We start from the raw sequence: 67,840 nt of genomic DNA, 5'->3' as shown, positions 1-67,840 counted from the left end.
TTTAAATAAGTTTTTTTAATGAACTTTATTTATAATTAATAATAAAAAATATTTTATATTTTATTTTTAAGAAAAAAAGTTTTTATTATCGAAACTATACTTTTGAAATATATAAAAATGATATTATTATTTTATGTTATTATTTTATTAATGGTATTTATCATTTTTTTTTTTAGCAGCTTTTTTTTAATGTTTCTAAAATATCTTTATCTATATATTTTTATATCTTTTTGCTATTATTTGGATTCAAATTTAATTTTCTTTTATTTAATAATGGTCTGTTGATAATATATTTATTATCTATTATATATCTTTTGTTTTTATCCTGCTATTTTCAATTAATTTTTCTTTCGGTTTATGTTACTACGAATGTTATAAAATAAATATTTTTAATTTATTATATTTCGAAATTCATATTATATATAAAAAACATCATATCTCTTAAGAAATATTTTAGAAATTTAATTATTTTAATAATTTTGTTTTGATTGATTATATTATATTTCACATTTATTCTTTTTTATTATCATAAATGTATCTCATATATTTTATTATTTTTTTTACAGTTAATAATTAAAATAAATAAATTATATATTTTTTGCAATTTAATAATTTTTAATAGTAAAGAAATATTCAATGTTCAGAAGCAGTAAATAGAATAAAAATAAATAATCATCAGATTTATGATTTACTTATTCGGGGAACATTTTCTTGAACAGAATTATTATCAGATATTGGTTATTACAGCTAAACGAAGGATTTAGAATAATGTTGCTAAAATATAATGTAATTTTTAAGAAGAATTTAGTAACATTTGACAATTTAAATTTTTTTAAAACACTTTAACTTGCAACATAATTTTGAATAATATATTTTAATCAATATTATTTTTCCCTTGATAAATTTTATAACAATGTACATATCAGGCTTTGAGAAGATATGTGTCCTTATCCAACATTCCCATGTAAGAATCTTTTCTTAGATTTGGACTTATCAAGGGTTTTATTAGTTGTTTGTTCATTTTATATCAAAATATTTTATCCATGCATTATGATATTCATATAAAATATTTCATCTGTTATATATTATGCTTATATATCTTTTGTTTATTTCATTCATTTTATACTTTATTCGAATCTAATACAAAATACATATATATGTATATATTATCGTCATTTATACTTGTTATAAGATAATAAATTAATGTCGTTCATGTTACATATTATTATCCATTTAATCATTATTATCTATTATCTAAATTTTTTATAATTTTTTTAATTAAATAATTATCATAATTCTATTTTTATATATTTCACATATATAATTTTTTCTGGACTATCTTCTATCAAATTTTATTGCAACAATTCTGCTTAAAATGTTGCATTTTTTTCATTTTTGTAGCACATTTCATAATCATATTTTAATTTTAAGCGCCATTTTATTAATTTATAATGAAATTCTTTTATGTTAAATTTTTTTATATTATTTTTATATTTATAAAGTATTGCATAAATAATTCATATTATAACTATCGAAAATCTGCTTCCGTATAAATATGATTTAAAGTATTCGAGTTATTCATATTATTACTAATAATTTCTTTTCGATTATAAGATTTCTACTAACATGTACTGTTGCATCAGCAATACTGTAATGGATTGTTAAATGCATAAATATATGTATCGAATGTTCTTTCGAAGTATGTATGAAGAAACTGATGTTTGCGATTATCGATATATTTTTTTCACAATGAGTGGACTGTATTAATACGATTATAAATGTGGTATATGTGTCTATAAGAGAACTAGATCTACAATGTCACAGTAGATTGTGTCTGACGTATCAATCAAATCATGATATGTAATTATAACGAAACTATCTATTATCGTATTCGGTCAGACTGACATGTTCATAATGAGCGATAATTAAATTCTCTTTCAAGTTACAATAGATAATCGTATCCGTCGGTTAGAGATTGTTATAAATTATCTATTTATTATCTATTTGTATTTGATAATGAAAATATGATCTATTCACAATGAGTCTCTATTTCAAATAAAGTTCGTATTTTTAGGAAATCCTTTCTTAATTCAATTGGAAAAATCTCAGTTCTCGATGGGACATGACAATAATATCGCGGTTAGTGCCTGATTCGCGACATCTCAAAGTTAGAAAAAAATTCCTTGAACTAGAATAATATTGGCTGCTGTTAAATCAGCCGTATCTGGAGTATCATTTTTGGAATTCGGTTTTGCTCGCTAAAATGTATCAAAAATATACAATTTTAAATGTCAATTAAATTTTTAAAAACGACAGTCTTAAATAACATTCTTTATTTAAACATAATAAAGATTTGCGATAACAACAAAAAGGATTTTTATAAGGAATAAGTTTATAAATCTCACGAGCAATAAATGCTTGAAGATCTTGTTCTATAAAATCATACCTATTCTTTTATTCGATATCTCGAATAATAAACTCAAAAAATTTAATGAAATATGAATATTATATTATATTAATGATATTATTGTAATTTTTCTTTTAATTCTTCAAATATTTTTGATTTATCTATTGAAATTCTTAATCTTTTTTTTTTTGATAATTTTTATAATTTCGAAGATATGTTTGAATTAATAATCTGTTTACTTATGGAAGTAATTGCTCGTCTTTTACTTTTTTCGTGAATAATAAATATATTAAAGTCGAAACTGGCGAACGATTTCGAATATTGCATAAATAGAGTACCTAAACTGATGTTATTGCTCGAAAGACCATATCGTAGGACTGTATTCTTTATATTATGAGCTCTGAGTGAACGTATGGTGATACTTTGACTCTTTGCAGATAATTGTAATGATTCTAACTGTATTTTAATATACACTGTATCGTCCTCGAATTCTATCTGTTCTCGCTTCTATATCAACTTTATTGCAAAACTGTTGCGATCCTTAATTTTTCCTCCAATCCTTGCTTTTCGAGAAAAATGCACGTGGAGAGGAGGTTGAAGAACCAATAATCGTGTTGGAGAACAACCTCGAAGAATGGATTCTCGCGAGATTGCGTTGTGGGAGTCATTTTCGCGCTCGCTTCCACATGGTCCATTGCATAGCATGCAAATGTGGCTCGTGAAGTGGCCGATGCCTTTGTTTAAATTAGAGATCTGGAAAACGTTAGAAAACCATGTCCGTTCATAAATTATTGTCAGGCTATTAATGGTACTCGAACTATTGAAAACAAAGCCAGGATACCCGATCACTTAAGGCCTTAACAAAATAAGAATAATAAATAAAATAACTTTTTACTAAACTTCAATACTGTCTTTTATTATAATATAATCTAAGTATATTGTTACTTTTCATAAAAATTCACATTTATTTATTTGTAATTTTAATCTCTTTTTTTTGCAAAATAAAAAATTTTAATATTATTTTTATAGTATTATTTAATTAGAAATTGAATAATTATATTAAATTAAAAATTATATTATCGTCTTTTGAAAAATCCATAAAACATTTTTCAGATTAAATGGCATTTAATAATGCTAAAAATAGTTTTTTCTTTATTTCATTTATGAATTTCAATTTAGTAAAATTAGATATGAGATCTAAAATTGTAAAATATTGTATATCTAATTAATCTAAAATATCAGTAATATTTGAAATAAGATGTATTATTAATTATTTATAATATTATTAATTATTTATAATTAATAATTATTTATTTAATCCATCATTATTTAATCACGTTATTTAATCTATGAAAATTTATTATTCTATTAATTATAATTATTTTTAAATCTGTCTTTTTGAAACTATTCTTATTTTCTAATAGACAATTGATATATTTTTAATTGTAACGTGTTTATTTACAACAATTTAAGTTACATAATCTTAATTTAAATTATTGATATAGATAACCTATTATCTAAACTATGCTAATATCAATATGCTAAAATCTCTGATTTTGATTCTATATATTAATTTTTTTTTTTTTTTTGTTGAACTAATGACATTTTGATGTATTCCGTATTTCCATTATTCGAATGAATACACTAATATACTATGTAGATACTATCCATATACTATATACATATTATCTACATACTATCCATATGTTTTGTTATCCGTACAACGTTTCGTAGCGATGTTTACATACAATATACTTAATATACAACATAAATATAACGTATTTAGAGGTATTAAATACTTTCTGTGGTCGGCCTATTAAATGTAATCATATGTATCAATTCAGTCTGAGGCAGAGAACGATATTACAATGACAAGTAAACAAAAACATATAATTTTGAAGAGAATAAACTATTGAAGAGAAATATAAAATAATTAAAGATCTTAAAATGCAACGAAATTAGTAAGAAAACTGGTGTTGGGAAATCTACAATTACAGATATTAAAAAACAGAAACGCAATATTGAAAATTATATACAAAATGTAGATTCGATGGTTTGAGTCGTAACGGGAATGTAATTCTACGCAACTGGTTACAATAAAAAAATTATGTGACTAAAAAGATATAGAATCTTTAAATGTTGAAACTGTTAATTTTGTTCATTTCTACTTGAATAAATGAAATTTAATGCAAAAGAAGATAATTGTTCTATTATCCGAAAGTTTCACTTTTATCTCTTAGTTCGGATATGGGAATCTATTATAATAAATATAAAATTCTTATATAAGTCAACTATCGATCTATACATCCGATTTTTCTCAAGAAAATATCTTCACATTCTGGACATACATTATTATGTAATTTACTAATTTTTAATAATAATAATAATTTAATAAAATCTAATATCTATCAATATTTGTATTTATTTGTATTTGCTTTATCTATGTATTTCTTTAATTTCTATTTCAACTTTATTTTTTGATCTAAAAAACTTCTTCTATTATATTTATTCTAGGATATCTTATTCTGATTTCATTACATGTATTTGTTATTATATTTATTTTTATATTTTTTTTTAATTTTAATTCATGGCATCTGTTGTCTATAATTCTTATGGAAAATCATTTTGTCTCGCTTTATCTGTTATTTCTTTATTATCTATTATTTCTCTCTTATCATTTCGCATTAAAAAAACTTTTTTATTCATATTTATTCATATTTGTTCTTTTATAATAATTCCAAACTATAGTAATTATCTAAAAAAGGGATTTTTCACTAGTTTTGATGATTTTTGAATATGTTATAGAAATCAATATTTTGAATAACTTTTTCTTATGCATAATAGTATAATTTAATTTTCACATAATTATTACTTAACTTTAATTTTCGAAATTTACAAAAAAATATTATTATTATATAGAATTTTTTTTATATGTATATTATATATGTTCCCAGTTATATGAGCGTAAGTTATTTATCTTTTATAAATATATAAATATATATAATATAAACAGCAGTAATAGGAAATTATGATGTATAACAATGGAGCAGTTAAAAATTAAAAGTAGATTTCCTCAAAATGTAAAACTTTTACAATAAAATATAAAATAATACTTAAACGATCAAAATTATAATCACAGAAATTAGATATCAAATATAATGTATTCATTATAAATTATAATTCAATCATTGTAATTTCAATCTAAAGATTGTTTTATGTTTTATATTTTATATTACGTGAATTCAAATGATTTATAGAATGCTCGAATTCAATATTGGATGTCTTTCGCTGCAATATATTTATAAAATCTATTCGCGAAAACTTATTATTCGCAAGATTTATAAACAGTTTATTTGGAGAAATTTATATAAATTTTTATATTCATATAAAAAACTTTTTTTGTTCTTACCATGCGTATACCTCTATTAAATCTAAATAAAGAACAATATCTGAGAAGATTGTGTTTGAGAATTTGAACATTATAATTGTATATTTTTGACATATTGAACCAGTTGAACCGATCTTAATATAGGTGATATATTTTAGATGTGACTGATTCAAAGACAAATAACATTGTTTTAGTTCGAGTCAAATCTATAAAAGAGATGCGCCGATCTATTCCTGTTTATCGTGAGATCTATCACCATTCAAGCGAGGAATTTCCTTGAATTTGATAGATGTCGCGAATCGGGCATCAGCCGCGATATTATTGGTTATTAACGAATCGGACACCGGGAAACTGTGACTTTCCCAATTAAACCAAGAAGGAATTTTTCTGAAGGCATTTGCAAATAGATTCTTATGGTGATTATGTCATATTATGTCCGATCGTTGGATACAACACTTAGATAATGAATACATCATGTTTTGATTTTAGAATAGGGTTATCTACTACGATATTGTAGAAACCCTGCCCTCTAATAGACACATACTCTGCATGAGTCCATTCACAATCAACTCATCAAGAAGTATAGTATATAACATTTGCGAATCTATTTTAATAAATAACTCGTATACTTACGCATAGATAATTATCAATATATAATTTGATTCCATTAAAATTTAAATAATTATTAAAAATAGATTTTATAAAAATATAATAGATTATATAAAAATATAAAATATATAAAAATTAATTTATGTTTATTATAAAAAATAATGGTGCGCATTTTTATCTTCATCTTAATAAAATTCTATGTTTTCTTAAAAGAATTTTATGTTTTATTTTAAACTTTCTTTATAAATACAATATTCTAATATTATAATTATTTTGAAAAAATTGTTTTTCTTTTTTTTAAAAAATTGTGTTATTTTCTTTTTAATTTATTGTCTGTTAAACGAGATTTCGCAAAAAATTTTTGAAAAAGAATTTTATATATTGTTCTTATAATTTTCAATGCATTATTTTTCTTATAATTAACATATCATTATCATAAATACAATATTCGCTCATCGATTTCAAAGCACAATACATATAATGTATAAAAACTATTATCCTTTACTATATATGTATATATACATATAAGTAGAAAAAGAAAAAAAGAAATCAAATAAGATTTTGAAAAAGAATTCTCTAATTCTTTCTTCAATTCTTTAATTTTTTAATTCTTTAGAAGGCTAGAATTCTTGCATCATAATGCTTTCATTTTTTATGTTATTACTTTATTTATAAATAGGACTTTTTTCTTACTTAAAAGTTTTAATAAAAAATATTATTTCGAGCAATTCGTTTATATGCGAAGTTTTACTAAATTCATAATACTATGACTTAAACAATCTGAAATTATCCTTTCGAGATTATTAATATTAGCATAAAAAACAGAATTATGATCCACAATTCAAAAAGTGAAAACATATGAACTATTTAAAATTTATATATTTATAATACCATATATAAATAGACATATATAACACTTTTTGTAATTATCACTTATCAATTATATACATATATCGCTCAAATGTATAATAAATAAACTAATATATAACAGTTATTACTATTTATTTATATCAAACTTAGACATTTATTGGAATCGAAATGTGAAAATAAAAAAAAAATAAAAAGATTTTTTGAAATTATACAATACAATACAATATTAAAGTTACAATAACAATATCATATCATCCTCATATTACAAAGATGCGATAATTTATCCTCCATAATTTATTTATATATATTAATCATAATAATTATTATTATAATAATTATATATTTAAATTGTGATAAATAAAAATAATCTAAAAAACACGTTCGTTTGCTATTGAGTTTCAGAAATATTTTTCGATTTTTAGCATAAAATTGATATTTCAGTCTTAGAGATCTATTTTTTTTTGTCATGCTGTGATCAAATATTCATAATAACATTCATAACAACATCTATTTACTTTCCATATTGTATATATGTCATAAGTATATTTTTGATATGTTTTATATATACATATAATTATTTAATTATTATTATTTAATTAATTATTATATAATTATTATTTAATTATTAATAAATAGTAACGATATATTGTGATAATGTACAGGATAAAGGAAAATTTTATGATTTGATTGTTATAAATGTATATATTTTATATATTTTTTTAATATATTTTATTTTTAGATTACATAAAGACATTGTGTATTGAAAAAAATTTTTATTAAATTCTTGATATTCAATTTCAAATTACATTCTATTCTATTTATCGAAGATTAAAAATCTCAAAGAGATCATAAATCTATCTACAAATAATCTATTCTCTTGGAAAACAATAATAAAGTTTTATTATTATTTAAATTCATTTTACGTAATGTTTATATTAATTATATTATATTAATATTACGAGTAAAATTAATAATTTAATAAGTGTTATCATTTAATTATTTATCCATATATTGTAACATGTAATGTTAAAAAACATTTAACTTTTATTTCAATCAGTTTTTTATCTTCTCTTCTCTTGATGTATAGAATATACTTATAATATATTTCTTTTCACCTTATATATAAGCATGTATAGAATTTAATATAGTATCAAAAATTTATTGCGAATAATTTAGAAGCTAAAATCGAATGCCGCTTATAATTAAAATATATATTTAAAGAAAAAAGTTGTTTAAAATAATGACTTTAAATACATTTCAATCTTATTAAAATTGGTGAGAAGAAAGATTATTAATAAATTGCTCTGAATAATTTTTATAATAATAACAATTTCTAACGGTTATAATACATATAATGCATAAACGGTGAATCAAAATTACATTAATGAAATTTGATCGTAATTATATTATCGATACAAAAAAATTTCAAATAATCATCAATTTCTATAACTTTAGAAAAAATATTGATTGATATATTGACTTATTGATTTACATAATGTATTGAATTTTAAAAATATTCATAAATGAAATTTATAGTGCACTTATAGAAAAAAAAATATAAAATTCAAGTATTTTCTTACATTTTGCAACAATATAATTATATGAAGAATTTTGTTCTTTAAATTCTACTAATCTTATTCTCTAAATTCTCCTTTTCACTAAATATCATACTTATCAATGTTTAGAAACTTAAAACAAAAAATTGATACAAAATCACATTCTCTTCTAAAATTCTATTTACTTCAGTGTTTTAGATTTAAAATTACTTGTCAACTAATGATTAAAAAAATTTTCAATTTTTTTCTTCGAAGTATGTAATTCCTTTAAACGAAAATATATTTATGATCAAATTTCATTAATAGATAAATTCATTTAATTGTAACATTGAGTAAACTGATTACAGTCCTGAATAAAAACATTTTTTTTAATGTTTAAAAATAATAAATAAATTTAGATATATGTAATTTATTAATTTTTTATTTTTTACTAAGCTTTCTTGAAATAAATAACATTCATTAAAAAAATTAAATTAATTCATATATCTTTAATGCAATGATTGGATTTTTTATACAAAAATTATGTATGCAATTGTAAGCAATTATGTTTCCATTATGTATGCAAAAATCAACACGCATACAAAGTATTAATTTCGAATGCTTCTTGTTCTTTAGTTCTTTTTGCTTCTCTAATTGCTTAGAGAAAGTAATTTTAAGATATTTTATTCTTTTTTTAGATTTTTTTCTTTTATTTGTCTGTTTGATTATTTATCATTATCGTTTTGATTATTCTTTATGATTTATTAAATCTATATCCTTAACAAGGATTTTCGAACTTGCTATATTGTAAGTTAAAAAAATTTTTATGTCTATTTTTTGTATTTTTTGTATTTCTTTTAGAATGATCTTATCAATTAAAAATTTATGTGTTAATTTCTTTGTATGATTTTTATTGATTTTTTAAATTAATACAAAAATAATTATTGTATGTTTCTTCTTAATGTTCTTAATTTTTTTCAAGTATATAAATATAAAAATATAATATTTCACTATCTAAACACATAGATGGATATTTTATAAACATTAGAAGTATCAATTGAACAAAATCACATCTAATCCTGTTTTTATTAATTTAGTAGAATGTGAATTTCCACTCGTAGTTATGTTATTGATATTAATTGGTTTAAATTATATGCATAATGCTATTAGCATTATTATTTTTTATATTAATTGTTTTTTATTAAGTTCTTTAGTTATAATTTCTATCAATACTAAAGTTATATTCCATGAAAATTTATATTTCAATTTAGAGGATTTTAATCAAAAAACTTCTTTTAAAAATCTATTTATAATTTTATCATCTCCAATGTTGTTTTTTATGATTAGAAAAATCCGATTTATATGAATTTAGTGTCCCAATTTTTCATAGCATTTCATAGCATTTTGAAGAATTAGAGAATATGTTATTATGAGAATTAATATGTTATATGAAAATATTATTTGATTCCAATAATCCCAGATTTCTTTCACTAGAAAGTCTTATTTGTTATTATCTATTATCTATTTTGATTTAATTATTTATTTTAATTTTTCTTGTTTTTATAAATTTATTTAATCTTTAATATAAATCTTGAATATAAATAAATATGATTTAGATGAATATATAGGATATAGGATATATATAGGATAAAAGGATAAAAATTAATTTATTCTCTAATTTTCTTTTTTTTTAAAACTTAATTCTCTTTTTTTTAACATATATAATGGCATATATATAGCACTATATAATATTCTGATTATTTTTAATTTCTTCTTAATAAGCTGACATCCTTATTTTTTTTTTGACATTTTATGGATTTTAAATACCTTTTTTCTTTAAATCTTTAAAAACCCATTCTTCTAATTTTTTTTATTACTATGAATTTTATGTTTTCACAAAGTCTTACATGTTTTCTTTTATATTTTCACTTTTGTTTTATAATGCTTTTTCAATTATTAATTTTATTACATAAATAAAATATATTTTGTTTACTTTACTTTTCTCATCTATGATTATATGATATATGAAATATAATTGAGCTTTTTATTATTAAGAAAAAATTAATTTTGTGAAATATTGTGAAATATATTGTTAACTGCTTAAATTTCAAGGAATATTCTTCCTAGTTCTAGTTTCTATTCTTCTAGTTAAATTAGATTAGATTAAGGTTTTTAGAATCTCTTTATCTACTACATTTATTTTTGACTTATTAAAATCTCTGTGTTTCCTTATTAAGATTTTTTTAGTAGTATTTTGAAAATATTTTTTGATGAATCTGCATAAAGCAGAGATTAATTATTAATTATTTTTTTTTACAATTAATTAATTAAATATATAAAATTATTATTTTATTATATTTTGTCTCTCGTGCAAGTTCATGCAGGTTTTATTTATTACTTCGTTTTCATACATTTGATTTTATTAATTCAATATATTAATTTTAAGACTTATCTTTCCTAAGTATTTTCTATATTTTGCGTTGCAATGCTTTCTTATGTTTCCTCAAATAATAATATTTCCTCACTTCTGCATCCGATTTATTTTTTCATGTAATTTTGCTAGTTTTATAGCTAAGAAATTATAAGAAATTAGCTAATTTTTTATAATTCTTAGATTTAATTTTTTTGGATATCTTATTGATTGAAAAATTCATTTTAATTTTCATTATGCATTTTCATAAAAAGTAAAAATCAAAACTTTTTTACTTTACAATATAAGTTCTCTAAAGCACAATGAAAAATAATGCTGATAAATGATAGAATATTAGATGAGAAAAAATAAATCGCATTAATTTTCGTTTCAAATTATTCTAAATATTATAATATTTAGACAATGAAAAGAAAACTGTATCAATAATATAGAGAATAAGACACGAAATATAATTATAAAAATCGATATGTTAATATCACCAATTATGTAGTACGAGGTAATTAATAATGCTGTGATGCATATTGAACTTAAATTCATTCTCTAATTATTTATACTTTACTGTACAAAACAAAGATATTTAAAAAAATATAATTATCGTTTCTTGTTTCAAATTGAAACGTCATATACAATTATAATACAATTCTATCCACTTAACATACAAAATCACAATGAGTACTTTCGAAAACAATTTAATCTATTTCCAAATTTTAATGAATGATCTTTGGATCATAAAAAACCGCAACATTTTAAATAAGATTATTTAATTTTAAGGTATTTAATTTTTTTTATACTCTATATTATATAATAAAAAATGAAATAATTAATATAAGTTATTAAATACATATTTATAAAATAAAAATAGGAAATAAAATGAAATATCTTCTATATTTTATAGCATGTAGAATAAAAAGAAATTTTATTAAAAAAATTAAATTAAATACTTTAAAATTAAACAAGTTATTGTGATTCAATAATATCATTCAAAAATTGAAAATTCATACAATATTCAGTCAATAAAAAAATCACATTTTCAAATAAAATTCATGCTGTTGTCTTTTTATATTATATGATAATTAAGTATGATTAGTGATATATATAATGTGATACATTTTATAATGATTATCAATTAACGCTTTTTTTTTAACATTGTAGTGATATTTTTTTTTATTTATAACTCTTTTCTCTTTCATTTATTCCTGTGAGTTATGTATGATACATTCTATATTAATTATTAAAATAACAATCAGTTTTTGTTTCATATTTTTTACAGAGAATTCATCGAATAATTTATATATCATGTTATATTTATTATAAATCTAGATTTCTTCGTTCAAGACAAGTAAATAAGTAACACTATTTATAACAATTATTCATTATTAATATAAGTAATATGCTAAATTTTTTTTATCTTTTTTTTACAATATACAATTTGTCACAGAAATACTAATCATTTCAATTTTGTAAAAAATGAATATTTTTAAATATTTTTTTTATTATTAGATAATATATTTATATTGTATTATATTAAAAAATAATAAAAGCAATATATTCACATATTCACATTCATCAATTAAAAAATTGTACCCAAATTTTTAATAATTAGAAAATTTAAAATTTTGTATATGTTTAATAATCTGTCAAATATAAATTCATTTAGCAACTTTACTTCAAAATATTTTATCATTTACAATAAAATAGATATAGAATATTAATAGAATAAATAAAATATATTAATAGAATAAATAAAATATATTTTATAATGAAGTAATAAAATTCGATCTATTTTAAATTTTATTCTATTATTTAATAATAATATTTATTTTTTAATAAGATTTCAAATTATTTTACTTTTAAAAATATATTATTTCAACATGGCTATATTTTATGGCTATTATATTAATTATATATAATTATACAATTCGATCGTAATAGTCAATTCCTCCAATCTTTTATTCCTTTACGAAAAAAATCTTTATAGATAGATTATTATTCCATATAAAAGATATTGTGTTGCATTAGATATTGACACAATTATAATATAAATAACAATATAATCAACATAGAAATTGATAATTATAATTTTTTCATGAATTTGAGATTTGTTATTCTATTTATAGAATTTAAAAATTCTAATTGAATTATCGATTCAAAAATAAATCACAGATAACAAGTATTTTTTTCTAAATTCAAAAGCAAACAATATATTAAATAAAGGATTTCAAATATAATGAATATAATGTATAGATATTTTTTATACAATTCATTTAAGAAAATTTACTATGCTAATAAATAATATTATTATTAACAATAACTTAGAGAATTTCAATGTAGATGTCATGATCTATTAGTATTATAGAATGTATATGTATCTACATATGTATACGTACATCTAAAAAACTAATAACGATTTATACAACAAATTAATCTAATTATTACGTACTAAACGCTTTAATGATTGAAGTTATACTCTCGTACGTCCCAGTAATGAAACCAAGAAGACCGATCAAAACTATCAGGATATCTTTCGATATTGTACAGATGCCCAAAGATGCATTTTGCCAGCATACAACCATTTCAATGATTGGTGGGAATATCAATGCTAGGGCAGTACTACTAACTGCACCGACTAGTGATATGAATAAACCCAGTTGAGGTATCGCCTCAGCTAGAATAACTGTAACAATATTTTTACAAATTTATATTAAATTACAATAAAAATATTTTTATATAATTATTTTCAATTTTAATTATCTTTCATCAAATTAATATAAACTTATTTATTTATCTAATTTGAAAAAAAGGTAATTAAAATATTTTTATTACATTTAAATGAAAAATTAACAGAAAAAAATCGAAAAAAGTTAAAAAAAGAATAAATTTATCGCAATATTAAAAACTTGTTGATAAAATTTTAATATTTGGAACAATGTTAATCAATGGATATCTGAAATATTAAAATACTAAAATTATAAATATTATATAATATTATAAAATTCATCTATTCATAATGATTTAATTATCCTTAAATTATGGCTATTTTTGTGAAATTAACTTATATAAATATATTTTTATATATATTTTTTAAATTTTTAAATTAAAATTATATAATAATAATGAATATAATAATGTAACGATGTTTAAATATTTACATATATTGATTTATAATTATATATTATAAATAATAATATAATACATAATTTATAACATATAATTATATATATAATTATAATTAATAATATATATAGTTATAAATATATATATATATATATATATATATATATATATATATATATATCAATATTTATATTACATTAATTTCGAGAAAACTGAAAATCGTATATTATTATTTTTTTTTAAGATGTTATATATAACAAAAAACAAATATTTTCATATTCTATTTTAGAATAAATTCATTTAATTCAAAAATTCTAATTTTAATGACAATTTGTGCATGATATACATAAATCATAATAAACTAATACGTAGAGAAATTTTTTCGATGACAAAAAATTTCTATAAAAATGTGAAATTAACTTCAAAGATTCAGCATTTTTTTCAAGTTTTGAATATAATTTAATTCGTTTAGTGACAAGATAATAAAACATTAAATTTTGATTTAAAATTTTGCTTTATCTCTCTTTATTATAAATATTTAATCAACAGAAATCATTAAAATTTTGAGTTAATTTTTACTAACAGCTTCTATAGTTCCTCTGAAATTTTTATAATTTTTCAGAATTTAGAAAAAGTAGCCTATATTTTTTAATTATGATAATCTTAAGTTTTTCTTTATATATATATCAATATAGTATGAGATGTTGTAATTGTATTAATATAATATCTGCTAGTATAAGAAATTTTTATCACAATTTTTTGAATTTTAAACTAATTTAATATGTAATTGAACTTCATATAGTTTATTTGGGATTACATACGTATCAAAAAAATTTTCAAATACTTAGTTATAAATATGTTTGGTTATGTGATATTTATTCATTGTGATATTCATATGATATTTCATTTTCACACATTTTGTTTTTTGAATAATGAATATAATTGTTTTGTCAAATTTATTTTAAAAGTTTATCACATTCATTTTTAGTATAAAGATCAAATTTGTAGAAAAAAATGTAAACTACAATTTAACTTTTTTTCTATATTATTAAAAAATATATATATATATATTATATATAATGTAAATATATATATATTTTATTATATTTTATATTTTATTACATTTTATTATATTATATTTAATAAATATAAATTATTCTTTTTTTAATAATATAGAAAATATTGATATATATATATATAATGTATATGTTATAACATATATATTTGAATATATTAGAAAAACATTAAAAATTATAGATTGTTCTATAATTTTATCGCGAAGTATAGATTTTTTTTATAACTTTAATCTTCTAATTCATGTTTAAATTATTTTTAGCTGTTAAATACTAAAATTATGATTAATGTTGCAATAAATACTAAATATATAATTAATGTCAATATTGTTATTCCTTTGATCATTCTGCAAATATAAAGAATTTGTAAACATATATTCGCTTATTTTTTATAATTATATATTTTTGATAATAGCCAATTTGTGATATTTTATATATCATGTTATAAATGTTATACAAAATATTTATATAAACAATTGATAAAATTAGACGCATACTAACGCATATATCATAGATGTATATATAGAAATGATATTCATAGTAATTTTTTTTTATAAATATCTTGAAAGCTAAGACCCAGAGATAATAATATATAAAGAAAAATATATTTCAAAATCAATTGACAGAATTATCAAATAAAACTAACATGTTTAAAAATTATCGAAATCAGTAAGATAACCATGATTCTAAATAATTTTTTTTTTAATACTATTTTTTTTCTAATCTCCTTGTTAAATATTATATAAATAAATATGTAAGTAATACTATTATGTTATAATCTTAATTTAAAATGTATATTTTCCTTATATGGATCTCCACAAAAATGACTATAATATTTAAAAAAAATATTTCAGACACCCATTGATGGATTCCTTTAGTGATAAAATTTAATATCCCACATTTTCTGCTTATTATTTCAAATATTAAATTATAATTTGTTTTATGTAAAAGCTCTTTATAATTTTATAGGTGGAATAAATTCTTGATAATTTTTTTTCTTTTTTTATAGACAAACAAATTCTTTTTATATATATTTTAACTATTCATAATAATCATAATAATAAACAATAATCAAATTTCAATAGTTTAAAATATTAATATAATTTTATTATTATTAAATATAATTTTATTATTAATAATTTAAAATATTAAAAATAAAATTCATGTTTATAAAAAACTGGTTCTTAATAATAGAAAGAAAATGAATTTTAAAGTATTACAAAAATTGAAAATATTCATATTCAAATTTTAACTTGATAGATATAAAATTTAAATATTAAACTTACATGTTAATAAACACATTGTAGAACGAAAAATAGTTTCTGACAGAACAGGCCAATTAAAGGGACCAAAACGATTCACAATTTTCGGCCATATAATAGCAATGGGAACGTAGAATTGCAATGCATATGTGAGTAAGATACTCAATGAAATGGCAATTTGTATACATTGAGGTAAACTGTAAAAAAATAACAATAATATCTTATGAATATCTAAATAATATTTTCTTTGATTATTTTCTGTCAAAAAACCATAAAATTCTATTCACTTTTTTCAATCATAAAAATTATTCAATAATGTTAAATTTATCACAACATGCAAATTTTGGCATACAAAGTACAATAGTTTATTAAGTAATTTATTAAATGCTAATCGAATAAATAAAAAAGCACATTGTTATAACATTATACAAAATATTTTATAAAAGAATGCAATACTTCTAAATAATCTATATGATAGAAACCTTGAATGCTTGATGATGATTTTTCCATCCACCCTTTGTATGCAACAGAAAATTACATAATAAAATATTTTCGTAATAAAATATGTATTTTTTTTTCATTTTGCTATTTTTCTATCTTTTTGCATGATGGAATTTTAATTATTTTTATTGTAACGCAATTTACTTAAATGTATGATAATTTATTAAATCAATATAGAACAAATATATTTGTTACAATAATTATTTTTATATTTAATTATTATATTACATTTTATAAATATTATATTATATTATACATAGATATCATTTTCCGTTGTAATTTTTTTATAATATAATAATATGTATAATGAAAAAATATTTCATTTATCTTAAGAAAAATATCATATTTCGATTACTCAAGAAATAGAATTAATTTCTTACGAAGACATTATATTTCATCTTTACTATTAGAAATAATCTATTTCTTTTGAAAAATATTATAATGTTTATAAAAACTCTATTTCGTTAAAAAAAAAGATCACATTTAAATTTTTATAATAAAAATTAATACATTATATATACATATTTGTTATGATTAGATCAAAATCAAATTCTAATTTCATTAATTCATTAATTCAAATTATTTAACTTTAATTTATGTCATTGAAAAGCAAAATAAATTATTATGTATGAATAAATTCATATACATATATAGTATATGTTTTCGTAGTAAATGATCAAAATATTTTTTTTCTATACAATCATCCGAATGTATTCTTTCCACTTTAATAAGTAATATAAATGAAACTCGAAATGAAAAATCATTGCAATGTATTAACTTTCACGATAAAAAACAATAATATGCCTTCGTACGAAATCATACAAATATGCTTTTCTTCACTAAAAAAAAATGAAGTATTTTATATCAAATGTAATATTTTAAAAAGTTAAAAAGTTATAATAATATTATAATATATTATAATAATACTATAATAATATCATATTAAAAAATTGAATCAAAATAAATTATATAGTATCAAATATATAATACAAAATAAACAAATAAAAATTTTTTAATCTCCTGATTCTTATTTTAATAAAAAATTTACAATTAGTTTTTATAAAATTTTATGATATAAAATTCATCAATCAAAAAAAAAAAATAAATTTTATATTTTTATATTTTTAATATTAAATAAATACTATTGACAAATTATAATTTAAAAAGTAATTAATATAAATAATATATACTAATATATAATAGATATTTATAATATATTTATAATATATAATAGAAATTTTTAATTTTATATAATAATGAGATTTTGATTTACAAAAATAAATTTTATACTTACACTTCTTTAGATTCAAGGTTTAACGTTACGGATCCAGCTACTGCATCACCATATTTTAAATAAGATATAAAACCCATCGCGACAAACATTCCACCGACAATCACCATTCCAACATTTAAAACTCCGAATGGTTTACTGAAATTGCTCGGTTTCTTCATTTCATTTTTCAAAGGTAAAACCTAAAATATAAAAAAAATTAATTTTATTAATAAAAATCAACCGATATTATACTAAAAAAATATTAAATCAATATCAAGAATTAAATTTCAACATATTTTATTCATTTTTAATTAAAATATGAAAATATTATTATACTTTTATAAAATATTTTATTGAAAAATATATGTATATAATTTATATTACATTAAGAAAAAAAATTGATTAACTTTTGGAAAATTTTAAAAGATAATGTATAAAATACTTTATATATATGGAAACTTATAGAATACAACATATTTATAATGTTTTTATCGAATTAATATTCTATTAAGTAATTTATATTTGTTTTTATTTTTTTATATATTTTTAATAAATTTTTAATTCATCTCTCGACATCTCTGTTAAATAAATTTAACAAAAAATAACATGTAAATAATAGATTATCTTTTATCTTCAATACTAATTTCTTCTTAAAAAGTGATATCTTTATATTTATCAATTCTAAATATTTCTTAATTGCAACAATTAATATCAAATTTTGTATTTGTTGAATTATATATATAAAAATGCGATTCATATCTTATGTATTTATGTATGAATTAAGTGTCACTGGATACATTGTTTCGATTGTTTTTCTGTTTTCCATTTTGAATCGTAAAATCCAACATACAGTATCGTGAGCTCAATACAGTATGATAAAGGCATCGGCACGACTCACATTTATATAATATAGTTTATTTTTAATTTCCTTTTTGAATAGATTCTTTCTTGCTATTATTTTTTATCAAATCATTTCACAATTTATTTCCTAATAGGTTATGGGCTCAATGTCTTCCGTTATTTTGTAATGAGTGATTTGATACTGAAGAAATAGTAAGAGGTATATTGTTATGAAATTTTGTAATTCAATATGAAATTTTGTATTTGTTAAAAATTAAAATTAAAAATAAAATAAAAATGGTTGAAGCAAAACTGTATCATTTTCATAATTTCAATGGATGAAACTATCAGCTATAAAAACAACAAATGCAAATTTACATGGTGGAAAATAAAATGTATATGAAAATGTATAATCGATAGTTCGATTTCTAGATTTGAAAATGAAGCAGATACTATATCATGGATTCAAAAAGATGCTAAAACTCAAGCATTTTTGATAAAAAAGTTTTAATTAAGATATTTATCAAATTGTTCTATTCTATTGTTGCACAAATATAAGCTGCACAATGTGTACATATATATACATATATTGAAAAAAATAATCAATCAATACAAATTTTAGATCAATTTATAAATGCAAAAATGGATCCGAAAGAATCCATCGCATTTCGAAAATAATTTAGCTAATAAAGATTGAAAGACATGAATATAGAATAAGAAAAAGATTCTATTATCATTACAAAAATTTTATTAAGTTTAAGAAGAAAATATGATAATATTTGCACAGGCTGGTATGCTATATTACAAATGGAACGGAATGATTGACAGATTACTTAATAAATAAAGAAATGCTGTTAAAAATACAAAATATATAAATATCCTGAGAAGGATATTGATTCTATTATGCGAGAAGACATAAAAAGAATCATATTCACCGAAATCTTCGTATTTCCCGTGATTTTCGTGATTCTCGTGATTCTCATGATTTTCATGATCTTGATATAAATTTAAAAATAATACAAAAAAAATAATAAATCTCATTTCTAAAGAAATTGAGCTCATGATTGTAAAAGTCATTGAAAAAATCACATACGAAAGGACATCCATGATAACTCAAAAGAATGAAAAAGAAAATAAAAATATTAAACATTCTGATTTAATTGAATTATTTAATTGAGAATGTTCAAAAAGATAAAGATACATAATTTGCCGGTTCGGATGCGACAAAACACATGCCTTTCAAAAAAGAATGGTTCAAAAACATGAAAATATATATAGAAAATACATATACATGAAAATATACATAGAAAATACATATACGTGAGCAATACATTATGTGTTAAAGGCAAAGAAAACATCAATGTGAAGTGATAAGATAAATGTTAATGAAACGTATATGTGTTACACAATCAGTGGAATACTATATATACTGCAATTAAAGAAGAATTTGTTAATCAAATGTGCTTTAGAAGAAAGAATGAGTTATTTTTGAAGATAATGGATAAAATATATATTTTTACAAGAACAATAAATTATTGTTAAGGGAAATAATCTTAATAACAAATTATATAAATTAAATTTTATGCTGATAATAAAAGCATATATACTAATATATACATATGGTAATAAATTCAAGTGTATGATTTAAAAATTGATAGTATAATAGAAAGTGATATTTATTGTAAAAAATATACATATGTAGTATCAAAGAATTTTTCCGAAAGGATAATCTATAAGGATTAAGCATACAGAAATATTTCATACCAATCTATGCGGTAAGGTAACCATTTATTGAAGGATATTATTATTAAAGGATCAGTACTCAAAATATTGTTATGTTTATGGTTATATTATTTCTTGAAAGAGAAAATAGAAGTTCTCAATTATTTGAAACAGTTTTATGCAGAAGTATAAACGAACGAACATAAAAAGACTGAGACCTAATTATGACAAAAAATTTTGTAATAGAATAGTCAAAAATTATTTATGTTCAAAAAGTATTAAATATAAGACAATAATGCGTGCAACAAAACAGATTTATCGAAAGATAAAATAAAATAATTATTAAATCAACAAAATTCAAAATATTGAATCAAAAATATATGTTGCATACAAAGAAATCTGAAAGTTGAAGAACTGTTATATTTATGGGCTAAGGCGATAACTATAGCTGTTCACATTAAAAATTGGACAGTTACGGAAACCTTGGAAAAATCAATACGTATGAAAAATGATATGACGAAAAGATATCTATAGCTTACTTAAATTTTCGGAAATGATTGTTATGCTCATATATCGAAGAATATTTGTTATGCTCAAGATCAAAGGAATAAATGAAAGATAAATTCAGAAAAATATTTGATGATAGCTATAGCAAACAAAATAAGGCTTATTATTTGAACGCTTAATTATTCGATCTTGTTGCGAAGAAATGTTACATTTGAAAATTTTTTTCAACAAAAAACCTAGATGAGTTTATAAAGATAATTGAATTCATTGATAACAAAACAAATAAAACAAATATGGAAGCGGATAAAATCAATAAGAATGAATCGATATCACTAATAAAGAAAATGAAAAATCCTCGACAGCTAATTCAACGAGATCCTTATCTATTTTATGGAAGATATTCAATAGAAGTCCATTCTAAAATGGACTTGAAACATTTTTTGCTGCTTATAAACCACAAACTATTCAAAAAGCATTAGAAATAGAAGATTCAAATAAATGGAAGCAATCAACGAAGAACTTGAATCTCTTAAAGAAAATAAAACATAGGTTAGTTCTAAAACTAAGCAATATTAATATTATTTTAAATTGCTGGATTTTCAGAAAAAAATATATAATGAATGGGACAATTTATAATTACAAAGCCAATCTTATAAAAGAATTGTATGCACAGAAGGATATCATTGATTACAAAGAAACATTCTCCCCGGTTGTGATATGATATTGATGTCAGTCGCTACTGTAATGAATCTGAAATTCATACAATAATTCGACGAAAACTGTATTTCTGTATAATGATTTAAAAAACTTATTTACATGGAGCAATCAATTGGTTTCGAATTAGATGATGTATATGTTTGTTACGAAAAAATTTGCATGGATTAAAATAAACACCAAGAGACAATGGAATAAAAGAATCAATGAATTTATATATGAATATAATTTGATATAATTTAAAAATGATATAAATATCTGTATATAATATTTGATTTCAGAAACTTTAATTACATATGTAAACTTTAATTACATGTATATTAATGATGATATAATTTGTTATAATAATTATTTAAAAATGAATGATTTATTTTCTAATCTCAGTATCAGAGTATTCAAAATAATGTATTCAGAGGCTGAATAGTTTGTTGGAATGCAAATACAAAGAAATAGAATTATGAACTCTGAAAATATTTCAAAAAGCTTATACAGAAAAAATATTAAATAAATTTAATTATATAAATTGATTTTTAATTACAGTGCCTGTTGATCCTAATGTTAAGTTTAAAATTATTCATACAAACGAAAAGAATGTTGAATCATTTTTTTATAGAAAAATTCGATACATCAATGTTTTTAATGGTGACTGCAAGATTTGATTTGGCATTCATTATAAGCGTGTTAAGTCGATTTGCAGAAAAATCAAATAGAAATTATTAGAATAGAGTTAAACGAATATTTAAATATTTAAAAGGGACGATAAATTACAGTTTAGTCAATGCATCAAAAGATTCAATTTTAATAGCATATTGTAATTCTGAACAAACGACAAAAATACCAGAAAGAGTACTACTGGATGGATTTGTCAAGATTTGTCTTGAACGATGGTTCTATAGAATAGTTGCTACTTCAGCAATTAAGACGGAGTTTTGTGTTCAGCAATGAAAGAAGTTACATAATTAAGATAAATTCTTGTGAAATTAAATTTTTTTTAAAATTTGTCAATACCAATTTATTGTAATAATCAAGTTCCAATTACTTTAATAAAAAATTTACTTTAATAAAAAGAATCGTGTCTAAACATATAGATAATTTTATTTGGGAAAAATATAGAATAGAAGAAAGATATTCAATATGTTAAAACTGATAAACAATTAGTCGATCCGTTTATGAAAATATTATTGAAGCAAAAATTTCAGAATTTATTATTTCAGAATGGCATTAAAAATATAAATATGATTTGTCCGACATGATTGTATAATTTTATAAAGATATTCTTCGAATAGAAATGAGTGTTTACATATGTAAAGTATGACTCATATATTTTACATATTATGCGTGAATTAAGTGTTACTGGGTGTCACAATCGCTGTATCGATTTTGTTTTGTCTATTTTCTTTTTTGAACGTCCAACGCGATATAGTGAGCTCAGCATAATAGAACAAAGGCATCAGCACGATCCATATAACATATTTTATTCCTATTTTTTTATTAATATATTGTTACTTTTGATCAAGTCATTTCACAATTATTCTCTAATAATATTCAACATTTAACAAGAATGTCTAATAAAGAATTCGAATTCAAGTTCGCCACACAACAGAAATTTATTTTTTATTAAATTCACTATCAATTGTTAAAAATTTAATAAATAAATTTTCTAATAATTTAATAAACTTATAAGTATTCTACAATTGGCTTTTTTAATCTTTCTTATCGCAAAAAATATATATAATATAGAAGATAATTTGTTAATCTGGATTACTTCAAAATGAACATATATATAGCATTTTTTATTTTAGTTTTAGTTTATTTCTTAATATAAAGAACAACAATATAGACAAAACGATTGCCAAATTTATGACGCGTTATATATATATATATATATATATATATATGGAATATATAAAGGCTTACCAAAGTGATACCTTCAAAAGAATATATCACAGTGCCAAAAAACAAAGGCAAATCATGCCAATCGGCAATATATCGCCTCTCATGAATCGATGGTAGATCGTTGCACATCATGTACATAGTAGCGACATAGCCAGCTATAACTAAAAAATTCGCCATCGAAGAAACAGGCACTAGGTATTTTAGATTTCTGATCCACGTGCTCAACATTATAGGAATCAGGATGACAGCCATGTGTTGGTGAACATCCATCTCAATTCCGTATACGTCCATCACCTACAAAAAAAATTAGTTTAACAAAAGTTAAATACAATATACTAAATATAATAAATAGATTTATTAATAGAAATATTACATTTTTAATTCGCTCTTTTACTCTAGTGAATTTCATCGATATAAATTAAAAATGCACATATCTTAAAATGAATTATAAACAAATACAAAAGTAAATATAAAATAAAATTTTATTTAAGATTTTATTTTTAGGGAAATCAAAATATTAATCCAAAATATATCAATACTATCAAAAATTTGTATTAAACACATTTGAATACAAATTAATTTTAATTGATTATGTATATGTGTATATATGTATATCTAAACAAATTTCAAACTAAATTTTTTTGAAAATAAAGTCTTATACAAAAAAATTTTTGTTCAATTAATTTTTTTTCAACTAATTTTTATATATAGAATGATCTTAAAGTTCATTTTAAAAATTTATAATTAGAGTATTCAATATTTAAATGGTTAAAATTTTGAATTTAATTTCTCAATAAAAAAATTATAAAAGCAAAATTAAACATTGAAAACTTACCAGTTTCATATTCTTCGCAATGAAAACAAAATATACACAGCAAAATCCGAGTTGCGTGATACATAAAAATATATTAACCAATTTTCTGGAACAAAGTAATATAAAATGATATAAATTACAAAGAAAAATGAAAGAAATCAAAATAAAATATATTAAAATTAAAATTTTTTAAAATTAAAGAAAATAAAAAATTTAAAAATATTAAAAATTTAAAATAAAATATTTAATTTATTATTGAATAACTGATTCGAAATAAGAATTTAATTTAATATCAGAACACGTTTTTTTTATTATATATATATCTACCTCATAAACACAGAGTATTTTCGGAGTGAGAGAGGACCAGTGGCGAAGCACAATTCTACCGTACCAGCAAATCCAGTTGTAGCATTCGGATCGTTAACACGACGCGTCACTTCTTCGTTACATTTAATCTATAATACATACATTATACATTACATTAATATTTACATATTAAACAAAAATTTTATTATATTGTATTATAATAAAATAATAAATATAGAATATAATAAATTTATGATAATATAATATATTAAAATTATAATGTTATATAATATAATATCTAATAAAATAATTGAAATTAAATGTGAAATTATTAAAAAAGCATAATAATTGATTTGAAACTTTAAAAAGAATATAAAATTAAAGTTCTTAGATTTTTCTGTAAAACATTACTATATTCTATGAATAAAAGTAAAAAATGTTATATAAATATAAACTGATAAATGCTTAAAAATTAAAAAGTTATAATAAAAATACAAAATGACAATAAACTTTTTTGTTTAATATTATATAATAAAAGATTATTGGTCTGATATTATAAATTATTAATTTTAATACATGTTGTATTATTTATCAACAATCTCAAGTAAATATAAAATACATATATATATATATATATATATTGACAATATATTTCTATCTAGCACAAAAACTCAATTCATTGTTATTTCGTTTTTTTTTTGTATTCTATATTTAATTTTATTTTTTCTAATATCTTCTTTGTATTTTTATTTTTCAAAATATGCTATCATAATTTTTCCGAAAATAAGACATTTTATACATATATAAATATTGTATATGTAATTAAAAGAGATTAGAATTATGATTTATATGATTTTGTTATTTTTTTTTATTGTTATTTTATTATTATAATATTTATTTTCTTTAAATTTTTTATTTTTTACATTTAATTGTCAAAATTTAATAAAATAAATAAATATTTAAGAAATAATTTTTTTTTGTTAATATATTAATTTTATATTTAATTATATACATATATATATTAGAAAATTATTATTAAAAATTATATTATGAAATATAGAATGCATAATTATTTATTAAGCATTTATTTGTTAAGTATATTTAAAATGACTTATACATACAAGAATGTGTTGAGCATGAACACAAATAACCCCAAGGAACATGGTAAGTGGAGGAGCTAGCAGTAGTCCAGCATGCTTGAAAGCATCCCCTAACGCAAAGATTCCCGAACCGACGTTACCTTTAAACAGGTGCATCATTGTTTCTAAGTACCTGTAATTATTCATTAAATATAAATAACTTTATTAAAGTATAAATATTTATAGTTATTTAAGCTGAAAATATTTCAATAATTAAAATAATAATTTTATACGATTTTATTGCGATTAACATAAAAATATTCGTTGATGTTTTAACCTATTAAAGTTTAATTATAAACAAAAAATAAGAATTTTTTAAAGATTGCTTTTTAAATAATCGATGTCTTTATATTTTTTGATGATTTAAAATTTTAAAAAAAATTTTTATAAAGTATTTGGTAAAGATTTATAAGAAATATTTTTAATTAATTTAATACCTCAGAGAGAGATATTATTATTATTATTATTATTATTATTATTATTATTATTATTATTATTATTATTATTTAATTTTTTAGAAAGATATTAAAGATATTATGTATATATATTATATTATTAATGATTTAAAATTTAAAAATTAAAAGTTAAAATTAGTGGAAATTATTAAATTACTTTTTTATTTGATAAAATTTTTATAGCTATATAATTATAATTTTTATCGAAATAATTAATTAAATTTGTATCACATATTCAAATTAGATTCAAATAAAAATTAATAAGAAATTTTCGTAAAAAAGAATTTTTTATTAATTTAAAAACAAATATTTAATAAATTAGAAATATATATAATATTTTATAATATAGAAATAAATATAATATAAAAATTATTTATAAACATATAAAATTATTTGCAAACATAAAAAATAAAATAACAAATAAAAATATAAATTGAAATTCGATCTTAAACATTAATAGCTTCAACAAAAATTAATATATTGATATAAAATTTCTTAAATATTTTTTATGTTTCATTACTTAATCTATTTTAAAATTAAGTGACCCAATCAATTAAAGTTGAAAATTTATATTACAAATCTATATTATTATTAAACCTATATAGACTTTTTGCTTTTTTTATAATTTAATATTTACAATTCGTAGACAAATATCATTTATTTAATAAAATCACAATCATTATTCAAATAACTGAAATAAGTAAAAAAATAAAAAAATAAAAAACTATAAATTAAAGTAAAATTGAATAGTATTTTTTTAACACATAAATATTTAATGTCTCACATAATTAAAAATAATTTTTTTCATTTTTTAACACTTTATTCTAAGAGAATAAGATTCTTTATGGAATATGAAAATAATTTTAAACAAATCTAATTGCATAAAATTCAATAACAAGTCACATTTGATAATAAATTTAACATTTTTTTATGATTTTTATTTATCAATTTTAATTTTCTAAATTATATATCAAAGGTAAATAAAAATTTAATCAATAATTAAATAATAATATCGTACTTCAATCATAAATCATGTATTGTTATTTTAATCGTTAATCGCAATGAATAATTAAATTCTTAATTTAGTTGTAATAATCGTAACGATTTATAGTGATAAAATTTACAATAATACCAAATTATTATTAAATAAGTATTTTGTAAATACTTTATAAAGTATTATTATTAAAATATCTTTTAATAATAATAAATATCTTTAATTGTGATTTAATTACTAATATAATAAAAAATTTACCTTTTTAATTATCAATTCGATAATTGATTTCAATAAAGGTTAATAATTAAATTCTTTTTGCAATAATTCATATTTATTTTATATGACTCTTGTTGAAGCGTTTTTATTTTAATATCACTTATTTTTCAAAATCAAGTTGTTAATAAAAAATCAAAAAATAATTTGAAATCATTAATCAATAAAATCAATTAAATTTAATGTTTAATATTTATTTAATAATATTTAATGAATAAAAAAGAAAAATTTATTTTAACTTTCATTTGAAATCCTTAAACATAATTGCAAAGAAATATTTCACACAAATTTTACGCATAATTATGCAACCAAAAATACTATTAATATGATAATAGAAATTCTCTAAAAAGTTAAATGTAGAAATTACGCGGATTAATGAGAACTTATGCCAACATATTTATTTCGAGATTCGGTTTTGGCTTTTGTGATTTATAAAAAAATTTAAGTTTGATGTGCTTTTTTAATCATCGTCATAGATATTATAATGATACATAGATTCAAATTAAATACATTTTACAAAATCTTAAGTACTATCAATAAAATGATAATAAAAATAAATAAAGTTTTTTTCTATTTGTTCGTCATTTATTTAATTATAAATTATTTTATCATGATTTGCATTAATACACTCATAAATTTAGAAAATTACTTTTCCACATCATACAGGAACTATTATATGTATGTTATATTCTAATATCATCTCAAAAGAAATGTATAACAAATCTGTTCTAATAATAACACTATAATTAAAGAAATGAACAATTTTATTTAATTCATAACACAAGATAGAAAAAAAAGAAAATTATGTATATAAAAATGGTCTTGAATTTTCATTTTAATTATTCATATTATCATATTATGAAAAATATTTTTTTAATATGTTATAAATCAATTTAGATGTTTACAAGAAAAAATTATATTAATTCTTAAATTATTGTTTCTCTTTGGAAGAAAAATTTTAGTTCTAAAGTTTCTTTACATTTATATAGATTTCTTATTATTAAAATAATAATTTCATAAATATTATGAGAAATGATAATTAAAATGATGATCCTGTAAATTATTTTCTTCTTTATATATACATATATCTTAACCAAGTATATAGTAAAATAATAGAATAAATAATAATGAGAAAATATGAAAATAAATTTCTTAATAAGAGGAACAAAAAAATGTATTGTTATTCAAATTTTCTAATTATAAAAATGATCCATTTAATTATTATTTAATTTTATTCTTATAACAAAAATCATATAACATTCTGTCTCATCATATAACAAAATTTTTTCTTATAAAAATGAAATTAAATAATTAAAAAAAAAAATACAAAACATTATTTGTTAAATTTTTTAATAATATTTTTAATAATATACAGTCATTGATTTAAAAAATTTAATTTAAAAAATTATATTAAAATTAATTTAAAAAAAGAAATATTTGAAATTACCAAATAAATTTATTTTAATATTTTTAAATATTAAAATTTTAATAATAAATTTTAATAATTTTTAAATTTAAAATATTAAAATATCTATCCATTTTTATTAAATAATTCCATTAAATAATTCCAATAACATATTTTATATTTATTAATAATTTTATATAATTATTTAAATTTTTATTTATGATTTAAAAAATAAAATTATCAAAATTAATAAAATAATTTTTATTTGTAGAAAATAATTGATCTAAATATAATTATATGATTTTAAATTTACGATGTTTCATTTATACAGAATTCAGAATTTTAATAGATAATTTACTTTTCTAATAAATAAAAATGTGTTTTAACAAAAAGTGATTACAATTTTTAATGTGTGAATCTATCTTAAATATCTTAAATGTGAACATAAAATTTATTTTTTTCTTTAACTTAAATTATGAAAGGAATTTTAATAAATTTTTCTAACTTGTAATTTATTTACAAATTGTAAAAAATCAATATAAATTATAAAAAGATTAACGAAATAAAAATAAAAATAAAAGATAAGTAAACTTACGAGGTTGGATGATGAACAGAAATTCCATGCTCACTTCTATCTTCTATTTCGGAAGCCTTTTCCATTGCCAAAATAGGGTCTTTTGATTGAAAGGCACCATATGTACTGCCATTTCTAAAATAGTAAATAATAATATTATATTTTAGAAATATTTAATTTAATATTAACATGATTTTGTAACTTATATAATTATTCAAATTTTAAATTTCATATAATTAATTTTATATATTTAATTATTTTTATATTTTTTTATAAAAGTAACGAATTTATTAATTTTTTGATATTTAAAATTTCTAATATTATATATAAAATATATAAAAAATAATAAAAAAAATAATATAAAATATATATTTTATTCATAAATCAAATAAAGCCTATATAATATTTAATTATTTTTTGTATAATTCTATCAACGATTTCACATATTTTAATGTCAATATTATATTTGACTTATATTTTTTTTATTTTAGACATTATATTTTTATATTTAAAAAAGAATTCTGTACTTTTAAATAAAAAATTTATTAAACTTTACTGAAATGAAGTAATTTTAATTATTTTCATTAAGGAGGTTTTTTTTTAATATTAATAATCTTTTCTTGTCATTTTTGAATTAGTAATTATTATTAACATTGAATTTCAAGTTTTTATATTGACATTTTTTAATTAATTTTTAAACAAAATATTTTTTATTTCGTTATCTTACATATTGTATACTTTATGACATTATGGATATCAAATGTTTCTCTCAATGTTTTGTTATAATTTTTATTAAAGAAAAATTTTTTATTATATTCACAATTAATTTTCTATATTATATATACATTAAATGATGATATATATTATAAAATTAGGAATTTTTTTTCTGTAAGATATATCGCAAAAATAATAATCGTGAAATAAATTTTCCATTCATAAAAATAAATATGAAGATTTATATAAAGAGTTTACATAAATATAAGTGCAAGTGCCAATAAAAATTTAATTATCGAATGTTTCTTTGTTGCAAAAATGCGAGATTGGACATAATAAATTTAATTATATTAATTATAGTTATATTAGTTATAGTGTCAATAAATCTACTTCTACATATAAAGTTATATAAAAGTTACATTTAACTTTTTCCATGAATATCCACCTTTTTTTATTTTACAGTTAACAATATATATAAATAGTACAATTTTTACTTATCAAATATAACTGAACGTTAATTATTTTCGATCATAAACTAAATTGAATACATAAATAAATTTAGAAATTGCATCCGAAACGATTATTTAAATTATTCAATAATTTTTCAATAAAATCAAAATAGAATAGATTATAATATTTATAATTATAATTTAAATATTTAATTTATCGATGAAAAATCTAATCTATTCTAAATCTAAATTAATTCTTAAGTGAAAAAGATTAAGAAATAAAATATTTTATATTAACTTTTTTTGTTAATTTTAATATTATAGTATTTATAAAAAAAATATATATAATAAAAAAAATTGAAATTTATAAAAATTTGAAAAATTGAACAAATTTGTTATAAAAATATACAAAAATATAAATAAAGTGTAATAAATAAAGTAATATTTAAAATGCAATTAAACATTATTAATATCAAATATCAAATTATTATTATCAAATATTTTCATAAAAAGAAATAAATAATTAAAATATATTTCATTTACAAAAATGTAGTGATAATTATATATAATAATAACAAAATATCTTGATTATAAAGAATAAATGAAACACATTTAAAAAACTTACAAATATACAATATTTAACATTGATAAATTTCAAGATAAGTTTTATCTAATCCTTTTCGAAACAAATTTTTAATAATTTAAATAAATATTTTATTTTTCTTCTGAAACAAATTCTATTAAATTAATGATATAAACAATGTCGAATTTATTTATAATTTGTTTTCGATATATATAATTAATTTTTATTTTAAAATATAAATAATAATAAATAACATACAAATAACAATGAAACAATTACAATTAAATTCGTTATATTGAACTCTATTTATCCATTAGATATATCTAAAAAATAAAAATTTTTCCAAACTTTTCAGAGAAATTTAAAATTTATTTAAAAAAGAAAACGAAATAATTGTAGTCAACATCAATCACTGATGTTTTTTATATTATTTTTTATTTCTTAAAAAGATAAGTTAAAGAATATTATTTTAATTATAATTTTCTTATACATAAATATAATATATATCTATGTAATATATAATTATATTTTTTTTCAAATAATGAGAATACAAAACTTTTTTAAAATTAGAATTACTTTTAAAAAATTATTTGATTTTAAATTTAAAAAAATTAAAATATATTTAAAAAAAAGTAATTATAAATAAAATTCTTAATCAGTGAAGCAAAATTTCTGAAAAGGAATAACTGAAGAAAAAAAAATAAATAATTATTGGTTTTTATATATCATTGAATAAATAAAAAATTATCAATTAATATACAAAATATTTAATAAATATTATATCACGAAAATAACATTATTATATAATATAAAGGAAATGTTTATTTACAGTAATTATAAATGAATATTATTAAGAACAAAAAAATAATAGTAGACATAGTATCTAATAATTATATATTTAAATTTTTTATTCTAATAATAATAGATTATCACAAATAACAACACAAATTATTAAAGCTATTTTAAAATTAAAAAAATTTTTTTAAATTTGAAATTTTATAATTTGATGTTAAAACAAAGAAATATCATTAAATGTCAACTAATTACATTATGTTTGACTCTAATTTTGTTATTGAAACAAAAACATATAAATAAATAAATGCTACTACAATATTTTCATAATTTACGTGTTTAATTAAACAATTCATTTTATTAATTGTTTTAAAAAATGGGACATAGGAGGAAAGACATATAAATGTAGATTTACAGATATATTTAACTTTTTGTCTTATAATATTTACACTATGAATTAAAAATCAATTAGAAATAAAATAAAAATTAAATTTATAGATTATTTAACAGATTATTTAAGAAAAAAAAATATAATATATTATAATATAATAATATTATTATAATTATACAATTTATATTCATTTATAATATAATTCACTTAAAAAAATATAAATTTAAAATTCATGAAACAATAATAAAATCTATATAGATATATGATATTAGAACAAGCAAATTATGTATTATAATAGCGAATTAATGTATTAAGATGTATTAAAAAAATTGAATTTATTTAATAATTTAAATACTATTTCATTATCAAAATATTATAAAAAGAAGCACGTTCTTTTCTCTGAAATCATATAAGTTAATGAACTGATACGATAAGTGATTGCTCACTACATTAATATTCAAGAACAAATTCAAATTGAAGAGCAAGTGAATAATATTAATCTTAAATGATGGGCTGTGTTGCTTCAAAAATTATTATCGAAAGATCTTTATGAGTATCTATATATAATCGATTGTCATTGCAAAAATAAATTTTTTATTCGATGTAAAATATATAAAATATTTGAATAACCGAAAACTATTTAATAAATATATTTAGAAGAATTAACTTTGTTTTTTAAAAATATATTAAAAATATATTATAAAAAAAGCTACATAAAAGTACATTAATAGTAAAATAGAAAATCCAACAAGTATCTAATAAATATAATTTTAAATACAAATTCGCTTCAATTATATTAAATATATTCTCAAAAAATTGAAAAAGAAATATATGTTGATCTTATAAAAAACTTAAATAGCGATTCGAAATCATTCATATATATATATATTATGTATGTATATATATTTTTTATATATATATAATATATATATTATGTATATATATATTATAAAAAATTTATCTAATCTGATAATTTTGATTTTAATGAAAGTTTGCATATATATATAATAAATTATATAGATGAAAAATTTTTTTATTGATCATAAAAAATATTATCGTGAAGAATGAAATTAAACTTTTCAAAAAAAATTTTAGTATTATTTATATTTTGAATAAAATTTTGATTAGAAATTTTAGTAATTATTCGGATAGGAATAAAAGAATCTTTACTAATTTCGATAATTTTTAATATATTACGAATAGAAATGAATATTTTGAACGATTTTTTCTTTTGTTTGATATCGTTGTTTAGCCTTTTTTTAGATATTTGTAAAAAAAGATTGCTATTATTATATAGAATTTCTCTTATATCTAAATGTCCGCAGTTGCATATGCGTAAACATGCGATTGTCATTTATCCCCTTAAATATTAATATAAATAAAGACAACAAATTAAAATATATAATAGGTTTAAAATTTATTTGCTCATGAATTATGAGTTAAAATGTCTCATATTATTTGAACATATGGATTCAAAAAAAATATAATAAATATACAAAAGTAAAATATAAAACAAGTAAAACTACTAAAAATGATTATCATTGTAATCGATTGCTTTATGTTTCATATTTGGCCATTAAAAAAAAAATATCGAAATTACGAGCGCTTTTTTTAACTTCTAAAAAGTGGTATTCAATTATTAATAAAATTAAATATAATTTTTTACATATTCACAAAATTTGATAGTATTTTAAAAATATATATTATAATTGACATAAAATTTGAAACAGTTGAAAGAAGCAAAAGTGGACATTAAATCTAAAATTTTAATTTATTTATTAATTTATGAGATATTAATAAAAAATTTTTGGTACAATACATTTGAATCTTATATAATTAATACATTGAATCAGTATTTAATGTATGTAGACAGTTCTACACAGATATATTATTAATACAACCGTTTTTGTACTATAGATTGTCGACGCGTTGCCGAGTGTAAAATAGTCGATGACATAATACAGTAACGATATCAGTATACATAAGGTGTCTCAAGTAAAATCGATTATTTGTATTTTCTTGCAATATAATTGTTTCATTTTAAATTATGTTATTTTTAAAATCAACTTATTGACAAGAATTATTAGAATTTTTTCTCTTAAATATCAACAACCCAGTAATTATTATAAAATAATTATATCATTTTTTTATTTTATTTTAATTCCAATAATCCAAAAATGTTAGATTTGAATATACCGTATTTCAATATGCTTATTATGCAATAAATATTTGGAACTATGCTGCAGATATAAAAATAGGAAAATATTAATTTTCGGATTATATATTTTGCCATCGCCAAACGGTTGGCTATGCTAAAATAGTCATTGCGTCTTCGATATTTTATGTGAAACACTCTATAAATGCTCTATAGGATCATTATCGTTACATCATTACGTCATCGACTATTTAATACTCGACTATGATTGTGTTTATTGTAAAGATATTTGTTATGTTTGTATAAAAATGTATAAAGAATATATGTTTTTTATTAATATCTTGGAAATAATAAAAATTTGAAGCTAAAACTTTTAATTTAAGATTCAATCTTCCTTTCTTCTAAATTTAATATCAATCAGAAATATATATTTTTCAAATATCTTAAATTTCATTTAAAAATGAAAGATAAAATAAATTTTTTATAAATTTAGAATTTTAAAAGTTTTAAATTTACAATTTTGAAAAATATTTAACTTTTAATCTTTATTACTTTGTTGTAAAAAATTTTCAGACAAAATTGCATTCGAAAAAAGAAAAAAAATTTTTTTAAACAAATTCTACAAATGTTTTAAAGATATTTTTAAATTTCTTACATTTACAATTAAATATTATAAAACAAAATATTAAAAAAAATTATTTTAAAATAAAAATAATCTTTTTTTATCCTAATTGAAAATAAATGTCTATTAATATGATATAATTGTAAATGTAGATGTAAATGTAGATGTAAATTATATTTTACAGTTAAGTTTTTTTAAATAGTTTTAATAATAACAAACTATATAATATTTTATTTATATCTTTTTATTATATATTACATCTATGTATCTTTAATGTATTGTAGTGTGAAAAAATTGAGAAATATATTTAAATACAATCTAGAGATATAAAACATTTTTCCACTTCTCGATCACTGGGCTTTTATTTTTTCGATTTCAAAAGTGCATGATTTTTTTTTAACCAATTCTTTCATCTTTCATGACTATCTTAGCTTAAGACTATATACTTTTGATAGTTTTATATTTCATGTATTTCTCTATTTAATAGAGAATCTATTTAATATTCTTTATAATAAGATTCATATAAGAACTCAAAAAAAAAGTATAAAAAAGTATAGAAAAAATCTTTGCTCTAGACCAGTTAATAGTAAAAAAGAAAAAAATTATGATGATTCATGAACCACAAATTCATGTCTGAAAAGGATTCTAGAAAAATTATTTAAATAATAATTAAATAAAATCGCAATTTTTTTAATTAAATTCTCAAAAGTGAATTGTTATAACATTTTTTTGTTATTAAAGATAATTGATTATGTAAATGGTTTATATGGTTTATAGATATTTATTGTATTCTAAAGAAAATAACAATTACTTATAAAAATTTTGAAATTAATTATCTTTAGCATTCTTATGTCTAAATTTTAACATTTTTTTGTGTTTATTATATGCAAAATATAAATGTTCATGTTTCAATTATTTATGCTGCAGCAAAAACTATACTAGCGAAAAATGTCAATAATTTTATTCTACAATCTCAATTTATCTTTCTTTATCTTCTATTAATAATTAATTTTTCTACCTAAATTTATATCTTTTATAATCAAGTCTATTATTAATTTTAATATTAAATTATTAACATATTAATTACGTGTATAGTATTTAAAAATTTTCAAATTCATTTTTATCAAAAATAAATAACTAAATAATAATAATAATATCTTAATTATTTTACAGTATGTTAATATATTTATAAGATACCTTCATAAAATCAATTCTAAAGATTAAAATATAAAACTAAAAGAATCTAATATTATATTATATAAAAATGTTGATTGAGGGTTACTTAAATTATGAACAATTTGTATTAAATGAAACAAAGAAAAGAGAATGCAATAGCAATATAATGGAGATAAAGCGATCTTATTCTATTTCCTTTTTGCTTTATTTAACATAAACTTCAATTACAATATTTAAAATTTAATAAATAAGCTTTAATCAATATTCTATATTTCCTATATATCAACTTTTATATTTTGATTTCTAGTCAAATTAGTTCTCTATGTTATCTTACGAATGCATATATATATAGAAATTTTTGCATAATTTTGAAACTTGAAATATTCTATATATTCATGAATATATTCATGAAAAAAATAATATATATATTAAAATATATATATATGTATATAATAAATATATATAATATATACATTATATATAATAATAAATAATATAATATAATAATATATATAATATATATAATAATATATAAATAATATATATAATAATATAAATATATATATAAATAAATATATATATTATATAATGTAGATATATATATTTATCAGAAGATAAATAAATAAAAATAAAAAATAATTAAAAATAATAATATTAATTTTTTATAATATTTATAATATATAATAATTATAATATATAATAATTTTTTATAATATTATATACATACATATTTCGAACAATTTCATAATAAAAAAAAATCGAGTCACATTGAATGATTATATAAATAGACAAACTAATTTTTTTTTATTTAATTATAATGATACTATAGAACAATTTCTGATTACATAAAAATACAATATAATAAATTATCAAACTGACTCGTGTTAAAAAGTATAAACTTCAAATATTGTATATGATTTTATAAATATATACAAAGGATTCAATATTAGATTATTTATGATTTATTTAAAAGGTGTTTATACATTCCAGATGATTTGATATTTGAATAAAATCTAATTATTGTTCATATTATTGTAAAACAAATATTTATTTACTCACCTGTGAGGTTCCTTTAGTGTCATCACATCACCATGCAAAGAATTTCTTTTTCCATTAGGGTTTTTATGCATTTCCATCTATAAATACAATCAAAAATATCTTGTTAATGTCTCAAAATAAGCAATGTTAATTATAAAAATTATATTGATCAATTATAATTAATATTCTAACTGTGAATTCAAAATCATGAATTCAAAGTTGATCTATTATGTGTAAACATACAATTTTCAATTCTAATAAAAAATTAGTAAAATAAATTTTATTTATCAAATAATATTAATCAAATAGTAATATAATTTGATAAATAATTCTATATTTATAATATTTATAATGCATTTGGTAATTAAGTATAATTTGATAAGTAATGATATATTTTATATTTTTATTTTATAATAAATTATTTTTAATATTAATTATTATAATAAATTATTTTATTTTATTATTATTATTATTATTATTATTATATATTATATTTATTATATAAATTGATATTATGTATTTATATTAAATATGTAATTACAAAATATATTTTTTTATTTATAAAAATAATTTAATTTATTAAAAAAGAATCAATGTTTTACATATGTTTGGATTGAGAAGCGAATTTTAAAATATTATAATATATATTATATTACATTATATCTATATATATTATATAAAAAATTATTAAACTATGAAAAGACATAAATTTATAAATGTATAATTTTAATATTCTTATTTTTAATATTTAATAAAGTTTTCTTTATTTTTGATTATTTATGATAAGTAATTAAGAATATTAGTAATGATTTATTTGAACTTTCTTCAGTTATCACTGTTAATTTTATTTATTTGTAATTTTTGCAACATTGTTAATTCTTAAATCTATTTGAATTAAATTTGTTTTTATTTTTGATGATAAAATATCTTTATATGTTTGTTTTTTAATATATTTTTTTAAAAATTTTAATCAATAATCTTCAGAAACTGTTTATAATTGTTTTATTATAATTATTCAATTCTAATAATATATATAATCATATAATACATTAATATTATATAATATTATATAATATATTTTATATATATATATATATATATATATATATATATATACTGTAATATTTTTATAATTATTATATTATATTTTTTATACAATTATTATTTATATTTCGAGTTCTTATTAATGGAAATTTCAGTTTTTTTATTCCATTAAAATTTTACATTTACGAGATAAAAAGACAATTTGATGATTGTAGCTCACATGTTATCTTCAACAAGCCGATTAAGCTAAGGTCACATGAAGTTCAATGTAAGATATTGATCAAGCAATACGATTTCCCATGAAAACATGATCGAACATCTGTTCTTCGGCTTCCTTTGGTTTTTTCCAATACTATTCTTAACTTCGTTAATAAGTTTTATTACTGCAAACAAGCAATAATTAATGAGTAACGTAACTATTTTTATTCTTTGATTCGATTCAAATTTCTTATAATTTTTTTAAATATAAAAATATTGGATCGAATATTTAATTTTTGTATTATTTAAATAATATTAATATACTTTCCATAATTATAGAGATGGAAGAAAATTGAAATAATTATCATGAAAAAAGAAAGAAAAAAATTAAATTTTATTTTTATTCAATCATAAATTCTTTTTTTATAATAAATTTCCTGATTTTGAAAAATATATAATATATATAAACTTTTGTGACATTAAAAAACATGAATTACTTTAATATTTATAATATTTTAATATTCAAAAATTAAAAATAATTGAAATTTAATTTTTCATGAAACTTAAATCAATCAAGATCTTGAAATTCTCAAAAATTCAAACTTTGGAATATTCAATGCTTACATCCTTATTTCTTTTTCTAATAAAACTTATCTATAATATTTTGTCAAAAATTAAAATTTTAATAAATTTTGATTTTTAGAATTCTTTAAAGTTTAAGTTTTTAATCAATCAATAATAATCATTCTTTTAATTTTCAAAAAATTAAAATTATTCTAAATACAAACTTAATTAAATTATTATTAAGTAAATAAGAATAAATTTATATCATAATAATATTTTCATAAATTATTTATGCATGTTATTTTTTATAAGAATTTTTGAGATTTTAAGATTTTTGAATCATAAAAATAGCAAAAAGTTTCAAAATTTAAAACTTTATAAATTTCAGGGAATTTTCAAGTAACTTGTTCCTATTAATAATAATGAAAATATTTTAATAAAAAAAGATCAATTTTATAATTTTTTTAAATTTATACAATAAATTATTTTTTATTTTGTTTTCTAAATTATCTAATTGTTTTTCAGTCTTTTTTAGTCAAATCTTGAGTTAAAACAATATTAAACTTACTACAATATTAATTTTCTCTTTTTTTTTTTTTATGATATCGAATTTTAAGTCTAAATTTAATTACATTTAATTCTACCAAAAACTGATTGTAAATAAATTAATTTTTTTTTAAAGATTTAATCACAAAATAAACGATCAGGAAATATAATTGCAAATAACTAAAGAAAACAATTATATGTCAATTAACTTATAATTAATTATATAATAACCATTTAATTATATAATTATAATTAATTATATAATTAAATTAAACTTCGTCGATATGAAAAGTAGAATCATATGTTATTAATATGTGCAACAATAATAAATAAATTTTTCCATTGATTTTCAATGATTCGTGTAAACTATGAATAAAATTTAGTAGAATTTATAACATGATTATTACTTGACAAATGATTAATTTTTTTATAACTTAATAAATTAATAATTTTAATTAAAATAATTAAAATGCAATAATAAATTATAATAATAATAAATTCTGAATATAATATATTCGTTTGAAGATTCAATAATGAAATTTTAATATTGGAATTACTAATTTATAATATTTAAATATATAACATGTAATAAAAAATATAAATAAACATATGATTGCAATTAAAATGATATCATAAAAATAAGTTAGATTATGTAATTACAATTTCTATGATTCAAAATATATAAAATATATTTCTATCTTAATAAAATATAATATTAATTTTGCCAAAAACATTTTCATATTCTCAAATAAAACAAAGAATATGAAATTCATTATTTTGATAAGTTATTCTATTGATAGCATAGTATTGTGGGTAATTAAAAAAATAAATAAATAAATAAAAATAAAATAATTATTTAAAAAATATATATATATATATACACAAATAAATGATTTTGATGCAATCTACAACAAATTACAACAAATAAATATAATATTAGTATTTTCCTTTTTTCTTAAATATTAAAAATAAACATAATAATAATAATAATTATATAATAATAATAAAAAATATTACATCAATCTTTAATCGCTTAGTTACAACATAATAGATCGATAAATGATTTATGTGCTTCTGTTCTCTTATTTAATCAAATTTTTCAAATTCAAACATGATTCGTATATTATATGTCATATATATCATACAATAGAACTGTAATTTCAATCACAAACGATTTATCTAATAATTAGAATTCACCTAAGTAACACAATATATTATTGGTTATTCCAATTTTTAAATTTCACATTTGTTTTTGAATATTTATTTTAAAAAATATCATATTATTAAAAAAATTGAAAAATAAAATCATATTGTTAATTTACTTTGTTAAACTATTGAAAAATATATGAGAAAGTATAAGTTATTGCAGGTTATAAGTTAGTTTATAGTTATTATATAGTTATTATATATATAGTTTATAATTTATAATTATTTTAACATTTTTATAGTTATATTAAAAGATTTAACTGTTTTATAGAAATGTGATAGTAGATAAGTAGTAAATGAGTTTTTATCATATAATTTTTAAATATCAATAACCAAATGCCCATCTATTAGATATTGCTCATAAATAATCTGTATAACTCACTGTTGAATAACAATTGAATAATGTTGTTTGAAAATTGTATAATATATATCGTGCGTCGATATTTAAATTAATTTAAACAAATTAAGCGAATATGAAATAAAATAAGAACTTTAAAACAAATATCATAAATATAAAATAATTAATGAAATAAATATTGTTTTACAAAATTTTTAAAAATTCTGATATCAAATACAAATATTCACAATGCATATTTATTTTTAATTTTTAAAAGTTAATAAATTTTATTAAATGTCTCATGCATTATATGATAATTTAAGATATAAATATAGAATTAATTTTAAGTAACTTATTCTAATTTTACATGAATAATATATGATTATCTGTAAGCAATTATCTATAAATATTATACCATAAAATAATTAGATATTATTATTAGATATTATAGATTAGATATTATACTTTTTATTCAAAAGTTTTTTAAATTTAAATTTAAAAATTATTTTAAAGAATTTTTCAATTTACATGTAAATTAATGTTGATATTCTTAAATTTATATTTTGTTTATAATTTTTGTTTATAATTGACAAAATTTTTGTTTATAATTTTTTTAAAATATAATTGTTATTAAATAAATCAATAAACTACAAATCTTTAAGAATCCATTTATCAGAAAATGAAAAAAAGGATGGAAAAAATATACAAATATATAAAATATTACTCAAAAATGCATTCAAAAACAAAATTTATTTTTACAAGTTCTGCATATATTCATATAAATATGAATATATATTATATTTATAATTAGAATTATTATATTACATTTTTTATAAATTAGTATTTATAAAAAAAAATATAAGAATTAAGTATTATAAAAATTAAGAATAAATATTTATAAGAAAATTATCGATTACAATGCATTTTATTTTTCTATTGATATTTCGACAGAAAGAAAAAAATATTTCATGACAAGATATTATTAAATTGTATAATTTGCTTTTTTTATAAATTTGATAATAAATATCCATTATATTTCTATTTATTAAAATCTGACAATTTTCAACATTGAAATGAATTGAATTTTTTAAAGACTAATCTTATGCAAAGTCAAAAATTTTGTAATGAGAAAATACTCAATTATATAGATGTCATTGAATAAACAAATGTCGATTATCAGTTAATATTAAGCTATGTGATTTGATAATATGACGATATTTTAACAAATTTTGAATAAAAAGAATAAAAAGATATGGCTATTTAATATATTTTCTATAATATTAGAACATTATCATTAAAATATAAAAATAAAAGTCATTTAATTTTTGAACATATTGAAAAAAAAAAATATTCTATATTATATATTATATATAAAAAAACAAATAAAAAAAAAAATAATTATAAAATATGAAAAAAAATACAATAGTCACTCGAATTAATATTTAAACATCATGATTTGCAAAAGATTATTGTTCTATATATTATTGTAATTAATTGTTTTTTTAATTAAAATACTCTATTATAATATACATTTTATTTGTTTAATGCACATAAATTTTTATAATAAAAAATAAAATGAAATATAAAGATAAAATAAAAAGATAAAATAAATAATACAATTATAAAAGATAAAATAAATGAAATACAATGACAAAATCTAATATTCAAAAAATATTCGGATATAATAAATTTGTATTAATTTTTTTAATATTAATTAAAGAAATATAAAAAAATATAATGATAAAAAAATATAAAAAATATATTGTATAAAAATTAAATATTTATTATTTCATTCTTTTTGTAACATGTTTTAAACAGTTTAACAATTTAAACAGTTAATTTAGTTTAAAATATAAATAGTTTTAAACTATTAATATTAAATAATATTAAAAATAATAATATTAAAAATTATTTTTTACTGATAATAAATTTTATTTTTATTTTGAACTATTGAATATATAAAAAACAATATATATATATATATATATATATATATATATATATATATATATATATATATATTAAATAAAATTCATAATATAAAATATAAATAAACTTAAAAAATTTAATAAATTTTTAACAAATTAAAAAATAAATTAAAAACTTAAAAATAAGAAAAGAATATAATATATATTATGAACAAAAAATAATTCCCATATATTAAAATGCTGAAAACTCTTAAAAAAAAGGATTAAATACAATATTTATATTTTATAAACAATTTGTATTTAAATATAATATTTTTCGATGTTAAATTTCATAATTATTTCATTTGTAATTTATTATGCAAAAATAAATAAAATGTATATTTTTACTAATTATAATAAGTCCTTAAATATACTAGTCCTTAAATATAGCATATAAAATTAAAAGAATTTTAATATATGCTCGATTGTCACTCAAAATTTGTCGATAATGAAATCGTTATATTTCTGTAAAAAATCATACAAAATAATATTTTATTTTAAAGAATAAAATTTCTATTTTCAGATAACATTAGATAGAAACGTTAAATAATTTTTCCTAAGTGTATTTTTGTATCGTAAGATAAGATAAAGATGAAAAAAATGAAGATTTTTTTTCTCCAAAAATTTTTCAAATTCATACAATTTTATAAACATTAAAAATTTTTTTTTAATAATTATTGTTCTTAACAATTTATTAAAATTTAAATGTGAATTAATAAGACAAAGAATAATAATACTCTCTTTTGAACATTAAATCATTCACTAAAAATATATGTTGATTATATACATGCAGATTAGTTACACACACATTCGAAATATGCTAAACTTACCTATTACATATGAAATACAAATCCAATCGTATAATCTTCAGTCATATATTTTAAATTATTTTGATATTGATTATATACCTTTCATTCAAAGTCCAATAAAATAGCGAAAAAAGTCAAATTTTAAAAAGCCTTCATAAAAAGATTTTAATCTTCAAATTTGATAGTTGATAGTTTTAATCTTTGAAAAAAGTTTTCAATGTCCGTAAAATTGTTTGAATCTGAGAAATTTTTTGGAAAAAAAAACATCTTTCCATCTTTTATATATAAAAAATATCCTTGAGAAAAACTACTTAACAATTTCTATTTTTAAAAATAAAAATTTTTATTTTAAAATTATTATTATACGATTTTTATATACAGAGATATATAATTTGTTATAGAAATATAACTATTTAAATACTGGCAAATTTTCAGCAAAAATTGAGCATTTTTTTAATTTTATATGCTAGTATATTAAAAAACAATCAATAATTTAAATAAATAAATAATATAATAAATAAATATAGAATAATAAGATATATAGAATAATAATCTTTAATAATAAATCTTTGCAATAAACTTTAATAATAATTGTGATATCCAAATATTAATTCAAATTATTATATATATAGAAAATCTAAATTTTAATATTGAATAATAATGATCACATAAAGTTTTATTCTTTATGCTACTCTTTTTATGTTCCTATGCTCTTTTTACTTTATATTATTTACATATGTATATATAATTTAATATAATAATATTGATTATATATACAATAAAAACGTACTCAAATTATACAAATATAATTATATATTAAATTTCAAATGGTACATATATGTATGTATATGATTAATAATATTACTTTGATAAAAACATGAAAAAATATTTAAAAAAAAAATAGAATGTATTATAATTCAATATAATATATCCTCTTATTTTTATTTGTAAATCAATTACATTATTTATAAATTAATTACAAATTAATTACATTATTCTGTTAAAAGACTTATTAATAATTTTATAATTATTCTAATTTAAATATTGACGAATTGTTTAAAAATATCAATGCAAAAGTTTTAAAAATCCTTATCTAAATCTTCGAACGCCATTTTGCTAAACTTTGTTGATTATATCTCAAAACAAATACTACCATTTAAAAGAGAAATTTTCATAATATAAAAAAAAGTCGATGAATGTTTTATAATGTTTCACATAAATATAATAGCGGTTTCAACAATTTCAGTATTTTATTAATAGTTTTGTTAAATTGAATTATTATTATTATTATTATTATTACTATTATCAAAGATATATTATAATTACAAAATAAAATGATAAGCGTATTTTGATGATGACTTGTAAATAATTGTAGATTCCCAGACTATTAACTTTTATTAGATATTATCTCTCGATGACTAGAATAAATGAAACGAAATGTATAAAAGATCTATATGCAATAATTTGCGTTTCGAAAATTACAAAAAAGAATTATTCAACATCGTATTAATCAATCTTTCTTAAAAATAAATTTCTTTTTTTTGAAATATAATAAAAATCCCGTACCTGCAAGGGATTAAGTTTAAAATCTTTTGCAAATAATAGCGAAACCTATTACATATATACATCATGTGCTCAAAGTATGATCTATGATAAGTTATTTATTACATAAGATTGATTAGATTAATTAGCTAATTTTGCTAATTACCATTCTAAATTCTTATTATCATCGTTATTTAATTTCTCGGCTCATTTATAGTATATGTATATATATACATATATATGTATACTATATACTATATATAAGTATATATATATATATATATATATATATATATATAAAATATATAAATTTATTTGTGAAAATATATTATTGTAAAATATATTAGAAAGACATTATCGATTTTATTAAAGAATGAAACAAAATTTGGTATACAAAAAAAAATAAATATATTATCCTGACATTTTTATATTATTTTTGTATTTTTTTAATCTCTAAAATCAATCTTCCAAAAATTCTTTACAAATATATATTAGTAATCTATATGTATACATTATATATTTGCATTCAATAAAATAAAAAAATAAATATTTGAATAATTTTCTAAAAAAATGTTTTCTAATTATAATTAATTATAATTAAATAATTATTCAACAATTAATCAGATAATATATTAATTATTAATATAATAATTATTATATATTAATATATTAACATTACATATTAGATATAATCCTGAAATATAATTGTACATAAAAAAAATCAATCAAAATTAGAATAAGTTTTATTCACATATTTATTAATATCTTAATTTTCAAAAAAAATTAAATATTTTAATATATACATTTGTATATTTTATTTGATATAAAGTCAAATTAAATTTCAATTAAGTATTTTTCAAAAGAATGCAAATTTCATGTAATTAAAACAAAAGAAATTAAAAATTTTTAAAATATCAGAACATATTTACAAAGTAAAAAAAATATAACTATTATATTATATTATTATTATTAACATAATTATAAGTATGTATATATTCAGAATCAAAAATATTTTCACAAAATATATACAAATATAAGTAAAGATATGACGAAATTTATTAAGATAAGATATATATAATTAAGTACACATCGTATATCGTATAAATATTTGGAAGCATTTTTTTTTTCAAAAATAATTTTATATAAAAAAATTTTATTATATATTTTCCACTCAATTTTTCATATAAACTTTTCATTTTTAATTTTTTTTCAGTTTTTACACAAAAAGATATAATTTTGAAATATATATATATATAAATTTTTGCTTAAAATATAATATTATATTTTGGTTTTTTTTCTATTATAAGACAAAAAAATACTGAATGCAAAAAAAAAATAAAATAATTAAATAATAGCAAATGGTAGCAATTATGAATTATATATTATATCCATTTTTTGATTCATAGTAATATTAGTTACGAAGAAAAAGATATTAAAATATTATTATTTTTAAATGAAAATTGTTTTAATTCTTAATACAATAAAATGTACTTAATACATAAAATGTTTGATAAAATTACGATCAATATTTTTAATTTATAATTAATTTATTTATTATAAATTTCATTAGCTTTATCATTTCAAAACAGTTTAGTTAAATTTAAATTAAATAAATAATAGAAATATTTAAAAAATAAACCGCACAATAATTGTATCTTTGTTTGACAATATAACTGCTATAAACACAGTTTCTAAATGCTAATTATTTGTTAAGTATGATCTCTCAAATATAATTTTCATAGATTTCATTGATTTTCTATTTATTATATAATATATATATATATATATATATATATATATATATATATATATAATGTAATATATAATATGTTATATATATATATATATATATATTACAATTCTTAAGCTATTATTTACAAGATTTTCTAATAAAACTTTTTATTTAATTAAAAGTTCTTTTTTTTTATTTTTTTTTAATACAAAACATAATATTCATATATATATATATATATATAAAGAATTAGTTTTTACATAAAATATATAAAATATGGCATATTTTTTTAAGAAATTAAAAAATTAATTTTTTTAATTTAAAAAAAATTTTTATGCTTTTCGCTTTTTGATTAATTTATGTTTTTTTTAAGAAAAACAATAAAAATAAAAAAAATGAATATAAAAATAATTTTTAATGAATAAAATTTCTTGTACTTATAACAATAAAAATTATAATTGATTATAATTTCTCATTTTAATTTAAAAATAAAAAATTAATAATTACAATATAATGACATAATATAATAATGTTATTAATTATTATATGTATAACTAAAACTTTACAAAAACATAAGATACACATTGTTCAAAAACAATTTAATTTAATAAAAAAATATGGATTTGATTGATTGATTTCGATAAACTCAATACATTTATAGATATACATATTAAATAAAAGTATCATATCCACATATAATAATTTGTCCCTATAGATCTGCGAATCATTTTGTCATCTCTATATTATAAAATAAGTAAAATATGTAACTTACAAGTCATATAGTGTTATCGAGCATTAAAAAATAATAAATTTATTTTAAATTTATCTTTATTGTTACAATATATTGCATGAAATCAATAGCAATATAAAATCTTTTTTTTAAATAACTCATCTCTATATATTAGAATAAATGTATACAAATAGTATGAAAATAACCAATGTCAGATATTTCTTGCATCGAACTTCCGTTTCAAACGATTACTAAGGATAGGTTTCGTTTACTATGGCACCTCGTTAAAGTTTAAGAATTCATATTTGCAGTACATATATCTTAAAAAGGAAAACGTCGCATAAGCCGGCAGAACATCGTCTTGGCTAGAATTAGCCATTCTATTGATCTAACATTGGTCAATTCCTGTTTTTGATACACGCCCAATATGTGTTCTTAATTAATTTGAGTACTCGCAATACATTACTTTAAATAAATTTAACCACTATATTACACATAACATTACAATAATAAATTTTATAATTATTTTAATTTAATATTATATATTTAATATATGTATATAAAATATCTATATAATATATAATAAAATGTATGTATATTACATATATTATATATATATATATATATATATATATATAGTAACTGATTATTACTTCAAATTATGAATCTCCAATTAATATATATTCCTATATTTTTGAAATATCCTATATATAATTAATTCTCTCTTATTTGCTCTTGATGAGTTTGAAATATTTTTTACGAATAATTTTTTCTTTTACATAATTAATGATCAACTTTAGTTTTTAAAAAAATTTTTGATACTATATTATTGAATTATATGTATAATTGTGCATTTATGAAAATTATCTTAAAGTCGACTGACAATGTATGAATGTATGACAATGTATAAATTTATCGAAAATCTATTTCTATCCGTTTATAAATTTAAACAGCATTTTTTAAAATCTTCTTAATGGCATTAAATGGTTCATTAATATTTTAATGTTCATCTGTTATTATCCGTAACAAAATATGTTTCATATGAAATTGAAAAAATTTGAAGTTGAATAATTTCATATTTTTAAGTTGTTAGTTTTTTTGTAGATGGATGTCAAATATGAAAATTATTAAATAACATTGATTTTTAAATGGAATTACATATTTTTTATTATAATTTACAGAATTTGATATTTTTAATAAAAAAGTATATATATAAATAATAATAATTAATAAGTATTCTATTCCAAAAATCATTTTTTAAGAAATATTTTAATTTAAAATTTGTAAATTTGCAATTCATCATATGGAAGATAAAGAATACGCAAAATAATATTCTATTGCTTATATTCTTCTTTCATATAATAATATAATTTCAAGTTCAATTTTTAAATTTCAATTTAAAATATCTTCTAAACTAAAAATGAAAATTGAAATATTAAGTTAAAATATCTTTTAAAGCATAAAATTATAAATAGCTTTATATTATATCATTTGGTTTTAGTTTTAGGGATATTTACAAAAAAAGATTATTGTTATTACAAAGAATTCTTTCATGTATGTATATGTATATATATATATATATATATATATATATGAAAACATATTGCCGCAAGCAGCATTAAATATATATAACGGACTGATTAAAAAATTATTTCCTTATGAATTATGATAATTTAAAATCTTTCAGATCGAATTCAAGAATTCCGTAAATCTAAAGAAGATCGTTGAATTCAGCTTTGAATTTGAAACATTTTAATTTTCTTATATTCCATGAAAAAATATATATGGGTTTCTTATAAAAAACTAATAATATCAATACATATTCTTTTTGAAACTATTCAATTTCATATGAAATTTTTTTATAACAACAATGATAAAAATCAATAATATAATGATAATATATTGAATCATTCCATAATGTATACAACAAAAAAATTAAATAAAGTATAATTTTTGTAATTTCGATCTAGAAATTATTTTATATTTTATTTTCTCATTCCGCGAATCAAAAGAACGTAATATATCATACTAATATTATGTATAAATATTGTGTATATGTATAATAATATTTATTTATTAGTTACATCATATTTATCAAGCAATTGAAAAATGATGGTCGCATTGCATCTGTTGTTATATATACATATAAGACAAAATTCAATATAATAATAGTGAAAAATTTTTTTTAATAACTTAAAAACTAAAATTAACAATTGATATGATATTTTATGTAAATAAAAAAGTTATTCAAAATATATTCTTTAAAATATATTTTAAAATTATTAAAATCAAAAAGAGAGAATTAATCAACAATTTCAATCTTATGAACAATTTAAGTTATATACCTTATTAAATCAATATCGAAAAACTTTTTATTGCTTCTTGTTGTTATATATTTTAAAATATAACATTTTGTCCACATTGAAACAATATAATCTAAAAATTTTGTTTATTTTGTTATTAATGATAGATTTACTACATACAATCAGTTGTTTCATAAGTTCTTTCAAACTATTAATGATGACTCAAAAAAACTTATTTTTTATAACTGCAATATTTATTATTATGATAATTTAATAATTAATGATAAAAAAGAAAAAAAATAAAAAATGTAAATATGATCAAATTAGACTATTAAAAATTTAAAAGCATGTAATTTATGAATGTATTGAAGTATAATGCTTTATTAACAAATAAATTCAAAAGTTTATATGTTTGTCAAATATAAGTCTAAAATATTTATTTCAAAGCATCAATTACACGAAAGTTCAACAATATCACGAATGATTATTAATTACATTGAAATTTCTATAGATTATTTTTATTCATTCATTAATATTCTATCTTTTTAATAAATATTTTTATAAAAAGATTGCATTGATACACAATGGCAATAATGTATTCTGCGTTCGATAATAAAGCGTAGGAATATTAATAATTAATATTAATAAAGGAATATTTCTGATATCATGAATTAATGCGTGTTTTCTAATTTTCTTTGATCTTTACTAGTTCCTGTACAAAGTAGCAACATTTGTTTTTAATAAATATGAATTAGTATGCAAAAACATTTGGTGATTTTTTTATCGCCATAAAATATAAAATATTAAAAAATATTTCTCACTATTGCTTATTGTAGAGATGAATTATATTATCTTTTTATTCTATCTCTATTTGTTTATAACTTTATAAATACATCTCAGTTGATATTTTTATTAAATAATCAATGAATTAACTTTTATATCTATTTTAGCTTTTAGAATCGATTCTCCAAAAATGTCTTATAAATATTATTAACATTCTGCAATTATTTCTACGTATATGTTATAAATATATGTATTTTTTATATATTTATTTTAATTTTATAATTTTATAATTTTTTATATCTATATGTTTTACGAACTATTTTTAAATAATTTATTTTATTATTTTTGATTTCTTTCTGATGTTTTTATTAATTATTTTTATTAGATAAATATATTTAAGATATATTTTTATTAAATAGATTATTTAATAAAATTTGTTAAAATTTTATTAAAATTAAAATTATTTAAATATAATTTAAATATAATTTAATGAATATTATTAAATAATTTTTATTAAATAAATATTTATGATTTCATTTATTAAAAAAATAATAAATTAATTGATTAAATAGACATAATTATTTTATATATATTTTGATTTATATTATATATAACGATATAATGTCGTTATTATAATGTCATAATTATGTCGAACATAATTTTTTCTTTTATTAAAAACATTAAATTTTAATTATTTTCTTATTAATTTTAATTATTTTCTTTTAACAAGTTTCTGTTTAGTTTTATATTTGTTTTTATTTTTACGTTTATACAATTCAATTGTGAATTTTAAAATCAAAAACAGCACGAGGTATACGAAACATATATCATTTATAAAATATTCTATATGATTTAATAACTAATATAATTGGAAAAATCTATAAAAATATCAATATAGATAATTTAATTAATTCTATAGAAAAATAAATAAAAAATATAACATTCTTTCATATTAAATATTTTTTTAAAATATCTAATTTTAAAAAAAAATTTATAAAAAAAATTGATAATATCTGTATTTATTGTTAAAATAGTAACAGAAAATAAAAAAAATATATGGTACGGTATTTCATTAAATATATAATATAATATCGTAACATAATCATCTATTAATAAAAATTTTATAACATATGAAAAACTTTATTTAAATATTTAAATTTATTTATTAATTGTGTTTTATCATAAAAATTCAAGGAAGAAAAAAGATTTCAAGTGTCTTTAAAAAATCAAAAAATAATATTTAAATAAAAGAATATATATATATTATATAATCAAATAGAGATAGATCGTAAAAAAATTTATTTTTGATAAATACAATTTATTTTTCAATACAAGATACCTATACTTCATTCATATCAATTTATAAATTATAATAATAAATATTATAATAATAATAAAAATTTATATATGTAAATAGATATATAATTGTTCACAAAAATATTTGAACATTAATGAATATTTAAAAGATTTATATCTTTGTATAATAATAGAATTTTAATAATAGAAAAAATGAATTTAAATTTATTTTTTTCAATAGAATATTTATTATATTCGATAAATATAAACAACTTTTTTAATTTTATTTAATTTGATAGAATAATATAATATTAAAAACTAAATAAAATCAGTGTTTTTCTGTTAAAAAGAATATTCGAATTATTTTATAATATAATTATTTTATAGTAAAATAATTAAAAGTATTATAGTAATTTTTTTATAAAAATTGATTTTTATGTTTTTTTGATTCTATAATATATTTTGAACAGTTTCACTAAAAATTATTTTAATTAAATTTACTTTAAATTAATTTATATTATATTTATATTTATATATTATATAATTTATTTTTATTTTAAACGAATTTACTTTTTTTAGTATATATATATTGTTATTTTTTATCCGTTCGAATGTTTCGTCCGTTCCAATTATTTGCATTAAAACATTCATACAACTGCATATAATAATTAATTTAATAACATTAATTTGTAATATATATCATTCATTTAAAATATATATACCATTCAATTAAAAATACATTTTCCTTTAGCTTATCTTATAATGCTCAAACAATAAATCAGTTGACTTTTCATTTTGAATATATAATAAATAATGAATAAATTTTATAAAATATAAATTATATTCTTATCTGATTTTATATTTTATTATAAAATCATATATAATAACTCTTACAATTATATCTATATTATATATAGAATCCCAAAAAATAAAATGCATTTTTACAAAAATATTCAAATACATCATAAATTAACGAACATAATTGCATAAATATTTTCATACATAAATAATTGAGTAAAAAACAATTTCTTTAAAAAAAAAATAACAAATTAATCTAAAACAAAAATAAAATATAGAGTATTATATATTAGATATTAATAATAAAAAATAATTTCTTTTAATTTTTGAGAAATTGTATTATCTGTTTGTTTTATCAAATAAATTATATTATCAAATTGTATTATAAAAACAATATCAAAACAAATTTTTATAAAAAATTGCTATTTTAATTATTTTACTATAAATTTTACTATTCAAATACTTTCATGTACAAAAAAAAATAATTTTGATTTCATTTACATTTTAATATTATTTTATTATATTAAATTAGTTAAATAGTTAAATAATTTATATTTGTAAAATATCACAAAGAAATAAGTTTAAATTTATTTCTTTTATAATTAACAAAGATATAGTTAAATATAATATAAATTAATATTTGAATATTTTTGTGAGCAATTATATATAAAATATATATATAATAATATATATATAATATATAAATTATATATAAAATATATATATATACATATAGGATGTTTAATACTATATTCAAATAAAATATTATTAAGAAATTCTAAAACAAAACAAAAAAGACTAACACAGAAATATTAATATATAAAAATGTTGGTTAAGAATTATTTATTATTTACTTGTAAAGAGATTTATTATTTACTTGCAAATATTTATGCATTTATTTAAAAATAATAAAATTTAAATATACAAAAATTTTAAAAAATATATACAATATGCAAAAAGATACAAAATATTCAAAATATAGTAAATATTGTGATATTTAAGAAATCTCTATTTAAGTTCTATATATATTTTAATTATTTTTAAAAAATTTGATTTTAAAGTAAACCAATATTATTTTCATTATTACCATCTCGCTTTTTCTTCATCTTTTCATCAAAATAAATTTAAATTATATATAATTTATACATAAATAAATAAGCCATTAATGTTTTTATATATTTTTTATATTTATTTTGATTTTTAAAATCAGTTATCCAAAGAAATTAACATTCTATATGCAATGTAATATACATATTATTAAAAATTTAAATATAAATAATTTTATAAATATAACTAAAAAAATAAAAATATAGAAAATTTTGTTTCATTTTCTAAATATTATAACAAATACTTTTTAGGTATTTTGTTTATTGAATTTTTTATATTTAATTTTTACATATTTAAATTTATCATAAAAGTTATTTATTAAAATTAAATTATGATAAAAAAAATAAATGTAAATATATAAATCATCAAGTGATCAATCAAATTTTAATCTCATGGAAAAAAGATCATTTTTCTCGATGAATCAGTATAATGCATTATTAATATATTTTCCATCAATGTTTTATCAATGTATTTTTCATCATTGATAAGAGATATCATGATATTCGAGAGAAAATGATAAAAAACAAATTATTATTAAAATCTAAAGTTCGAGAAAAGAAACAAGAAATATTGAATCTATATTTTTATCATTAATTTACTTATTAGTTTATAGTTTATAGAAATAATTTATTAAAAATGATTCAAAACAAATTTCCTCGAATATTTTTATTTATATATTTAAATTTTACTAGTCATGAAATATTGATTCTATATATCTTTTGTTTAAGTTATTTCTAAAAACAAAAATTAGAGAAAATTTTCTTTTTAAAAAATAAGGACATTTTCAAAAATATTAGCAAATTGAAATAAATAATTAAAAATTGAAAACTATGTAAGATAATAAAGTTAATAAAATATAATATACATTTTATATGAAAATATATAATTAAGTTTTAAATAAATTTTAATTTAATTGAAAAAATGATTTCTTTCGATTAATACTAATCAAAAATTTCAATACTATTAATGTAATACATTAATAAAATAATAAAAACTATTTTAATTATATCAGAAATTTTTATTTTATCGCAATGTAATTCTTTAAAATGAAAATATTAAAATTTTGTTAAATATTAATTCTTTTCATAAAATATTTCTAAAAATATCTCATTATGTAAAATGTTAATTTTTTTAAATAAAGATGTACTCGTTTTTTTTAAATTTCAAATCAAATCAAATTAGAAGTTAAAAAATTATTAACATATGATTTACTTTAAAATTAAAATATAAAAATAATAAAAATTTATCTTAAATCTGATTGCATAAGTATGCAATTAGGTATAAGTTAATTTGATAAAAGAATTCATAGTATAATAATAAGAATAGTTAAAATTTAAGAAAAATTACAAATTCCATATTTTTTATTCAATCAAATATAAATCGACATCCTTCACAATTATTATTAAACATTGACCAATTTAATATGAAATAGAATAATATATAAATATATATATAATAATAAAGAATATAATAATATAATAGATAATAGAATAATATATAATAGATAAAAAATTAGAATAATAATATCCTAAAACACTTATCTATTTAATTTGTTATTCGATTTTATTATGAAAATTCTACTAATTATTCCTTCAGGTTTTATTAGCTATTTCAATATATTATATTAAATTAAGTAAAATATAATAAGAATATATTACAGAAAAATAAATGAAAAAAAATTGTTTTTCAATTACTCACAAATAGATTTTAGTTCATTCTAAAAAAAAAATTGAAGTCGAAGAATTTTTTATACAAATATTTTTTAAAAAAATTTTTTATACTAAAAAAAATGTTTGAAATATCAATAAGAACTATAAAATGATTAAAAATAAAAAATTATGTTTAACGTTCTTAAATTTTTAAAATATTAAATTATGTAATAAAATATATAACTAATATAATTCCTAATGATTCCCAAAGGTTCCAAATGATTCCATAGCAAAAAAAAAAGAAACAAATCGTCTAAAAAAAAAAAACGATAGATAAAATTCTTTGGAAAACATTAAATTTCCAAAATAATATAAATAAATTATTGTTCAGGAATTTTTGACATATAAAAAATATCCAGATTTTATTATAAGAAAAATTTATAGAACATAAAAATCACTAAGATTATAAAACTAATAAATATTATTATGAACATATTTTTATTTCAATTGGTAATAATTAATGATTGTACCAGCAACAAATGCTTATGAATGCTTATAAACCACCATAGATATATAAATATTAAGCGAAATATAATAATCAAAGTTTTTTAAAAAACAATCTTGAAAACAAAAATCAATCACCTATTTATTTATACAGGCATAAGAAAAGTTAATAAAAATTTATTCTTTATAATATATTGTATTAAGTAAGGAAATAAATTTTGATAAATTCATTATAATCTTTTATCAAACATTACAGAAAATATTAACTAATACATATATTTTTAATTTTATGAAATAATAACAATAATGTTCCGATAAACATCAATTAAAAACTGTAAATAAATAAATGATAAATTTTATAAGAGATATAAATAATTATATAAAAAATGATATAAATGATTTTACAATTTTAATGATCTTAAAATATGTTGAGCACAATATTTTAAATAATTTTTTTTTATATACTTAACCATTATTTCATTTTAATTTTTTTATATTTTTATTATTAGTTTTAGAGATATATGCAACAGATTTTTAATATTTTTTTTAATATTTAATATTTTCTATTTTTTAAAAGTTCATTTTTTATTTTTAGATTAAGTTTGAATCAGATTAAATTTACAACGCTTAAGAGATAATCTAATTTTCACTCTATTTCTTAGATATTTTAATAAAAATTTTCCCAAAATTATGATTATATATATATATATATATATATATATGTAATATCATAATATATATAACATAATATATCTTATAAAAATATTTATGAAATAAATAAATAAAATTATTATAATTTATTTTAATGATATATTGCATTAATTTATATGTTTGAATTCGCTATCATAGATGAGTACATTTTAATTTAAGTCAACCAATTGCAATTCAATAGAAAATAATCTAAGATAAAAATTTTTTCATTTTTTTTAATATTAATTAAATTATCTATATTCAAATAAAAGATGTAACTTAATTTAAATCCAATATTTTAATCTCAAAAAAAAAATTGCATATTATTAATGAAAAAATTTTTTATTAATAATTTTCTAACAAATAAGTTTCTAATAAGTAATTATTTTGAAGTAAAGAATTTAAAGATCAATTAAGAAAATGACTTTGCAACATATATCAAAAATCAAGATTATTAAAGTTCTAAACTATATAGATTCTAAACTATATCTATGATATGCAATATGTATTAAAAATATTTTTATTGATATCTTAAAAAAGAGCAGAATACATAAAAGTTAAAATAAAATTATAAATATATTTCAATATTATTGAAATCGGTGGGATATGTTTTTTTCTATATAATTACTAAAATATTTAAAAAAAAATTTTAAAAAAGAAAAAAAAATTGCGATTCGACGTCCCTATTATATTTTGTTAGATTAATGAATTGATATATATAAATTCTTTGTAAAAAGAATATATGAAGAATCCTATATATTTGTCTGTTATTATATTTGTTATCATTAAATACACTAATATGAAAAATTCTTTTTCGTCTATTTGCAATTATTGAGAGCTTATATCAACGACGCAATATATAGCACGTTTCTTGCACATGTCGCGATGCATTGGCCAAGATTATTTAAATGTCAAATGTTTTATCGCCAAATAGATTGTCAGTATTTGCCCATTGATCGTTCTCCTTATCATTTACCATCACGATATTAATAAAAAAAAGTACAGAAAATCATATGAGTACATATATATGTCTTGATTAAATATAAATCATCATGCAAATCAATGTTTTATTAAAAATAAAATAAAAATATTTTCTTATTTAATTAATAAGAGAAAAGTATTGTATTTAATTTGAATAATTATTCATGCAATGAATTAAAAAAAGACTTTAAAGAATTAAGAAAAAAAATTATCAAAAGAAAAAAAAATTAAATAAAATATTTTTATTTTTAAATCCATTATATACATCAATAAATATTTTATATGGATAATTGCCAAAAATTAGTGATGGATCGTTGAAATAAAATGTTATACTATTGCGATCATTAATATATAATGTCTTCATAATATGATGAGATAAAATATAATGATCCTAACATAAAATTTACAAGATATTAAGATATACAATTTGCATATAAGATACAGAAATTTGCATATTTCTATATACAATATTATTTTATTATATTTTTATGTGCAATATAGTATCTAACATAAAGCATCTAAATATTCAAGTATGTTTTTATATTTAACAATATAATAATTTTTCATATCCTTGACTAAATGACACAAAATTATTTTAATTTTTCATTCTTTTGACATGTTTATATCAATTCAGAAATATTGAATACAATATTTATTTAATTAAAAGCATAAAAAATTATTAAAGAAAATAATATAAATAAATAAATAAATGATATAAAATAATATAAACGTTATTAGTCACAATTAATACAAATACATTCATAAAAATTGAATACAATTTTTTGAATAAAATAAATATAATTAAATAAAAAAAAAAGAAATATATATTTATCAGATTAATATTGAAGTTTCTATTAAGATAATTTCTCTAATTTCAGATTTTTTTCTTAGAAATATTCTAAAAAGTTATATGAAAATACAATATTTCTAATACTTAGGTAGAAATATTGCATATATGTACTTGAAAATTCTTATTTATGAGACGTAATATGTATTAATGTATTAATAAATGGTTTATGACATAATATATGACATATTAATATAAAATAAATATATTGTTTCAGAATTTAATACCAATAAAAAATATCTATTGAAGATTATATCTATTTTACTTTAATTGTATTACATAGATAAATTTTTTCTAATAAAATAATAAAAAAAATAATATAAAAATAATATAAAATAAAGTAAAAAAATATAAAAATATAAAAAAATAATATACAAATAAAAAATAAATAATATGTTAATAGAAGTTTGGAAATCAAAAAATTATTGATATAAATATAAATTTATATTAATATTAATATTAATATTAATATTAATATTTATATAAATTAAATTATTATTGATATTAATATATTATATTATATCAGAAAATCATATTATATTTACTGTATTATATACCAAATATATTATTTTTCTATAGAAACATGTTAAAAAATTGTATATAATTTTTTTAAAAAAACGTCTTATCTAACATAAACTTCTTAATCTAACATTTTATTATCAAAAAATAATATATTATAATATTATATTATATTAGTAAATTAATATTATTATATATTTATATAATATATATTTAACATAATGTAATTATTATCAAATAATATATATATAATTAATATATATATTATTTATATATATATATTTATTATTATTTCATCATGAATAATGTTATGTGTATATACTGGAAAAATTTCTAAATCTAATTTCTTTCAAAATGAAACTCTATATTAAAAAATGTTATATTATATCTTCGATTTATTTCACACGCTCAAAATTTTTAAGCTTTATATGAAAAAATTATCAAAAATATACTAAAAATCATTTATTAAATGATATTAAAATCTACAATAAATATCAAAATTTATTAAAAATAAATTTATTAAAAATAACTTTATTAAATATATAATTTTATCGTTTATTAAAACATTCAATATTTTATTCTTTACAAAAAAATTATAAAATTCATCTAAATATCATTATTTTAATGCAATAATAATATAAGCATAAAAAAGATTTTTCAAAAGAAAATCAATATAATATCATAATCAATAATTAATATATTAATAATAATATTACCATTTAATAAGATTATTTAATTAAAAATATTCAAAAAATTATATTTTTATAATGAAAAGATTATTATATATTTATATAATTATATATTTTTAAGATTAATTACACGAATTAATTTATCGAAATTTGTAGTTATATTATTATTGCATTGGAACAATGAAATATCTCATTGATAATTGAAGTCAAAATCATGAAATTAAAATTAATATATAATATAATATATCAAATATAAATATAATCAAATATATCAAATATAAATATTAATTATCAAATATTTAGTGAACAAATTAATATTATTCATTAAAAGAAAGTATATTAAACAATTTTTAATGAATTAAGCAAATTGATCTATCATTTAAAATCATGTAAATTAAATATGGAAATAAAAATTGAATAAAATAATTGAATTGAAGTTGATTTTTAAATTGTTTAATAACCTATTTTATATATTTTATATATTTTTATATATTAAGGATAATACATATAAAAAAAATTATCTTATTTATTGAAAATTAATTTATTGAAAAAAAGTAATATTATTTCTTTAATAATTCTCTAATAGTAATTATATATTAAATAAAATATAATAAAATATAATCAAATATTAAATTTACAAAAAAAAGTTGAATATTAATTTAAAATTGAGTTTTTTCTTATTTAAAATAGAATAAAATTCCATTTATATAAATAAAATTTGTATGATTATTTGAATTTAATTTCTATTATCTGAATTATTCCTGAATGTTATTCCATTTATGTCTTGTATAATATAATATAAGTAAAAATGTATATGATATCCTTATAAAATAAAAAATTAATATATTAAATGTTAGACTATTATAGTTTACAAAAATCCTTTTTATATATTCTTTTTATAACTTCTTTTTATATTTAATATTGTTTATAATATTTAATACATTATTATGTATTTTAGAAAAAAATATTTTATAAAATATTTTTATTTGAATATCAATTCTATTAATAAGAAAAAAAAATCAAAGCTAATAAGAAAATTAAATATTTTTCTATTATAAACAGTCTGTTGTATGAATATTTATTTATTCCTTAACAAATTCATATAAATGAAGTTCTAATCATTACTGCATCATTGCAATCTAAAAAATATATATTCAAATATTATTTAAAAAAATATTATTAAAAAATTATATAAATTGTATAGATAATATAATAATAATAAAATTATTTTTAAATTTAGCAAGAATACCTCTTTATTTAATCTATTAAATTATGAAAAGATCATCAATTTCTATCAAATGTTCAACAATTTACACGTCTTCTAATGGTAAAATTTGCCAAATAATGTAATTGAAATAAATCATAAATATCAAATAAATATTGAACATAAACACAAATATTCATGAATGATGGCGGTCATCAGCAGTAATGCAAATACTCGATATTAATAAAGGTTCGTAACTTCGCCGATTATCATCATATGATTTTCTATGCTATTTTATATGAAATAAACGAAATGAAAATATATAAAGAAATAAATATGTTTTTTTTGTTTAAAATAAAATTTAATTTACAATTAAATCAAAAAGTTTCAATTCATCATTCAATTTTATAATTGAACTTTGTTATGATAGATTTTGATAGAGTTATAAGTTATTGCACAATAGAAACATCAAAGAATATAGATGATTTTCAAAATTTCTAATGTTCTATTTTTAATAAAAAATCTTAAAGTAAAAAGATACAAAATTTTTTAATTAAAATAAAAATATAATTTTTAATTTATTTTCAAGCATCATGATTTGTATTATACTTTCTTAATCAAAAGTAATAATACAAGAAATTCTCTTTTTCTCAGAATCACTGATAATTGGCTTATACTGGGATTTACTTTAGCTATAATGAAACATAATAATATGACAAATAATTGTCAATTGTTGATTAAAAAAATGAAAAAAAGAAACAAAATACAATGTAAAGAATTTTTATATTCTTCTCCCTCAATTTTTTATATTCTTTTATTTTTATTATTTTTTCAACTACATTTTTAATCTTTCAAAAAAAATTTCAAAATTTGATTTTTTATTCACGAATTATATAAATATTTTTACGATGAAATATATATATATATATATATATATATAATGTATATATATAAATAAGATATACATGTAGATTATGTAAATAATAACACTAACAAAAGGTAATTTATTTATATAATCTTTTCGCCTTGATTCAATTCATTTATTTAAAATCTTTTCTGAATCAAATTGATCAATTAACCAGACATTTATGATTTAATTAATCATTCATAATAAAAGATGTTAATTACATCACTTCTTTTAAAGTTTTAATCCTAAAAATTTTAATCCAAATAATCTTAATCCTAAAAATTGACTAGTTTATAATTATAATTTATAATCTAATTATATAATTTAATTAATTATATTTATAATTTTCTTATATTTTATTATTAAAATTATTGAAATCACATACATGATTTTGGCAAAATTAATTGATTTTTTCAAAAAAAAAAAATTTAGAACTATAGACTTATATCTAATTATTTTTATAATACTATTACTATATATAATAAATTATTAAAATATTTTGTTCAATTCTTATTAATTAATATATTAAGTTAAAAATATATTAAAATTGAAAAAATTATATTCTTAAAATTAAAAATAAATTAAAAATAAAAGTAAATTAAAAATAACAATAAGAATATATGTATCTCTATATCTTTTAAGCCATAAAAATAAATAAATTAAATAAATATAAATATAATTAATAGATATTATTATATCTAAGTATATTTACTATATTTATGTATGTCAAACATAAATATAAGCGTTAACTAATTATTTTTACCATACATTCTATAATTCTAATTATTTTTATAAAATATTTAAATAAATATTATGAGTCAATAATTTTAATAATCATTATCTTTTCAAAAGTAAAAACTAAAATAAAGATTTAAAAAAATTCATTTAAATACATTTAAATAATATTTATATCAAAAAATGAAAAATAATAACAACTTACTTTCTCGAGGTCAATTCAAAGTGTCCAGATGTATAAATGGATACTGGTAACCCATAGATGATGGCGACTGTCAATCGGTCCGTGAACACGTGCAACGGTCGACTGCTTCCGCGCGACTGAAACGGGATCGCGATACTGAGAACCAAAGCCAACTCGAAGCCAAAGACTATTTGCTATTCGGTACTTGCTGCTGCTTGTCTCCCAGTCTATGTCATTCTTGCCTCTCCTCGATCATGAAACGCTCCAACAACCAGAGCTGAATTTCGTCCGTAACGTGAAATGTGTATATAAAGTGTTAATATATTTGTGGAATATCTTTGGAATGCTGCTTCTAAAGATCAAAACAAATACAAAAATATCGGTTAAAGCTTATTTATTAAGTTATAAGCAATTGATGTTTGAATTAGATGAATTGAAAACATAATTATAATGGAGAGTTATTTTATTCTAACTATATCTCATTTCATAATGCAAATTTCGATTATAACTAACATAATAACTTACATTTTTGCATATCAATTTTTATTTATTTTGATTTTTAGAATCAATCTTCTAATATGTTCCACGAATATATTAATACTCTGTATACTTACATATACAGTATATTACTGTATATGTAACAAGAGATTGTATACACACATCTCTTTGACTAGAGTCGATAAAGATGTTCATTCGTTGAAAAATTAATTCCGCAATACTTCAAGGAAGTCACGATCAGATTTTTTATATATGTACGTACATATTTATATATATATATAGATTCTTAGAAAATTTTTAGAAATTTTAATTCTTATTTTATATATAGAAATAAGAAATAAAAAATAATTGATATAGTATGAAATATATTAAATATTGATTGAAATTCTGAAATTACAAAAAAATTGAAATTGAAATTTATAATTATATATTTAAAATTATTGAAATATTTGAATCATATATTAATCAATAAAAAAATAACGATTTTCATAACATTTAAATATTTATTTCAAGATTTTACAATAATAATTAAAAAATAATTAAATATAATTATTGAATATAATCATTTAAAAAAGTCAGAAATTCTAGTCATTTTTAGTCATTTTTTTTTGCTCATTGAGTATTCTCGATTTTTAAATTTAATAGATACATTGATATATTTTACTATAATAATATATGTAAATCATATAATTAAAATTATATATTATATATATTATATATATATATATTATATATATATTATATATATTATATATAAATTATATATAAAATTATTTTTTTTTTAATGAATAAAAATATAATATTTTTTCTTCTCTTATTGAAATCTTGTTTTAGTGATGAAATGTGAGTTTAAAAAAAAACTAAAATAATATTAAAATTGAATGAAATTATTAAATTAAATTATGAAATTATAAAATTATTAAATTATTCCAAATATAATTTATACAAAAATAATTGCGGAAATATTTGCAGAAAACATAATTTATAAAATCATAATTTATATAAAAATAATAATGTAAATAATAATGTAAATACATAGAAAATCAGTAATAAAAATTGAAATAAAATTGAAAAAAATTGAATATAAAAAAAAATCAGTCTCATTAAAAATTTTGTAAACATTTAGTATATATTTTTCGATTTGAATAAATTATAAATTTAATACAACACATTATATATACATTTATATAGATTTTAGGATAAAACCCTAAAGAAATTGATATAAATCCTTCGTAAATTTTATGGATGGATATAAACTTAATCTTTTTATCTTATTTGTTAATAAAATAAGCTAGTTTAATGTTCTAACTTATTTTGCATGCAAAATAATCGTATTGAATTATCACTTTATATACAAATAATAAGGAATTCAAATTCATATTACATCTTTATTATATGGTACCATATCTTTAAATATTGTCAGTAAAACAACGCATGTTCGAATTAAAATTCCTTCAAAATCTTTGTTAAAAATTATTTCAAAATGATATAAAAAGAAAATTATAATATAGGAATAATAATATAGGAATAATTATAGGAAAATAACTAATTTATGATTATAAAAGACATATTTTATAATTATAAAAGAATAATTATAAAAGAATGACTATTTTATCTTCGTTTATCTAAATCATATTTCCTATATTTTAACTTAATTTTTTTCAAAACAATTTAATTATTTTTTTAATGCAATAATAATAAAAATTCCCATGATTTGTTTTTCATTTTTTTAAAGTTTTCGATTTTTTAAAATTTTTTTTATTTTATTAACAAATAAGATAAAAAGATTAAGCTTATATCCATCTATAAAATTTATCGATTATATCTATTTGACGAAATGTTTATTGAACTGTACATTCATATATATATGAAGTATGTAATAAGATCATATATAACATTTTTATAGAATGACCTTACATTCTAGAACTGCTAGCCATAAATGAAAGCAAAATACTTGTGCGTGATATATTTCATTAATTCCTGAAAACTTTGATTATTTGTTAAAACCTGAGAAATATTTATTAAATTAAAATAAAGAAAAGAAATATAAATAAATCAACTAAAAAATGAAATTATATATTTAAAAAAAAATATTTCAAATATAATAAATCAATAAATTGTACTAAACTATAAATAACTGTAAGTATCAATAAATTATACTAATATTATTGAAATATTTTCTAAACTTTTGTTACAATTATACAATATAAAACGATATATTAAAGTATAATGTGATAATAGAGATTTATTAATAAAGATAGTTATTAATTATATGATTACGACTTAATCTTGCAAATTTAAATAAATCAAACTTTATATGTAATTATAATAATATAATATTATAATATATTTTAAATTCTGGTATTTTTCATGAAAATAATTATCTCGATTTACTGATAGATTAATATCAATGTCACGATCGATAATATATAGTAAGATTATACTTTAATTGATAAAATTGAATAATTCTAATTTTTTATTGTCAACTTACGAATTTAATTGAAATTATCATGTATATCTATAAGTAAATTTTATCATATATATATATATATGTTTTATGAATATATATCCGTAAAACACTGTCCTTACATGTAAAATAAATAAATAGTGATCCAATTCTATTTTATTTTATACAAATTTTTTTAAATTTGCTAGATCCTTTATTGAAAGGATCCTTACAATAAGGATCTTAAAATTAATATACTTTTATTTTATGAATTATTAATAACGTACTTTCAATTAGAAAAAATCTTTTTTCTAAGTCCTGGTAAAATATACAATTGCTTTATCTTTTTATCTTAATTCTAATTTCTGTTCCAAATTTTCCATTCTGATGACGCAATATTTGTCTAAGTAAATTGAGTTTAACTAATAGAGTTCTTTAGTTACTATTATCACGGAATTGCAAATTTGTACAAATGTAATTTTTGATAGAAAATTATTTATTGGAAATTTTCTTTTATTCTTTTAATAATAAAAAATTAATTTAATGTTCGTTCAAAATTTAATCAAATTTTTGAAATATTAAAATATATGTAATTATTTATATATTTATCATAATTTTTTATCTACAGTTTGTCAGAAATTTAAAAAATTTTCTATTATTAAAAAAATTTTAGTTAAATTATTTTCATATTATCCTGAATGAAAAATTTATTATTAAGCATTCTTCAATTTTTTTATCGCAGAAAAATATAATTTTGTATTAAGCATTTAAAATATCAATGTATAGTTTAAAAGAATAAAATATATTCTTTTTTTATTTATCAGGAATGAAAAAAATTTAAAATAATAAAAATTTTATATATATAATAGAGATAAACTATTTTTATGTTACCTTAATGGAAAATTTTTTGTCACGGAAAAATATTTCGACACTAGTCACCAAAATATCGAACCTTGAAATAATATAATTACATATAAGCTTATATAAATTTAGTATTCATATT

The 67,840-nt window shown here is 17.3% G+C and overlaps 1 protein-coding gene across 3 annotated transcripts; it reads right to left on the bottom strand.

Moving 5' to 3' along the window:
• Positions 1 to 13,116: 13,116 nt before the first annotated feature.
• LOC726786 (proton-coupled amino acid transporter 1) lies at positions 13,117 to 64,155 on the bottom strand. Of its 3 annotated transcripts, XM_026441735.1 has the most exons (11): positions 63,915 to 64,155; positions 38,044 to 38,120; positions 30,124 to 30,237; positions 26,384 to 26,534; positions 25,284 to 25,411; positions 24,978 to 25,062; positions 24,164 to 24,436; positions 18,485 to 18,663; positions 17,172 to 17,204; positions 16,714 to 16,886; positions 13,117 to 13,914 (listed from the first exon to the last, which is right to left on the bottom strand). In XM_026441735.1, exons 2-11 carry the CDS (start codon positions 38,118 to 38,120, stop codon positions 13,673 to 13,675), a joined length of 1,455 nt encoding a protein of 484 aa, XP_026297520.1. In that variant the 5' UTR covers positions 63,915 to 64,155; the 3' UTR covers positions 13,117 to 13,672. The 3 variants fall into 3 exon arrangements, with proteins under 3 accessions (XP_026297520.1, XP_026297521.1, XP_026297522.1); XM_026441736.1 differs by lacking the exon at positions 17,172 to 17,204 and having other exon boundaries at positions 63,915 to 64,154; XM_026441737.1 differs by lacking the exon at positions 16,714 to 16,886 and having other exon boundaries at positions 13,763 to 13,914; positions 63,915 to 64,153.
• Positions 64,156 to 67,840: the final 3,685 nt, after the last annotated feature.

The sequence above is a fragment of the Apis mellifera genome, linkage group LG7 (genome assembly GCF_003254395.2).
Source record: "Apis mellifera strain DH4 linkage group LG7, Amel_HAv3.1, whole genome shotgun sequence".
NCBI classification, from domain to species: Eukaryota; Metazoa; Arthropoda; class Insecta; order Hymenoptera; family Apidae; genus Apis; species Apis mellifera.
Note: the sequence above shows the minus strand (reverse complement) of the source record. Positions and strands in the feature narration are given on the sequence as shown.

Coding starts and splice junctions, on each gene's coding strand:
- LOC726786 (XM_026441735.1), bottom strand. CDS start 38,120: ATGGAAATGCATAAAAACCCTAATGGAAAAAGAAATTCTTTGCATGGT. Junction 26,535..30,123: donor TCTGTTCATCATCCAACCTC/GTAAGTTTACTT, acceptor GAATAATTACAG/GTACTTAGAAACAATGATGC. Junction 16,887..17,171: donor ATCATCATCAAGCATTCAAG/GTTTCTATCATA, acceptor ATTTTTTTACAG/TTTACCTCAATGTATACAAA.